The sequence below is a fragment of the Salvelinus namaycush genome, chromosome 20 (assembly GCF_016432855.1).
Source record: "Salvelinus namaycush isolate Seneca chromosome 20, SaNama_1.0, whole genome shotgun sequence".
Classification (NCBI taxonomy): Eukaryota; Metazoa; Chordata; class Actinopteri; order Salmoniformes; family Salmonidae; genus Salvelinus; species Salvelinus namaycush.
The window spans coordinates 9,407,315-9,468,262 of NC_052326.1; the positions used below are offsets into that span (position 1 = coordinate 9,407,315).

General features: G+C 41.4%; 3 protein-coding genes across 3 annotated transcripts in view; 2 read left to right on the top strand and 1 right to left on the bottom strand.

The window, feature by feature from the left end:
* Positions 1 to 12,478, top strand: part of LOC120065577 (V-type proton ATPase subunit S1-like protein) — a 16,656-nt gene extending 4,178 nt beyond the window's left edge. Inside the window, exons 2-6 of the mRNA XM_039016640.1 lie at positions 9,849 to 9,937; positions 10,807 to 11,048; positions 11,172 to 11,222; positions 11,477 to 11,720; positions 12,215 to 12,478. Coding sequence (XP_038872568.1) covers positions 9,849 to 9,937; positions 10,807 to 11,048; positions 11,172 to 11,222; positions 11,477 to 11,720; positions 12,215 to 12,478 — 890 coding nt within the window. The remainder of the gene's footprint in view (positions 1 to 9,848; positions 9,938 to 10,806; positions 11,049 to 11,171; positions 11,223 to 11,476; positions 11,721 to 12,214) is intronic.
* Positions 12,479 to 26,700: 14,222 nt separating this feature from the next.
* Positions 26,701 to 42,189, bottom strand: LOC120065012 (U1 small nuclear ribonucleoprotein C-like). Its single transcript, XM_039015652.1, has 6 exons — positions 42,118 to 42,189; positions 28,599 to 28,641; positions 28,381 to 28,489; positions 27,867 to 27,956; positions 27,630 to 27,740; positions 26,701 to 27,319 (listed from the first exon to the last, which is right to left on the bottom strand). Exons 1-6 carry the CDS (start codon positions 42,123 to 42,125, stop codon positions 27,204 to 27,206), a joined length of 477 nt encoding a protein of 158 aa, XP_038871580.1. The 5' UTR covers positions 42,126 to 42,189; the 3' UTR covers positions 26,701 to 27,203.
* Positions 42,190 to 45,496: 3,307 nt separating this feature from the next.
* Positions 45,497 to 59,767, top strand: LOC120065011 (protein ILRUN). Its single transcript, XM_039015651.1, has 5 exons — positions 45,497 to 46,171; positions 48,383 to 48,537; positions 48,757 to 48,954; positions 49,275 to 49,582; positions 59,250 to 59,767. The coding sequence occupies exons 1-5, from the start codon at positions 45,924 to 45,926 to the stop codon at positions 59,283 to 59,285; spliced, it is 945 nt and encodes a 314-aa protein (XP_038871579.1). The 5' UTR covers positions 45,497 to 45,923; the 3' UTR covers positions 59,286 to 59,767.
* Positions 59,768 to 60,948: the final 1,181 nt, after the last annotated feature.

Consider the following 60,948-nt stretch of genomic DNA (forward strand, 5'->3'; position numbering starts at 1 on the left):
TCCCGGTCGCGGCCGGCTGCGACAGAGCCTGGGCGCGAACCCAGAGACTCTGGTGGCGCAGCTAGCGCTGCGATGCAGTGCCCTAGACCACTGCGCCACCCGGGAGGCCCATTACTTCAATTCTGACCAGTTTCCCAGTCCCTGCCGATAAAAAACATGAGTGAGTATGTGTGTCTCTGGCGTCGGTATGCGTGTGTGTTGTGGCGATTTTGTGTGAGAGTGTCAGTGTAGTATATGTGAGTGAGTGTAGTATTGTGAGTGTGCATAGAGTTAGTGCAAGAAATGGTCAATGCATATGTTACTGATTGTAACAGAGGAAAAGTCCAAACAATCTTTGATTGTGTTTGATACAAGATGATTGTGTGAAAGGGTGAAATCCCAAACCTCTACCACAGATTGTCATATTTTTAGCCTCTACTGCAACTAGTAACATGTTCTTCACCACTGGTGAAGTAAATGAGATGCTTTTTAAATGTTTTTTTTTAGCAGTAGCCTAGATGGCACTGGCTCATGCCTGTCCCAGTCTACTGGACCGCCCATCACTAGACTACTTTGATAAGACAAGCTCTAAAAGCCATCTTGCTTTATTAGTGTTCTAATTTAAACAACTACAGAGCTACATAATTCAATGGGTCATAGGCTTCAGTAAACCCAATGGGAGGTACATTATTTGAGGTAAGCAGCAGCAGGCACTTTAATTCAACCTCTTAACTTATTTTATTGTGACAACTGTTGTGACAACTGACAGGTGCCACCACCCCTTAATGTTTTTCAAATGACACATATCATGAGCATTTGCTATTATATTGAACAAAAATATAAACACAACATGCAACAATTTGAACGATTTTGCTGAGTTACAGTTCATATAAGGAAAACAGTCAATTTAAATACATTTATTAGGCCCTAATTCATGGGTTTCACATGACTAGGCTGGGGCCCACCCACAGGAAAGCCAGGCCCAGCCAATCAGAATTAATTTTTATTACAGACAGAAATACTCATCAGGTTCATCAGCTGTCCGGGTGGCTGATCTCAGACAGATGGCTGGTCTCACGTGGTCTGCGGTTGTGAGGCCGGTTGGACGTACTGTCAAATTTACTAAAACCACATTGGAGGCGGCTTATGGTAGAGAAATTACCATACAATTCTCTAGCAACCGCTCTGGTGGACATTCCTGCAGTCAGCATGCCAATTGCAGTCTCCCTCAAAACTTGAGACAATGGTGGCATTGTGTTGTGTGACAAAATTTTATATTTTAAAGTGGCCTTTTATTGTCCCCAGCACAAGGTGCACCGGTGTAATGATCATTCTGTTTAATCAGCTTCTTGATATGCCACACCTGCCAGGTGGATGGATTATCTTGGAGAAATGCTTACTAGCAGGGATGTAAACAAATTTGTGAACAAAATTTGAGAGAAATACGCCTTTTGTGCTTATGGAACATTTCTGGGATCTTTAATTTCAGCTTATGAAACATGGGACCAACCCTTCACATGTTATGTTTATATTTTTGTTCAGTATACAGTATGTTATGATGCTTTTGCGCTATTTTATACTTATATTACTATTTAGATTATTAGAATATGAAACAATTCCATTGATGTAGGCCTACGCTATGTTTGTTTTTTTACCCCACTTTTAAATTGTAGTACAATCTCATCATTCATAGGTTACTGATGTCATGACGTTGCCTTCTTTGGGTACAGCGAGCACCATCCCCCTCTCTCTGTCTGTTACACTCAGGCTGCTGTGGTCAGAGAGGTCGTAAATTCCTGGAGGAGATTATCTCCTCATGGCCACAGTATAGAGAGAGTGAGTTTCATAGAGAGAAAAAATGAATTTCTTCCACCTCACAGAACTGGAGAACCGAACGACATTTATGTTCTGGAGAAGGTATAAAAGATCGGTGAAGAATCCAGCTACGAACTGGTCCGTTTGGTACAATTTTGTGAAACTCATGGGAGACAATAAGGCCACATTACCATAACGCTGTTTATACAATAGCCTCAGATATGAGGCTTACATCTAATTGTTGTATAAGATGAATGAGTGAGGATGATACTGTTTGTGAAATTGTGTAATGTGATTTTGGACTGTTTAATGAAGGAAACTCCAATTCCCTAAAAAGTTTCACTAAGTCATTGGCACGCCCCCAGGGGCACAGACAGGACCTGGCGTCATGAGACAGCCTTTTTCTATGTCCCGAATAAAACCCCCACCTGGGTTTTCTATCACCAGACCAGCTTACCTCGATAACGAAAGGGCCAAGGTTTGAGAGGAGACCAGCTTACCTCGATAATGAGAGGGCCAAGGTTTGAGTAGAGACCATAAACCTGAGTATAAGCTAAGGTTTGAGTAGATGGCTGAATCTTTTAACCATACCACGTGGTTAAACTCTTAGACTATCGATACCGACAGAACAAGAACAAGTATTTGATATTAATTACTAGTCTGCAGCTAGGAATTTGGTATCATTGAACGCAAAGACCGACAACCGCCAAAACATCTATTCTATAACGACATGAATGAATGTCACTCTGAACTATCCATTCTAACCACGACAGAGAGAGCGGACAAACTCTCCAACAGAAACAAACTTTTCAACAGAGATCCCAATGACACACTGAGCGTAAATATATATATTGATTGCAATTGTTCCCGAATGAGTGAGCGTTCATGTGCAAAGGATTAGCATTTCAATTGTTATAATTATCACTCTGTCTAACAAGCCGCCATACCGGTTTAGCCCACTAGGGTACATCCCCCGATCATTTCTTTGTAACCATATCTTGTTTGTTTGTTATGCATTTCTGTGAGTACTTAGTTAGTAAATAAATGATTTTAAGACAATTGATGTATGGATGACTCATAGGGAAGACTGGGTTCGTGCAGATAACCAACAATTTACGACGTTTGGAATGAGATTAACGTGAGGTAAAGTAGAATTCATTAATCAGAAGACTAAGTGATCAGATATTAAAATATCTGAAAGTTATATTAGGAAAATTATAACTTTGTAATCTGAATATTTTCCTTGGTTCCCCCGATTTTCTAGTTAATTACAGTTAAGTAGTTTAATCACATAATAATAATTACAGTGAATTTTTTATAGAGATTAGTCTTCAGTTTTAATGATGCCAAAGACATGACACTGATGTACAGACAGAAGGGTAGGCCAGTCTGGAAAGAGAACAGATCCATCCAGTGTCAACTGTATGCCAGTGACGAGGATGTAATTCCATTGAATTAACGTGTCTTTCGTCATATTTCATTTTCATACTGCTTCATTAACCCATGATCTTATTCTCATGCAGAGCTTTTTTTATTCTTCAGATAACCCTGGTTTATACTTTTAATTAATTCCAATAGAGACAGCCTGGTATCTAGGTCATTTAATCAAGGGGGCACGTTCACTGTGGGAAAAAACTGGCAAGCATGCTGACCTTGAACATTCAAAATAATTAACAGTGTATTTATGAGTCAGTTTTCTTGAGGACAGCTGCTGGTCTTTGTGTGTGAGTGTGTGTGTTCTGAGAGTGGGTGTGAGCGTGACACATAATTACCAGTCCATCTAGATTTCTATTGGCTGCTGCCCTTGTCAAGCAGTAGGCTTAGGCTTCGGCTGTTTTCGAAGCAGATTAGGAAGCAGTCATCATCAGTCGTAGTCTCATCTGGCCGGCTCCATGGCAAAACAAGACCTCTTTATGTATTTGTATTTATTTTCTGTCGTTTTTCTGCAGCTTTCTTTGTCTTTTGATCAAGTGCCTGCTGTTGTGGAGAAAAGGTAGGCATGAAAGGAGGTATTTCAACTCTAGGCTGGAGTCAGGCAGGGGGATGGATGGATGTGCAGGGGGGTGGGGGGAGAATGAGGTTCTTTCATAGTGTGATTGAGATCGTGGGAATGAGGAGAAACAGACTGTTTTAAAATGCATGTGAATCTGTAAAAGCATTGTCTCTATTTATCTGTAACAATTGTGGTAGTGATTTCCCTCTTACCTTGTGTGCTGCACTGTACTGTACTATACTGTAGTGTGCACATCTGCAATTATAATGTCCTAGGAATTTGTCAGTGAAACACAAGAGAAAATCCATCGGTGTTGCTCTGAAGGCATCAGTTTACAGGGCAAATCCATATATGCACTACAAAAATAGGCAGGAATGAAAGCTGTTACATCAGGGATGAGATGGAGTCATATTCTGTATGCTCACATGCTATATATCGCAGAGCCATCCTTCCTCTGAGAATTACACTATTTGAGTACAGATCCATATATGCTAGATTGAGTATTTCTATTCTATTCAGCTCTTGCACTGCTGTCAATCTAGTAATCAAAATGTAAAAATAAATAATATAAAAACAGTAATTTTGTCATTTCTGTAACAGCTCTTTTCATGAGTTTTACTGAATATATATATATAATATATTAAATAAAATATGTTAACTATGATGTTAAACTACAGATTTGTTACTTCAGTTACTTCATTTATTTGTTTGTAGTGTTTCATTGGGCATCAATTCATTGAATTTGGTTATTTTGATCGACAATGTTATTGCAGTTTATGTTATTTCAGTAGCATGGATATAATATCCCATGAATTGTTGTTTTATATAACTTGAATGAATACAGTAGGGAGCCTGGAGCCACCATATTTGGACTGACATGCTAGGCTACAACCTCCTGTGACCCTGTCCTTAATAGACAGCAGGGGCTTCTGATACTTTCTGTAGGAGAGCAGTGTGATATTGGGAATAAATCCGGTGATGAATACACAGAATACAGTAAACCAAGTCACCTGAGGATCCAAGAGGTGAGGATCAATCCAATTGCAAAAATGAAGAAACATAATCAATGAAACAATTTCAGGCTCATTTCACTTGTCAAGGTGTCTTTTGTGCATTTAGGCAAAAACGAAGCGTGGACAATACTACTTAACATTTTGTATCTTTAACTAAAAAAAGACAAAGATTCGTTCCCCTCCTTGTTTACCAAAGTAATTATTCGCCGCCCTGTGTCCCAGCACCTGTAAAACATATGTGCTTTGTGCTCATCTGTTAGTGAATATCTGACTTAATATCTAAAAAAAACGAATGTGTAATTGGCAACATATTGCCTCAAGGGCATTAGGCTATTTAGCCTGTCTGCATTCGCGCCTGCACAGATGGGGCTTTGTGGCAACATGTAGGGCAATACGGGCTTTAGTCTTAGAGCAGATTTGATTTAGCTAGGCATGAGCGTGCTGAGCTGAGCACAGGGGGCAGTCTAAAAGCAGCGCGTCCACCGCAATATTCCCTCTTACCCTCACAGTATACATGACATGCTAGGCATTGTGAAGTGAAAGAGAAGATCAACGGATCATATTGATTACATAATGGCTGGTCCATAACATGCTCAGGTGCAGCCAGTCAGTGATGGCAGCAGGGCAGAGTACCGAGTGGATTTGTAAGCTGCTGGTAGGGTGGGGTTGGGATAGAGGGAGGAGAAGGGAGGAGGATTTTGCTATCCACTCTAGATCATCACAATTGGTTCAGTCGTTTGAATTAAAGCTCCATTTTTCTGCTTGCGTTAGTGATTTTGGTGAGGACGTGTGGGTCTGTGTAGCGAATTCAGTTTGACACTTGTGTTCAGATAAATTATTACTCGTTGTTTTGTCACTTTTTATTATGTAAGAATGGCATCTGCTGGAGAACAAGAACACAGAGCACTCACTCCTCGTCAACTCCCAAATGTCTTGTTACATCACTAAGCCAGCCCAACACAGATACACCCACAGATGGGTTTTCAATCACAAATGTCAGAGAATTACACTTTTACACCGAGGTACACCGAATATGATCTATTCCTGTTATAGATAATAATATAGTATTTAACAGTAGTATATGACTGCCTGTAACAGTATTAAACAAATCACCACAAACAATGCGGTAGCATAGTGCCTTATTACAGGGTCAAGTCAAATGTTGCCCTCGTGCTTTTAATAATAAACATATCAGATAAGGGATTATGATCCTTGCAGAATACAAGCACAGTGTATGACTACAGATGCTCGCCACCCACTGCTCAGACATCTGCATTGATATTAAAGTGTGCACACACATCAAATGTCTGCCATTAGGGTCATTTCCATTTCAATTCAGGAACCTAACTGAAATTCCAATGTACCTAATTGAAAAGCAATGAAGAAGAATGGAATTGGAATTTCAGTTTACTGCCTGAGGACCACAACCCTGCTGCCTGCCAGTCCTCGGTAGCCGCCTCAGATCTGGTGGGTAGTCTGCTAGCTACACTAAACCCCCTGAGCCCTAATAAGGATACCATGGTCTGGCTGCTGGCTCCCCTAAGTCCCAGTAAGGACACCATGGTCTGGGAGGATTAATCGAGCAGAACCTTAATAAGGTTTTAGCGTTTCCCCAAAGCTCATTTAATCTGGCATTATGGCAGTGATTAGATGCTTAAACAGTTAGTCACAGGATAATCTCTTGCACTGTTGAGGAAAACACAACAAGAGCAAACTAGGCCACATACATTATTAGGGAAAGTCTCTTTTTTAGTCACGTCCAAATTTCTAAAACACTATTATACATTTTGTTTTCCATGTAGAAAGTACCATCTCACAATGTCCGCTTGGCCAACCTATGGTTCCGGTGTTGTTTTTTTAAATACAGTACCACTCAAAAGTTTGGACACACCTAATAATTCAAGGGTTTTTCTTTATTTTTAATATTTTCTACATTGTAGAATAATGGTGAAGACATCAAAACTACGATATAACACATATGGAATCATGTAGTAACCCGAAAAACAAATCAAAATAGATTTTAGATTTTAGATTCTTCAATGTAGTCACCCTTTGCCTTGATGACAGCTTTGCACACTCTTGGCATTCTCTCAACCAGCTTCATGAGGTAGTCACCTGGAATGCATTTCAATCAACAGGTGTGCCTTGTTAAAAGTGAATTTGTGGAATTTCCTTCCTTCCTAATGTGTTTGAGCCAATCAGTTGTGTTGTGACAAGGTAGGGGTGGTACACAGAAGATAGCCCTATTTGGTAAAAGACCAAGTCCATATTATGGCAAGAACAGCTCAAATAAGCAAAGAGAAACGACAGTACATCATTACTTTAAGACATGAAGGTCAGTCAATACGGAACATTTCAAGAACTTTGAAAGTTTCTTCAAGTGCAGTCGCAAAAACCATCAAGTGCTAAGATGAAACTGGCTCTCTTGAGGACCGCCACAGGAAAAGAAGACCCAGAGTTGCCTCTGCTGCAGAGGATACACGTTCATTAGAATTACTAGTCTCATAAATTGCAGCCCAAATAAATGCTTCACAGAGTTCAAGTAACAGAAACATCTCAACATTAACTGTTCAGAGGAGACTGCGTGAATCAGTACTTCATGGTCAAATTGCTGCAAAGAAAACCACTACTAAAGGACACCAATAAGAATAAGAGACTTGCTTGGGCCAAGAAACCTGTCCCTTGGTCTGATGAGTCCAAATTTGATATTTTTGGTTCCAACTGCTGTGTCTTCATGAGACGCAGAGTAGGTGAACGGATGATCTCCACAAGTGTGTTTCCCACGTGAAGCATGGAGGAGGAGGTGTGATGGTGTGGGGGTGCTTTGCTGGTGACATTGTCAGTGATTTATTTAGAATTCAAGGCACACTTAACCAGCATAGCTACCACAGCATTCTGATGGTTGGGATGAGTTGGACAACAGAGTGAAGGAAAAGCAGCCAACAAGTGCTCATCATATGTGGGAACTCCTTCAAGATTGTTAGAAAAGCATTCCAGGTGAAGCTGGTTGAGAGAATGTCAAGAGTGTGCAAAGCTGTCATCAAGGCAAAGGGTGGCTACTTTGAAGAATCTAAAATATATTTTGATTTCTTTAACACTTTTTTGGTTACTACATGATCCATATGTGTTATTTCATAGTTTTGATGTCTTCACTATTATTATACAATGTAAGAAAAAAAAGTAAAATAAAGAAAAGCCCTTGAATGAGTAGGCGTGTCCAAACATTTGACTGGTACTGTATATATACACAGTGGCAAGAAAAGTACGTGAACCCTTTGGAAATATCTGGATTTCTGCATCACATCAATTGGTCATAACATTTGATCTGATCTTCATCTAGGTCACAACAATAGACAAACACAGTCTGCTTAAACTAATAACACACAAACAATTACACATTTTCATGTCTTTATTGAACACACCGTGTAAACATTCACAGTCCAGGGTGGGAAAAGTATGTCTTTTGGGTCGTTGTCCTGTTGAATCACCCAACTTCTGTTGATCTTCAATTGGCGGACAGACAGCCTAACATTCTCCTGCAAAATGTCTTGATAAACTTGGGAATTCATTTTCCCGTCGATGATAGCAAGCTGTCCAGGCGCTGAGGCAGCAAAGCAGCCCCAAACCATGATGCTCCCTCCACCATACTTTACAGTTGGGATGAGGTTTTGATGTTGGTGTGCTGTGCCTTTTTTTCTCCACACATAATGTTGTGTGTTCCTTCCAAACAACTCAACTGTAGTTTAATCTGTCCACAGAATATTTTGCCAGTAGCACTGTGGAAAATCCAGGTGCACTTTTGCAAACTTCAGAAATGCAGCATTGTTATTTTTGGACAGCAGTGGCTTCTTCCGTGGTGTCCTCCCATGAACATCATTCTTGTTGAGTGTTTTACGTATTGTAGACTCGTCAACAGAGATGTTAGCATGTTCCAGAGATTTCTGTGAGTCTTTGGCTGACACTCTATGATTCTTCTTAACCTCATTGAGCATTCTGCGCTGTGCTCTTGCAGTCATCTTTGCAGGACAGCCACTCCTATGGAGAGTAGCAACAGTGCTGAACTTTCTCCATTTATAGACAATTCGTCTTACCGTGGACTGATGAACATCAAGGCTTTTAGAAATACTTATGTAACCCTTTCCAGCTTTATGCAAGTCAACAATTCTTAATCTTAGGTCTTCTGAGATCTCTTTTGTTCGAGGCATGGTTCACATCAGGCAATGCTTCTTGTGAATAGCAAACTCAAACTTTGTGAGTGTTTTTATAGGGCAAGGCAGCTCTAACCAACATCTCCAATCTCGTCTCATTGATTGGACTCCAGGTTAGCTGACGCCTGACTCCAATTAGCTTTTGGAGAAGTCATTAGCCTAGGGGTTCACATACTTTTCCCAACCGACACTGTGAATGTTTAAATGATGTATTCAATATACACAAGAAAAATACAATAATTTGTGTGTTATTAGTTTAAGCACACTATGTTTGTCTATTGTTGTGACTTAGATGAAGATCAGATCGAATTTGATGACCAATTTAAACAGAAATCCAGGTAATTCCAAAGGGTTCACATTCTTTTTCTTGACACTGTATGTAATAAACTGTATCAAACCCGATGCTTGAAATGGTTTTGATTGTATATAGTATATGCCTGATATTCATCCTACCATTATCCCTATATCTCCTGTCCTGGTAATCATATACGAGAGATTTACGTTGATGTACTCTAGCCAATACCTTACAGCCTACCATCTGAAATAATAATTTATTGTCTTATATTTACAGTTTAGGGGGACCCACATCCCAAGATATCAGGGTTCAAAACAGTGAGTTATTTCCCTTATTGTCAATTGATTATGTGAACTTTTTAATTATATTTTGAGATGTGAATAAAAAATACACTAAACTCACTGGTAACACTTCACTTCATGTTGCTCGTGAACCTGTGTAGTAGTAACACTGTAATAACTCCCGTAACAACGCTGTATTGACATTGTTAATACGCAGTCATCTTTTTAATTTAATTATATTTCTCTTTCTCGCCTTGCATACAGATGGATTGGCTTCCCAGAGCCACAGTGCTGCTTCCGATGGGGACAGCTCTTTGCTTGCGGTGGAGCACCCTCTCAGAAGAGTGCTGCAGGTACTTTGTCCCAATTATCTTTCCTTACTCTCAAAGTGTGCACTTGTTCACTTCACTTCACTGACTTGAAAGGAAATGACTGGTAGAAGAAATTTGGTGGAACCTCCCACTAGCCCATGCCTCCATCAATCCAATGCTTTTATATTTACGGAAAGTATAGTGAACGAGTGCACACTTCAGTAGAAAGGAGAAATACACTGAGTGTACAAAACATTATGTACACCTGCTCTTTCCATGACATAGACTGACCAAGTGAATCCAGGTGGAAGCTATGATCCCTTATTGTCACTTGTTAAATCCACTTCAATCAGTGTAGATGTAGGGAAGGAGAATCATTTTTTCAGCATTGAGACAATTGAGACATGGATTGTGTATATGTACCATTCAGATTGTGAATGGGCAAGACAAAAGATTTGCTACTCAATATTTGGAAGGTGTTCCGAATGTTTGGTATACTAAGTGTGGACTACTGTGTGCGTGACTACACCAGACAGAAGTTTTTAGTTATCCAATAGGACCTTGTACATTGGGAATAGGTTTTATTCCCAGCCATTTGATATTAATCCCAGACAGAAGGCATAATCTCAGTGAGGTAAACCATTAGATATATTGTCATCAAGGAAATGAATAAACAGATTAGATTATTCCTAACAACAGCACCCTTACACAATGTCTTATTGGTCAATGAACGCCCGCTGCAGCCCCCACAATGAGATGAAAAGCAATCTGTAATAGTACTTCAGATTACTGTTGGTTGTCAATCAATGAGCCACCATTTTATCTATTTCTCTCTCCCCTTCTACTTCTCATCTTTTCCCTCTCTCCTTCTTTCAACCCATCCTGTTTCATCCTCTCTTTCCCGCCATCAGCTTTATGGGTGGCAGCTGGACTCCCCACACAGAACCAAAAGGAGGCTACTGCAGACATCGAGCACTCTTCCTTACTCTCCTCTGAGCGTGGTTTACAATGGAAAAACATGTATCCTGTTTAGGGCCAGGAAGATTGCTATAAGGTTCAGGAACAGCACTTTAGTGGATCTCACAGAGAAGGCATTCGGCCCCGATGCACCGGTTGACACCAAAGGCTCCATGTGCAGCAAAGATAAAGCTACGTAAGTCTGCTCAGCGGCTGTAGATATTCCTGCCGCAGTTCAAGACACATGACTCTTCCTCGCTCTCCTGATATTTTGAAGGGTGAAGTAATGACAGTGCTATTGAATTTGCTTTCCCACCAGGCTTGTACTACGTTTTGGAGACGTGGAGGACTTGAGAGGACTTGCCATAAGGTTTGCTTCTTCATTCATTTTTACAGACAAATTTAGGCTTGAAAGACCATTATAAAAATTATAGATCGGCCCAGCGTTTTCCTGGCAGGTCACATGTTGGTCTGAAGTATATCGTGTGTGTTACAGTTTGGTTGTGATACTTGATATTTATATATTCTGTGTACTGTACACTAACTGTGTCTTTCTTGACAAGAGCATCTGCTAAATGACTAAAAATGTAAATGTATAATCAATGTATGAACTGTTTCCGACAGGCTACAGATGTCCAACACATTCTATGAGTCGGCAGGGCAGAACTGGTTTACTCTGGACAGCGTACACATCCACTACAACTGGACCCACGAGGCAACGTTCAACGCCAGCGACGTGTACGCTCCTAGTACCTACTCCTACCACTGTCAGCACGTCAGCAGTCTGCAGAAGTACGACACGCTGCTCGTACCAAGCTCCATCACAGACAACTCTGCAAACTGGCACATCACCTTCACAGACTTCCAGGTTGGCATGCGTTGTTTTTGCGGGAAGGCAACATTTTATGGCAGGAGGGGAGGGATGTTCTGATAGAGGAGCACGTTCTAATGGTTCTGTTGGAACCTCTGTAGCTACTCCTGTTGAAATGTAATGGATGACTTGTGCTGTTTGTTAAAACCATGATTTGTTCAAATTGCTGTGAAATAATAATGAATGATCGGTAAACAGGACTCCAACTTGTGTGTGGCTTTATTAAACTCTCCATAATACAGGACAGTTTCTAGTCATACCACCAGGTGGAACTATTGTTATACCGTTACACTACATTGTTAACGTATTGTATTTTATTGTGCTTGTGTATGAACCCAGACATATTCATGTTTATCTTTTTAAAGAGTTACATGATATAGAAATCCACAAGAATAGTTTTTATGTAATAACCTTTATGTGTTATGTATGTAATCTTTGCATTGTTTACTTTACTTGAAGATCTCACCTATATATTTATCTTTGCCCGACAGTTGCAATCGTTCAACGTGCTGTCCAACAAGTTTGCCTCAGCCAGCGACTGCGCTACGTTCTTCACTCCGGCAATCCTCATGGGTCTGATCACCTCTCTCATCCTCCTCCTGGTCCTGGCCTACGCTCTGCACATGGTGGTGCACCTCAAACACATCGACACCTACGAAGAGCACAAGACTACTGTCTACTTCCCTCGCAGCTCAGAGACTGCAGAATGCACCGATGCCACCGGCTCCACCGCCACTGAGAAAAACAGCCTGTAGGACTCTGTTTCCCAGGATCCACCTCAGTCTCCACCACTAGGAGTATAGACCGTTTCTGTAGTTGTCAGAGAGTGACTGTGCAGGGGCTCTGACTGAGACCCCTGATGGCTGGCAGACCGACTGATTGACTGACTCAACTCTAGATATAAAGCAACCTCCCATACTGAAGGACATGGTCATGTTGCCTGGACTTGATATGGTTGTCCACTCTGGCATTGCTGGGCTCAGGCAGTGGTTGTCCAAGCCCGGTAGATCCAATACTTTGCGGCTCAGCATCATCTGGTGGATTTGGAAACAACTTCGGAGGACACTAATCCTGAGACATCAACCACTTATCTGGCATTGCAAGTGAAAAATAAACTAATAATGATGTACTCTTGAATGAAATTCAAACTGATAAAAGCACAAAAAACTATTTATTTAGTTCCTTGTCAGTACTATAAATGCTGGTATATTGGATAAAGAAGTTTAATTTTAATATCCATACCCTAAACGGTACATACTGTAAAGGGTATGCAGTATATATTATCATGTAATTAATTCATCTTTGTTGGATACGCAATTGGTGACATTCTGATGTTTCAGACCTGCAGAGGATGTGTTTTCAAGAACTTGTCTTATTGCGAGCTTTTGTGAAAATAATACTGTATGTGAATTCTGGTTTTGTAAATTTTATTTGGTGTTTTTAATTTCTCAAATGTATATTCTTCTTGCAAGGTGGGTCTTCAATAGTTTTCCAGTTAAAACATTATATAGTCATTGAACTATTTAAAAAGCAGTTCATTAAATCAATTGCCAGAACCACATCAACAATTTACTGTGATATGCATCATGCCTATGGCTAGAAAATACATTTGCATACAACAGTACCCTACTCTGATGAGCAAAATTGTAAACATTTTCTAAGAACCTATTGTTATGTACGTTTCATTTATCTGTAGGCTATGTGTTTGGACAAAATAAACCCAAGTTGGCTCAAAGGTGTCCATTGCAATCTATCAAAATGTTTAAAAAAAAAAAAAGTTTAAAGGTCCAATGCAGCCATTTTTTATCAATATCAAATCATTTCTGGGTAAAAATCAGGTACCTGTAATAGACTTCTAGAAATATTTGCAAAAATACCTTTTTGGCTAACAACTATTTCTCAAGCAAGAATTTTGTTAATTCTATCTAGGAGTGGTCTGAGTGGCGAGAGAAAAAATGAAAACTAGCTGTCTTCAGAGATAAATGGGAGGGGTTGAGGGGAGCTGAATGATGGGACTAAAAACAAACAAAAGTTAACTATTTTATAATATCCTGTGTCCGTAAAATGTATATAGTAAGGAATATACTGGAAGTAGAAGCCTAAGTGTTATTGTTCATTAGTTGACACCAAATAAGGGGAGGGGTGGTAGGGTTAGGGGAAAATAATGAAGGAAAATATATACAAATATATAGTTGAAGTCAGAAGTTTACATACACCTAGGCCAAATAAAGTCCTGACATTTAATCCTAGTAAAAATTCCCTGTCTTAGGTCAGTTAGGATCACCACTTTATTTTAAGAATGTGAAATGTCAGAATAATAGTAGAGACAATTATTTATTTCAGCTTTAATTTCTTTTATCACATTCCCAGTGGGTCAGAAGTTTACACTCAATTAGTATTTGGTAGCATTGCCTTTAAATTGTTTAACTTGGGTCAAATGTTTCGGGTAGCCTTCCACAAGCTTCCCACAATAAGTTGGGTGAAGTTTGGCCCATTCCTACTGACAGAGCTGGTGTAACTGAGTCAGGATTGTAGGCCTCCTTGCTCATACACGCTTTTTCAGTTCTGCCCACAAATAGGATTGAGGTGAGGGCTTTGTGATGATGGCCACTCAAATACCTTGACTTTGTTGTCCTTAAGCCATTTTGCCACAACTTTGGAAGTATGCTTGGGGTCATTGTCCATTTGGAAGAACCATTTGCGATCAAGCTTTAACTTCCTGACTGATATCTTGAGATGTTGCTTCAATATATCCACATCATTTTCCTTCCTCGTGATGCCATCTATTTTGTTCAGCGCACCAGTCCCTCCTGCAACAAAGCACCCCCACAACATGATGCTGCCACCCCCGTGCTACACGGTTGAGATGGTGTTCTTCGGCTTGCAAGCATGCCCCATTTTCCTCCAAACATAACAATGGTCATTATGGCCAAACAGTTCTATTTTTGGTTCGTCAGACCAGAGGACATTTCTCCAAAAAGTACGATCTTTGTCCCCATGTGCAGTTGCAAACCGTACTCTGGCTTTTTTATGGCAGTTTTTGAGCAGTGGCTTCTTCCTTGCTGATCGGCCTTTCAGGTTATGTCAATATAGGACTCGATTTACTGTGGATATCGATACTTTTGTACCTGTTTTCTCCAGCATCTTCACAAGGCCCTTTGCTGTTGTTCTGGGATTGATTTGCACTTTTCACACCAAAGTACGTTCATCTCTAGGAGACAGAACGCATCTCCTTCCTGAGCGGTATGACGGCTGCATGGTCCCATGGTGTTTATACCTGCGTACTATTGTTTGTACAGATGAACGTGGTACCTTCAGGCATTTGGAAATTGCTCCCAAGGATGAACCAGACTTGTGGAGGTCTACAATTTCTTTCCTGAGGTCTTGGCTGATTTCTTTTGAGCAAAGAGGCACTGAGTTTGAAGGTAGGCCTTGCAATACATCCACAGGTACACTTCCAATTTACTCAAGTTATGTCAATTAGCCTATCAGAAGCTTCTAAAGTCATGACATAATTTTCTGGAATTTCCCAAGCTGTTTAAAGGCACAGTCATCTTAGTGAATGTTAACTTCTGACCCACTGGGATTGTGATACAATGAATTATAAGTGAAACAATCTTTCTGTAAACAATTGTTGGAAAAATTACAAAACTATAGTTTGTTAACACGAAATTTGTGGAGTGGTTGAAAAACAAGTTTTAATGACTCCAACCTAAGTGTATGTAAACTTCCGACTTCAACTGTATATATATATATATATATAGATACAGTATATTTACCCCAAAAATATATATGGGGGATTGGAAATGATGCAGACAATTACATTATATTTTTATTTTTAACCTTTTTTTAACTAGGCAAGTCAGTTAAGAACAAATTCTTATTTTCAATGACGGCCTAGGAACAGTGAGTTAACTGCCTTGTTCAGGGGCAGTTGATGGAAGCCACATTCTATCTGCAATATTAAAGATGATCTACCCCTTAATATTTTTTAAAAATAAATACATGGATTAAGAGCAATTAATGTAACCAAATGACGGGGGATTTACGGTACATTGACTAGGCCTGCTGGTTACATATGTAATGGGGAATTGATCAAAATAAACAATCAAAGGGCAAACAATTCACAGAATGAAACAATGAATTGGTGAGAGACAGCTGAGCACATTCTGGAGAGCTGAGTGCATGCATTCTGAGACACTCCATATCTTCGCCACACACCTCTCCCCTTCTTCTTGTTGCAACATTTTGAATTATACTCAAAACACATTATCTTCACACATATTTTAGATGCTTTTCACTGACAGCCGCAACTCAATCAGCTATATACATATTGCCACGCGACATACAGATATATTGCCAAATGGTGGGCAAACAGGCATAGGCCTACACTTGTGATTTGAAACAATAAAAGAAGCTAATGATGCTCTGATGCTAAGTCATGCTCTCTGGTGAAGTATTTTGAATGCGTGCGTGCGTGTGTGTGTGCGCACGTGCATATATGTGTGTGTGTGAGAGGCAGAGAGCTGATGATCACAACATCTTTAGAAAACATTGTCATGTCAACGTTGTCATATTAACTGTGTGTGTATGAGTGTGTTCTGTGTGTGAGAGAGAGAGGGGGAGAGAGATGATGATGATCACAATAACTTATAGAAAAGATTGGCATCATGTCAACATTGTGTCATGTTAGCCATGTGTGTGTATGTGTGTGTGAGAGAGAGAGAGAGAGAGAGAGAGAGAGAGAGAGAGAGAGAGAGAGAGAGAGAGTTGGTGAATACACATACTGTAAGGGAAACATTGATTGTGTGTGTGTGTGTGTGTGTGTTTGTGTGTGAGAAAGAGAAAGAGAGAAATACATTTTAAGCTAGCCTAATTATTTAAACATGTACCCCCCAACATAGATGTGAAGTTTTTCTTGATTCATCTGGTATTTTTGTGTATTTTGTATTTGACAGTACATTTTGCCTATCCCTGCTCCCCCTCAACACTCATTCTAACAATACAACTCTCAACTGCCTATTTCTATTCTTGATTCTCTTTTTTGATTCTCTTTTTTTGCAGGAATCTTCTAGCTTGGAAGGAAGGATGGAAGAGGGAACACAGGGAAGGAGTAGATTAGTTATCCAGCCTGCTGACTAAGAAATGTAAACAGTCTATGTTTTGCTGTCCATCTCGCTATCTCTCTCCGTCTGTCCGCCTGACTGCCACATTGCTGAGGGGTAACATAGTCAATGTACTTGCTAGACTAAGTCTAACTTAGTGAATACCTTAGGTAATGGTTAATCATGATTAGTCTTGGTCTTCACAGTTCCTGAAACATGTAAATGTCCTGATGCATGGCCAGTATAGCAATGCTTGGTCACCCACTCAGTTAGTAGTGACCTATTCTGCCACATCCCAGGGAAAGGAGAGAGCAGCACCACCACTCCTTAAATCCATAGTCAAGTTTTGTGTGCAACATTGTATTTTTTTCTGTTTGATACTATTGGGTTCTAAATTGAAATAACTTTCCTTATTCATGTTAACATATTAGAACTGGGTGTGGAGTGCAGAAAGTTTACATTCTGTCAGAACATGTTATGGTTAAATCTCATGTATCCTATGGAGAGGAGAAGGGCAATGGTCTGGTTTCAGTCACTGATAAGGAAGGACAGCCGTGTGTTAGGGAGGAGTGAGGTATGTGGGCCGAGGTCAGGTCAGATGAAGTGAGGAGGAACAGTCCTATGACATACACACATAGGAGGCAGGGCCATGACTACAACAACGAGAGGGACCACTTAAGTTCCTGCCTAGCAACAGAGATGTATTGGCTGTCTAGATGTGCAAGGAGTTGACTCCACCCAGTAGAGGGTATAAATATATGTACTTGTGGAAACATGTCTTTGTCTTTTCAGCTGTTTGAGCCAGTGGGTGGATTCACTTGGTTTGAGCTTTTTCTAGACGTTCGTTTGAGTTTTTAACTCCGATTGTCAGAACCTAACAATACTCTGATCTTCAATGTGTATTGATTCCTACTAGCCCACTTTGTAAGAGTTAGGTTTGTACTAGCTATGCTCGTGATAATTTTTTCTCTGCATCAGGTCTCACTGAGACTGCCCATGACTGCCTGATCTTAGAAAAATAAAGTGCTATCTCGAACCTAGAAAGGTTCATCGGGTGTCCCCATAGAAGAACCCTTTGAAAGGCCGTTTTTTTGTTTCCAGGTAGATCTATCTGGGGTTCCATGTAAAGCACTTTCTACAGAGGGTTCTACATGGAATACAAAAGGGTTCTACAGAACCAAAAAGGGTTCTCCTATGGGGACAGCCTAAGAAGCATTTTGGAACCCTTTCTTCTAAGAGTGTAGTGCGAGCAGATCCAATTGAAATAGCACTGCTTCTAATAATATGTTTGTAAAGCAAATAAAATCCTATTTTAACTCGAGTTTTTATTTGGTGCCAAACCCTTGTGTCCTGATTCAACAGACACCTTGTGAATTATGTAAAGTTTCTCCCATTTCTCTCAATCTCATTCTCCCTGTCGCTCACTCAAACTCACACGTGCAGATTCAGAGAAGAGTACTTGCCAATTACACCCATTTCTGACAATGTTCGTTGCAGGAATGATATGACAGGCATCACCTTTGAAAAATATAATATTTTAATATTATTATATTATTTTTTGTCTCTAACCTTTTCACCTGTGAGTTCCAAATATCTCTAACGGTCACCCCAGCGCGAGTAAACACATGTTTGTTTTTTTGTTTTGTTATGCGAGTGATGTCAGAATGCCCTCACTATTCCAAAAAATGTGATTGTTACGCAATAGGACAGTTAGTCTCGGGGAAAATAGCAGAAGCGAATGTTCTGTTTGAATCGGATGACTTGTCGAGTGAAGATGAGAGTGAGAAGAACTGGATTACAGTGGCGAATGCGAAAGGAAATAAGATAAGTAAAGTGGTAGTGGAATCTTGTAGGAATACGGTAGGAATAAGGGTTTTGGATTGATGTTGTTACCTGTTACCTGTAGATGCGTTGGATGAGGTGGCGTCGATGAAAAAAACAATACGTTGGCTGATTTTGCTTTTTTTTTGTTTCTATGGAACAGAAGGAGCATGCTTTGCGTCTCAAGAAGATGTCGGATTGGAATGTGTCTTGTGTAGATCTTCGAAGCAGGGCGCCTATCAAGGGTGTTATCTCTGGGGTGGTGCTAGAAGTAAATGCAAAGGATATACGCGAAGAATTGGATCAAGTGGTTGGTGCACAACTGACCCGCATGGTAGATTGCGGAAGCCCACTCCATCCATTCTATCGTTTTTTGATGAAGATTCTCTGTGAGAGCCATCATGCCCAAAACCCATGCAGTGTGATAAATATAAATGATTTGGTTATGTGTCCGGGGTGAAGGAGACGGAGGTGGCAAGAATAAGGGCTGTCCAGAATGTCTCCTATCTGGAGGCATTGAGAAGAATGGAAGAAAGGCTTGAAGTTGAAGAAGTAATGGTAGTAGGAGTAGAGGCACAAGATGATGTTCCTTGTCAACAGAGGGATCCTGACATGTTTCATGTTAAGAAGGTGGGCTTCGTAGCATTTATTACTTTGGTTAACAACTGCACAGCGCAAACGGAGAGGAATTCTGAGAAAGTAGGCATTGTGAGTGCGGCTGAGCGTTTTTTGGGACTCAGGAACTTTTCTGCAGAGGCATTACAAGGAATCCTGTCGATGAATGCTCTGTCCTCACAGGCACCTGAGCCTGTGTAGAGATGTGAATGTGACTGAAGGAGTGGAATGGTTGTTTGATTTATTTGTGTATTTTGTGTTATCTTGGGCCCTCCCGCCCCGCAATGGAATATATTATTTTGGTTTTATTTCAATACCCTGTACAGTAGGTGGTGGCAATACACCAATAGGACAGGACAGTTAACCTGCGCTGCCCTCAAACCAAGACACACGTTGCCTGCTAATTATTTATAGGCTATATTTCAACTTGTCAATTTGAAATGATTTTCTAAGAAATGTTATTTTCTAACCACACTTTGAATTGAGTTGTGTTCCGCCTCCTCATTAATTCACATAGAAGTAGCCCATTTTACTATTGTGGACAATTTATGTTTGAGGCTTTACTGAACCGGAAAAACTTCTCTCTTCCATGAGAGCCCAAGCACCTTCCCAGTCTTTCTCCTCAAGTATGCAGTCATTTGCGCAGTCTAGCACAAGATTTTCCCCACTAGCACATTTTCTGGCTGGCACTCGCATTGCCTTCATTGTTGTCTTCCTTACAAATAATAACGTTGGGCGTGTTTGTGTTCCAATAAAAGTAAGTGCCTTATTTTCTGCATATCGTTTTCTCGTTTCTACTTTAGCATACTGTAAGTATGTATGAGCATAATGTATTTACTGTTTTGTTCACATGTTTTCAAGTGCTGCTGATAAATCATGCATTCTGATTCTTGCATAGATTGTAATGGACACATATGATGTGTGTAAAATACTTTTTTGAAGGTTGTACTGATTATGATGAGCTAATGCTAAGCTATTTGCCAGCTATGTGTGGCGCCATGTTTGTTGACATTATACAATGTATTCTGGGTGTCCGTAAATGTCTGTCAGACCAAAGATATTATAACAAATGAGGTGAGGGATGGTTCACTCATCTTTCGAGTAAACTTCCAGAATTGAATGATGGTAGACGACACATCCCCTTCAACATGCATACCGCAAACAGACAGAACTCATCTTGTCTCTTCTTCATATCTTTGGGTGACCCGAAAAAACAAACATGGCGGCGCGCACAAACTACCCATCATCGGATTAATTTAGATTTTTAGAAAGTGTTTTACTCAATTACTTTGATCAATGGTGAGCTCACCCGTGATATGAAGAATTGTAAATAGTCATTTCTATTAGCTAATTCATATTATGGTTTCTGTCAACCGACAGTTAGCTAAATATGACCGCTACTAATGTAGCCTACATTTTCCGGTTTGGATGATTGTGTTATGTCTGAACTTCTGTGAATGTCTGAACATTGCATCTAAAGATAAACTGGTCACATTCAGGACATAACATTGTAAGGACTGTGTTTGTGAAAAATGTTTCTGTGAAAATAACAGTGTTGCCAGCTCAAACGCTAACTGTTGTGTCAATCGAAACTGGACGTTCTAACTAAGTATTCTAATCACACCGGTTTGAGCATATGCTGCAGGGACCACTGTAGAATGATCACACCTGGGTGTTGGTACACATCAATGGGTTAATGCCTCTTTACATATACAGTAATTCAATTTTTTCATTTACCTTTTTTGGAGGAACTTCTGTCCGGGACAATGTCCTCAGGATTAGGGAGCGGTGTGTTTACAAAAAGTTGTTTGAATATTACAACATGTATTAGGATTAAGCAAAACTTTACTATTTAGAGACTTAAACATTATTATTATCCAACTACTGTCTAATTTTGATATCCTCTTAAAATGTTTCAGATTGATGACCAATGAATTCATGTCCCACTTCAATATGAAGGGAGCAAGGAGCCAGAATGCCTTTGCTACAGGAGCAAGAAGGCCTTTGCTACAACTCGTGTGTGCTCCATTTTAGTTGGTAATGTAAGTAAATGTGAGCGGTTGAGAAATTTGACATAGACAATGAAACATTTTTTTGTCGATTCTGACTGTTAAAGATATTTTACTATGCGTTACTGTTCTGTCGTCTCCTGCATATCCACGTTATGGCAATCGTTCATTTATTTTCTTCACTTTTTCTGCTTACAGTAAGTGTCATGAAACGCCAGAAAACTCATTAGGTTGCCCGCAACTGGCCCTCTGGAAAATCCTAAAATATGCCTCTGACAGCCGTGGTGGAGGAGGACACAAAGTATGTACAATATATGAGCAAGTTGCTCTTTTTTTAAACATTTAAGATATAACAGCCACCAACTTCTTCAACTAGTTCCATGGAAATGTCCACAAAGTTTCTTCAGGAATGTCCTTTTCTAGTTATTTTCAAATCTGCGCTGATTCTCTTCACTGCAGATCTGAAACATCACATCACTTTTATTAATAATTAATCAAATAAAACAATCTGCCTTTATATAAGCTGTGTCCCAGTCTTTCTCTGCATGTAATTGACATGGGTGAATTATGAAACAATTACTACTGTATGCAGATGTGCAGAAAATTGTGATGTAGATTTGTTTTTGCCATTGCATAATCTATTTTAAATAAAAATCTGTTGCAGATTTAAACTTTAATTGGTGGCTATGGAAACAAATACAAATGTAATAAACAATGTTTTCCTCTGCTATACAGTAGGAAATAGGCTGTAGCCAGATGGTCTTTACCAGGTTATGATGAGTATGACCAGTAGGCTACCTAATATAGCACATAATACAGTGCTCAGAATTATGACCAACTGGTTATATGGTGGTCAGAAAAAGACATCATATTCTGGTCAGTAAAAATACATACCAAACAGGTTTTGCCCACGGGGTGCAGGGTAAGGTCACTTGTTTTGTTTTCAACATGTATTAGGTAAAACATGTTTTGCTAAAGGGAGGGCCATCTATTTTCATTTCAGAGAGGTCAAATTTTCACCATGTAACTATTATAAATTACGTTTACTCCCTTACCGACTGCCTTAGCCCAGTCATAGAACAGCTAAGTGCATCATTAGATGATTTTTTTGCCTCAAGATGTTCATCTGTCTGTAACCGCCGATAACTTCAGAATGAAGTTGACTAAATACAAAGTTGTCAATGTCTTTGCAATTGTTACAAACAAGTGAATGATTCAAATGAAAAGTGACCCGGTATACTGGCCGACGTATCAAAATGCATAGGGAATATTTTGTTTGGAGAGCGTTTGCACATTGGCAAGACGTCGCCGAGACAGAATGTTGTTGCTTGGCTGACGTAAAACGATGTAGAACTGTATAATGTAGAATGTAGGCATTCAAAATACAATGCCTTCAGAAAGTATTCATACCCCTTGATTTATTCCACATTTTGTGTTACAGCCCAAATTCAAAATGGATTAAATATATATTTTTTCTCTCACTCATCTATACACAACACTTTATAATGACAAAGTGAAAAAATTTTTTTTATACATTTTCCCAAATTTATTGAAAATGAAATACACAAATATCTAATTTACATACGTATTCACACCCCCGAGTAAATACTTTGTAGAAGCACCTTTGGCAGCGATTACAGCTGTTAGTTTCTGGTAAGTGTCTAAGTGCTTTCCACACCTGGAATGTGCAACATTTGCCCATTATTCATTTCAAAATTCTTCAAGCTCTGTCAAATCAGTTGTTGATCATTGCTAAACAACCATTTTCAGGTCTTGCCATAGATTTTCAAGTAGATTTAAGTCAAAAGTGTAACTCGGCCACTCAGGAACATTCACTGGTCACTTGGTAAGCAACACTTGGTAAGCAGTCTAGATTTGTCCTTTTGTTTAAGGTTATTGTCCTGCTGAAAGATCAATTAATCTCCCAGGTTCTTGTGGAATGCGCACTGAACCAGGTTTTCCTCTAGGATTTTGCCTGTGCTTAGCTCCATTATGTTTATTTTTTTTATTCTGAAAAACTCCCCAGTCCTTAACGATTCGAAGCATACACATAACATGATGCAGTCACCACTCTGCTTGAAAATATGGAGAGTGGTACTCAGTAATGTGTTGGATTGGCCCCAAACATAACACTTTGTATTCAGGACAAAAAGTGAATTGCTTTCACACATTTTTTGCAGTATTACTTTAGTGCCTTGTTGCAAACAGAATGCATGTTTTGGAATATTTGTATTCTGTACAGGCTTTCTTCTTTTCACTCTGTCAATTATGTTAGTATTGTGGAGTAAATATAATGTTGTTGATCCATCCTCACTTTTCTCCTACCACAGCCATTAAACTCCTTAACTGTTTTAATGTCACCATTGGCCTTATGGTGAAATCCTTGAGGGGTTTCCTTTCTCTCCGGCAACTGAGTTAGCAAGGACACCTGTATCGTTGTAGTGACTGGGTGCATTGATACACCATCCAAAGTGTAATTAATCACTTCATCATGCTCAAAGGGATATTCAATGTTATGTCAATCTGTGTTTGAAATTCACTGCTCAACTGAGGGACCTTACAGATAATTGTATGTGCGGAATACAGAGATGAGGTAGTCATCCATTCAAATTATTTACTTTTGAACTTATTTTGGCTTGCTATAACAAAGGCGTTGAATACTTATTGACTCAAGACATTTCAGCTTTTCATTTTTTATGAATTTGCAAAAATTTCAAAAACATAATTGCACTTGTTGGCCAATGACCAAAAATCTCAATGTAATCAATTTTAAATTCAGACAATGACAACAAAAATGTGAAATTTTTTGGGAAAAAGTCAAGGTGTGTGAATATTTTCTGAAGGCACTGTATAATAGCCAACAGCTCGCAGATAGTACTGTGTATAGCTGGTATAGCTGATGAGACTAACGACGATATACAGAAGCCTCTGTAGACGAAGGGGAGATTTCTTCCTGACCCAAATATCCTAACAGCCGCTGCTGTTCTAATCGCTCAGTGAGAAACGCATTTAACAGGCAGGCAGCTTTTCTCAGCCAGTCGAAATCATGAATCAGCGTATTTTTATGGATATATAAAAATAAATAGAAAACAGGTAGAACGAAATGAAGTGCAGCTAGTTTGCAGTCTTTCCAGCTCCAGTTTGGACATTTTCAGATAAATAGCGTTAATCTATTTATCCACAGAATCAACAATATTCATTACATTTCTGCTCCCAAATGCAAATAAACGGATCAATATCCGCAGTCTAGTTTTTATCGCAACCTGCTGTGCAGTATTACTGAGAGTGAATAATTATTTCAGCTTGGTGACCAAAACAAATATGTCATTAAACTCCAACAAGTAGTCTATTTAGCCCACTGAATATCATAATAGCCAAGTTCATTATGCATAAAATAAAGTTAATGAAAAACAAACCTAGATGATTGAAGTGTTATGTCTACGCCATGGTCTCATGTGGTACCGACAACAAAAAAGATAGCCTCCGCAGTGACAGTGGGATAATCTCATTTTGCATTATTTGATTCCTCACATCCTCTTGCCTCCTTCTCAAAACCCATCGGACGAGAGTTTAGAGGGGATGGACCTCAGAACTTCTCATCCAATGGGTTTTGAGAAGGTGACGAGAGGGGAGGCGAGGAATCAAGGATATTCAATTGAGATTCTACCAGTAAATATTAGGTGGTTATGCATCCCTGCCAGAGCAGAGAGAATATCTTGTTAAACATTCTTGAACATTCTTTGATATTGGCCTAAATAGCCTACTGTCGGAGGTTAATGACATACACTACATGACCAATATGATGTGGACACCTGCTCATCGAACATCTCATTCCAAAATCATTGGTCCCCCCTTTGCTGTATATAACAGCTTCCACTCTTCTGGGAAGGCTTTCTACTAGATGTTGGAACATTGCTGCGGAGACTTGCTTCCATTCAGCCACAACAACATTGGTGAGGTTGGGCACTGATGTTGGGCGATTAGGCCTTGCTCGCAGTTGGCGTTCCAATTCATTCCAAAAGGTTTTCGATGGGTTTGAGGTCAGGGCTCTGTGCAGGTCAGTCAAGTTCTTCCACACCGATCTCAACAAACTATTTCTGTATGGACCTTGCTTTGTGCACAGAGGCATTGTCATGTTGAAACAGGAAGGTTGGAAGCACAGAATCGTCTAGAATGTCAATGTATGCTGTAGCGTTAAGATTTCCCTTCACTGGAACTAAGGGACTAAGAACGAACCATGAAAAACAGCCCCAGACCATTATTCCTCTTCCACCAAACTTTACAATTGGAACTATGCATTCGGGCAGGTAGCGTTCTCCTGGCATCCGCCAAACCCAGATTTGTCTGTCGGACTCCCAGATGGTGAAGCATGATTAATCTCTCCAGAGAATGCGTTTCCACTGCTCCATAGTCCAATGGCGGCGAGCTTTACACCCCTCCAGCCAATGATTGCCATTGCACATGGTGAACTTAGGCTTGTGTGCGGCTGTTCGGCCATAGAAACCCATTTCATGAAGCTCACAGAGCCAGCTTGGAACTCAGTAGCGAGTGTTGCAACAGAGGACAGACGCGCTTCAGCACCCGGCTGTCCCGTTCTGTGAGCTTGTGTGACCTACCACTTCGCTGCTGAGCCGTTGTTGCTCCTAGAAGTCCACTTCACAATAACAGCCCTTTTCAGTTGACCGGGGCAGCTTTAACAGGGCAGAAATTTAACAAACTGACTTGTTGAAAAGGTGGCATCCACGTTGAATGTCAGAGCTCTTATGGGCCATTCTACTGCCAATGTTTGTCTATGGAGATTGCATGGCTGTGTGCTCAATGTTATACACCTGTTAGCAACAAGTGTGGCTGAAATAGCCAAATCCACTCATTTGAAGGGGTGTCCACATACTTTTGGCAATGTAGTGTACTTGGCATATTCCTCAAGCGGGAGAAAAGCCTTATCATGCATATGATGAGTCATGCAGGAGAGAAACCATTTACATGCCCTATGTAACAAAGGCTTGGTTGCGGTAGGTACTTTAAAAAGACACACCTGAGACTTCACACGGGAGAAGACACGTTTGTGGAAGACGCTTCAAACTGAAAGGAGCCCTGACGGAGCACATGCAGCTACACATTGGGGAGAAACCTTTTAGCTACAATGACTGTGGCAAATACTTCAGTCGGACAAATGTCCTTATGAACCATACTGCATATTGCATACTGACAAGAAAATAATGTACAAGTAACCTGTGGAGAAAAAGAGTCAGTCTGAAAAACAGACTTCTTTCTATAGAACACACTCAAGTGTCATATAGTTGAATAAAGTAGAGGTAAATTGAATAAAGTACACAGACCATTTTCTAAACACGAGTCCTTGTTCATTTTATGAAAGTAAACCCTCTCTTACATCTATTATTCAAACAAAATGATTGAAGACCAACATACACTTTCAAGTCTACTCATTTTATTTCTTTAAAAAATAAAAAGACTGTGGGCCCCAAAAAATAATCATATTTTACATTGAAAAACAAAGAAAATCAGGCATTTACATCGGAACAGTGACAAAATAATACCTGCTCTTTCTGACATGCGTGTGCAACTGGTGCCACGTTAAACCTCCACAGCTGTATTCTTATTAGGCCAGCAGGGGGAAACGGAACCCTACTTGTGTAAACAATACAACTATGCGTCAAAACAAAATATGACCTCTACGCTAAACACAAAAAACCCTCAGAAGTTTTGGTTATGTGAAACCACAATAAATAGCCTGTCAAAATGGTTTTGTGGAGATAAAGAGGGATGATGTGGAACTCTACCAAATGGGTTTTAAGGTGGAGACAATGGGTGGCTTTTTCAAAAACCCAAACAAAGCATTTGGTGCAGTGTCCTCCAAAGATCATGTATACGGCAGTGTAGAACACAGGAGCGCCTCTTGATTTTGGGTCTCATCTGTCCGGCCGGATCATACCCGGTCTGATAAGCATCATTGGACGATGGGGGCGCATCATATGTGGGCCAGGCATCATCTGCATGTGGCCCATTGGTGGTCGCATACCTGGACCTACAGGACAGCAAACATCACAGAAATCATATCGGATTTTACTTGGTATTCACATTTGATCCTAATCATGGTCCAGTATACATGCCCCTTATGGACTATTATAAATACATTACATCAAATCTTGGTGAAAAATATATCTCAAAGCTATGACTTTGACCAGGCATGAACTGTTCTTGTTCAGTGAAGATTTGTGAGCAGCAGCAGATACATTTTGGGTGAGAACTTGCCCATCGAAAATATTTTTTTAGACACATACACACAGTGTTAACATCAACAATACATTATGTAGGTGTTGGGGCAATAATCTCACCTCCAGGCATCATTCCATGTGGTGGGGGCCCCATCATTTGCATCATATGAGGACCATGAATACCCATAGGGGGCCCGGGCACTGGTAGCATGCCTGGGCGTGGAGGGCCACCTGGGGTTCACAAATTACAATTTAAATCTCAGTCCCTAACACAGCAAGTTATCAGTATCCCATATAAATATAAATCACTCTCAAAATACTAGACTAGCACTTGTGGTTGGTTCACAGTCTACGTACTGATGTTTGGAGGAGGGAGCATGGCTCCGCCTGGGGGAGGGGCTCCAGGGAACGGGGTAGGAGGGATCTTACCGGACTGGAAGGCAGCCGCTGAGGAGGAAAACACAAGGCCACATGTTAACCTATTGTAGAGTTGACAGTCGCTGGACCAGGGCGCTACCTCTGAATTCACTACATCGGTGTCCGACGTGGGACGGCACCCATGAGGCCATCGGAGATGCACGTGTTCACGCGAGGGACTTCATATAGAGAAGCATGGGGACACACAAGGGGGTAGTGTAGCGACCTTCAAAATATGTTCGGATCTCTTGGGAGTAGCGGCTAAGGTGTTGGGTTGACAGTCGCTGGACCTGAGTTCAAATCCTGGTTAGGGCTATCCCTGAATTCGAACACTATACGCTTATTATGCAAGTGTGGGGTTTGTGCATGTTTTGTATCTGCACAAACTGTTGCTTATAAACAAAACCGCATAGAATCTGCCGAATGTTTAGCTACCCCCTTCATATCTGCTTACTTGTTTTATCGATGAGGCTCTGTGCCTGCTCCTCCATCCATTTCTGGTAGTAGTCTTTCACATTCTCTTTATGCTTTCGTCCACTACAGTGAGTCTTTCTCACCGATGGCTGTAAAAATATATAAATGTTCAATTTAATGTTAATACAGGGTGCAATTTATAAAGTGCTCGCTATTGTTAAAAAATGCAGAGGCTGAAAATTAGAGAGTCTGGCTTACCGAGTCATGTGTAAGGTACGTATCACAGTAGTCACAATAAAATCTGGGGGATACAAAAAAGCAAGTTAACCAATTCACTGAAATAAAAATAAAAACTTTAGCTGGGCAATGGACCAGAACAAACTAGCTTGGAGCAGTGCCTTATATTGTTTACTATGCAAATAGAAGGCTCTGGCTGGGAGAGTGAAGAAGACGCTAGCTAGTAGCTCTCGAAAACCCTTCTCAGTATGTAGGGTTTTCAGCAGGTACATTTGCCTACAGTTGGCTCCATGGGGGAAATTCCGACCCAAGTTAAGCGCACACGAATGGACTGTAATTCCCTTTTATGCTCTTCTCTCTCCTCGTATTCTGACCTTGAACTTATGCCATTCACCAGCTGTTCGTTTGAGGTGGATGTCAGCGAAATGAAGGTGTGGCAGGGGTGTGTATTTTTTATTTTTTCTCCCCAATTTCGTGATATCCAATTGGACGTTACAGTCTTGTCCGTACTGGAGTTGCAGTGATGGGACTCGGGAGAGGCGAAGGGCGAGAGCCGTGCGTCCTCCGAAACATGACCCCGCCAGGCCGCACTGCTTCTTGACACAATGCTTGTTTAACCCGGAAGCCAGCCGCACTAATATGTCAGAGGAAACATCGTACACCTGGCGACCATGTCAGCGTGCATTGCGTCTGGCCCGCCACAGGAGTCACTAGAGCATGACGGGACAAGAACAACCTGGCCGGCCAAACCCTCCCCTAACCCGCGACGCTGGGCCAATTGTGCGCCGCCTCATGGGTCTCCCGGGCACGGCCGGCTGCGACACAGCCTGGGATTGAACCAGGATCTGTGGTGACGCAACTAGCACAGCGATGTAGTGCCTTAGACCGCTGCATCACTCGGCAGGCAGATACGCTGTATTCTGACCATTACGCGGGAGGAAACCATGAATAAGGTTGAGCGAACCTACCGGTTCCAAGTGGAAAAAATAATAACACCATTCTCCATGCACTGTAATTTATAAATTGTTAAGAGATAGGTAAATGAGTAATCAGTTTGGATAACGGGATTGTAAATAAACAACGCAATTGTTTTAGGATGTTTCCTTATGATCCTTGGAGACAAACGTGAAACCATATGGACGCAAACTCAAAATCATATCAACATTGCGGCCTCTTTTCCACAGTGAAGTAGGCTATAAATATCTGTGCTGTTTAGTGTTGTCAAGATAGCAGAATTTGACTTCGATACCAGGTTGAGTATCACGATACTCAATACTAAAACGATACCTCAGGGAATAAAAGAAAGCGTATTAGCTAGTCACGGAATAACCATTGGTTCGAATCATTGAACAATATGTTGATAAATGGTAGAACGACTAAAATAATAATTTATTCTATATAAAATGTTTCAAAAATAAAACAATTTGAAATGAACAGAGGAATCTTACATTTTCCTTATGGAAAACCATGAGACTCAGAGCATACAACAATAATTGTACAATTACAAATGTTTTAAAATGTAACTTGATACATACAGTGGGGAGAACAAGTATTTGATACACTGCCGATTTTGCAGGTTTTCCTACTTACAAAGCATGTAGAGGTCTGTAATTTTTATCATAGTTACACTTCAACTGTGAGAGATGGAATCTAAAACAAAAATCCAGAAAATCACATTGTATGATTTTTAAGTAATTAATTTGCATTTTATTGCATGACATAAGTATTTGATACATGAGAAAAGCAGGACTTAATATTTGGTACAGAAACCTTTGTTTGCAATTACAGAGATCATACGTTTCCTGTAGTTCTTGACCAGGTTTGCACACACTGCAGCAGGGATTTTGGCCCACTCCTCCATACAGACCTTCTCCAGATCTTTCAGGTTTCGGGGCTGTCGCTGGGCAATACAGACTTTCAGCTCCCTCCAAAGATTTTCTATTGGGTTCAGGTCTGGAGATTGGCTAGGCCACTCCAGGACCTTGAGATGCTTCTTACGGAGCCACTCCTTAGTTGCCCTGGCTGTGTGTTTCGGGTCGTTGTCATGCTGGAAGACCCAGCCACGACCCATCTTCAATGCTCTTACTGAGGGAAGGAGGTTGTTGGCCAAGATCTTGCGATACATGGCCCCATCCATCCTTCCCTCAATACGGTGCAGTCGTCCTGTCCCCTTTGCAGAAAAGCATCCCCAAAGAATGATGTTTCCACCTCCATGCTTCACGGTTGGGATGGTGTTCTTGGGGTTGTACTCATCCTCCTTCTTCCTCCAAACACGGCGAGTGGAGTTTAGACCAAAAAGCTCTATTTTTGTCTCATCAGACCACATGAGCTTCTCCCATTCCTCCTCTGGATCATCCAGATGGTCATTGGCAAACTTCAGACGGGCCTGGACATGCGCTGGCTTGAGCAGGGGGACCTTGCGTGCGCTGCAGGATTTTAATCCATGACGGCGTAGTGTGTTACTAATGGTTTTCTTTGAGACTGTGGTCCCAGCTCTCTTCAGGTCATTGACCAGGTCCTGCCGTGTAGTTCTGGGCTGATCCCTCACCTTCCTCATGATCATTGATGCCCCACAAGGTGAGATCTTGCATGGAGCCCCAGACCGAGGGTGATTGACCGTCATCTTCAACTTCTTCCATTTTCTAATAATTGCGCCAACAGTTGTTGCCTTCTCACCAAGCTGCTTGCCTATTGTCCTGTAGCCCATCCCAGCCAAGTGCAGGTCTACAATTGAACCCTGCTGTCCTTACACAGCTCTCTGGTCTTGGCCATTGTGGAGAGGTTGGAGTCTGTTTGATTGAGTGTGTGGACAGGTGTCTTTTATACAGGTAACGAGTTCAAACAGGTTCAGTTAATACAGGTAATGAGTGGAGAACAGGAGGGCTTCTTAAAGAAAAACGAACAGGTCTGTGAGAGCAGGAATTCTTACTGGTTGGTAGGTGATCAAATACTTATGTCATGCAATAAAATACAAATTAATTACTTAAAAATCATACAATGTGATTTTCTGGATTTTTGTTTTAGATTCCGCCTCTCACAGTTGAAGTGTACCTATGATAAAAATTACAGACCTCTACATGCTTTGTAAGTAGGAAAACCTGCAAAATCGGCAGTGTATCAAATACTTTTTCCCCCCCACTGTATAATCAGAGTTAAATTTGCTAATCTATGGACAAAATACTGAGTCAAATGACATGCATTAGACCTGATTCATTATAGCTAAACTATTGAATGGATTACATGAATAGTATAGTTCCAAAATGAAGATTTTTTTTTTTAACAAACACTTTGAAGCTAATTTCTGAAGTTTCTATACAGAACAAAAATAGAACATGTAAAATGTTGGTCCCATGTTTCATGAGCAGAAAAAAAAGATCCCAGAAATTTTCCATACGCAAAAAAATATTATTTATCTCAAATTTTGTGCAGAAATGTGTTTACATCCCTGTTAGTAAGCATTTCTCCTTTGCCAAGATAATCCAACCACCTGACAGGTGTGGCATATCAAGAAGCTGATCATTACACGGGTGCTGGGGACAATAAAAGAATACTATAAAACGTGCGGTTGTATCACATAACACAATTCCACAGATGTTTTGATGGAGCGTGCAATTCGCATGATGACTGCAGGAATGTCCACCAGTTGGTAGCCAGATAATTTAAATGTTTAATTTCTCTACCTATAAGCTGCCTCCAACGTTGTTTTAGAGAATATGGCAGTATGTCCAACCAGCCTCGCAACCGTAGACCAAGTGTAACTACGCCAGCCCAGGACCTCCACATCTGGCTTCTTCACCTGCGGGATCATGAGACCAGCCACCCAGACAGCTGATGAAACAGGAGTATTTCTGTCTGTAATAAAGCCCTTTTGTGGGGAAAAACTAATTCTTATTGGCTGGGCCTGGCTCCAAAATGAGTGGGCCTGGCTCCCAAGTGGGTGGGCCTATGGCCTCCCATGGCTGCGTCCCTGCCCAGTTATGTGAAATTCATACATTAGTGCCTAATTTATTTATTTAAATTGACAAATTTCCTTATATGAACCGTAACTCAGTAAAAACTTTGAAATGGCTGCATATACAGTGCATTCGGAAAGTATTCAGACACCTTTACCTTTTCCACATTTTGTTACGTTACAGCCTTATTCTAAGCCCTTTAGAATTTTGCAAAAAGGCACCTAAAGACTCTAAGACCATGATAAATAAGATTCTCAGGTCTGATTAAACCAAGATTGAACTCTTTGGCCTAAATTCCAAGCGTCACATCTGGAGGAAACTTGGTACCATTCCTACGGTGAAGCAGGGTGGTGGAAGCATCATGCTGTGGGGATGTTTTTCAGTGGCAGGGACTGGGAGACAAGTCAGGATCGAGGGAAAGATGAACGGAGCAAAGTAAAGAGAGAACCTTGATGGAAACCTGCTCTAGAGCACTCAGGACCTCAGACTAGTTTGAAGGTTCACCTTCCAACAGGACAACGACCCTAAGCTCACAGCCAACAACGCAGGAGTGGCTTCGGGACAAGTCTCTGAATGTCCTTGAATGGCCCAGCCAGAGGTCGGAGTTGAACCCGATCAAACATCTCTAGAGACCTGATGGAATATCTACATAGGCATACAGAGGCCCATTATCAGCAACCATCACTCCTATGTTCCAATGGCACGTTGTGTTAGCTAATCCAAGTTAATCATTTAAAAAAAAAAGGCTAATTGATCATTAGAAAACCCTTTTGCAATTATGTTAGCACAGCTATAAACTGTTGTCCTGATTAAAGAAGCAATAAAACTGGCCTTCTTTAGACTAGTTTAGTATCTGGAGCATCAGCATTTGTGGGTTCGAATACAGTCTCAAAATGGCCAGAAACAAAGAACTTTCTTATGAAACTCGTAAGTCTATTCTTGTTCTGAGAAATTTCATGCGGGAAATTGCCAAGTATTTTCTACATTATAGAATATAGTTAAGACATCAAAACTATTAAATAACACATATGGAATCATGACGTTACCCCCCCCCAAAAAGTGTTAAAATCTAAATATATTTGCTTTGATGACAGCTTTGCACACTCTTGGCATTCTCTCAGCCAACTTCACCTGGAATGCTTGGAGTTGAGTTTCCGCATAAGCTGAAAACTTGTTGGCTGCTTTTCCTTCACTCTGCGTTCCAACTCATCCCAAACTATCTCAATTGGGTTGAGGTCGGGTGATTCTGGAGGTCAGGTCATCTGATGCATCTGATGCAGTAGCCATGCTGGTTAAGTGTGTCTTGAATTCAAAGTAAATCAATGACAGTGTCACCAGCAAAGCATCCCCACACCCTCACACCTCCTCCTCCATGCTTCATGGTGAGAACCACACATGCGGAGATCATCCGTTCACCTACGCTGTTTTCACAAAGAAATGGCAGTTGGAACCAAAAATATCAAATTTGGACTCATCAGACCAAAGGACATATGGTCTAATGTCCACTGCTTGTGTTTCTTGGCCCAAGCAAGTCTCTTCTTCTTCTTGGTGTCCATTATTAGTGGTTTCTTTGCAGCAATTCAACCATGAAGGCCTGATTCACGCAGTCTCCTCTGAACAGTTGATGTTGAGATGTGTCTGTTACATGAACTCTGTGAAGCATTTATTTGGGCTTGAATTTCTGAGGCTGGTAACTAATGAACTTATCCTCTGCAGCAGCGGTAACTCTGGCTCTTCCTTTCCTGTGGCGGTCCTCATGAGAGCAAGTGTTATCACAGCGCTTGGTTTATGAGACTGCACTTGAAGAAACTTTCAAAGTTCTTCACATTTTCCGGATTGACTGACCTTCATGTTGTAAAGTAATGCTGGACTATCTTTTCTCTTTGCTTATTTGAGCTGTTCTTGCCATAATATGGACTTGGTCTTTTACCAAATAGGGCTGTATACCACCCTTACCTTGTCACAACACAACTGATTGGCTCAAATACATTAAGAAGGAAAGAAATTGCACAAATGTACTTTTAACAAGGCACAGCAGTTCATTGAAATGCATTCCAGGTGACTACCTCATGAAGCTGGTTGAGAGAATGCCAAGAGTGTGCAAAGCTGTCATCAAGGCAAAGGGTGGTTACTTTGAAAAATCTAATATATATATAGATTTGTTTAACACTTTTTGGTTACTACATGATTCCATATGTTTTATTTCAAATCAAATTTTATTAGTCACATTAGTCACGCCGAATACAACAGGTGTAGACCTTACAGTGAAATGCTTACTTACAAGCACCTAACCAACAAAGCAGTTAAAAATATATATATATATATATATGAGCAAGAATAAGAAATAAAAGTAACAAGTAATTAAAGAACAGCATTAAAATAACAATAGCAAGACTATACACAGGTGAGTACCGGTACAGAGTCAATGTGCGGGGTCACCAGTTACTTGAGGTAATATGTACATGTAGGTAGAGTTATTAAAGTGACTATGTATAGATGATAACAACAGAGAGTAGCAGCGGTGTAAAGGGGGGGGGGGGGTGCAAATAGTCTGGGTACCCAGAAGCTGTTTAGAAGCCTCTTGGACCTAGACTTGGCGCTCCGGTACCACTTGCCGTGTGGTAGCAGAGAGACCAGTCTATGACTAGGGTGGCTGGAGTCCGACAAATTTTTAGGGCCTTCCTCTGACCGCCTGGTATAGAGGAACTTGAAGCTCTCAACCTGCTCCACTATGAATCCATCGATGAGAATGGGGGCGTGCTCGGTCCTCTTTTTCCTGTAATCCACAAACATCTCCTTTGTCTTGATCACGTTGAGGGAGAGATTGTTGTCGTGGCACCACACGGCCAAGTCTCTGGCCTCCTCCCTATAGGCTGTCTCGTCGTTGTTGGTGATCAGGCCTACCACTGTTGTGTCATCTGCAAACTTAATGATGGTGTTGGAGTCGTGCCTGGCCGTGCAGTCATGAGTGAACAGGGAGTACAGGAGGGGACTGAGCACGTACCCCTGAGGGGCCTCCGTGTTGAGGATCAGCAAGGCGGATGTGTTGTTACCTACCCTTACCACCTGGGGACAGCCCGTCAGGAAGTCCAGGATCCAGTTGCAGAGGGAGATGTTTAGTCCCAAAATCCTTAGCTTAGTGATGAGCTTTGGCAATATGGTGTTGAACACTGAGCCGTAGTCAATTAATAGTTTCCTCACATATAATTTCCTTTTGTCCAGGTGGGAAAGGGCAGTGTGGAGTGCAATAGAAATTGCATAATCTGTGGATCTGTTGGGGCGGTACGCAAATTGGAGTGGGTCTAGGGTTTCTGGGATAATGGTGTTGATGTGAGCCATGACCAGCCTTTCAAAGCACTTCATGGCTACAGACGTGAGTGCTACGGGTTGGTAGTCATTTAGGCGGGTTACCTTAGTGTTCTTGGGCACAGGGACTATGGTGGTCTGCTTAAAACATGTTGATATTATAGACTCGGACAGGGAAAGGTTGATAAAGCCAGTGAAGACACTTGCCAGTTGGTCAGCGCATGCTCGCAGTACACGTCCTGGTAATCTGTCTGGCCCTGCAGCCTTGTGAATGTTGACTTGATTTAAGGTCTTAATCACATCGGCTGCTGAGAGCGTGTTCACAGTCTTTCAGAACAGCTGGTGCTCTCATGCATGTTTCAGTGTTATTTGCCTCGAAGCGAGCATAGAAGTAGTTTAGCTCGTCTGGTAAGCTCGTGTCACTGGGCAGCTCTTGGCTGTGCTTCCCTTTGTAGTCTGTAATGGTTTGCAAGCCCTGCCACATCCGACTAGCGTCAGAGCCGGTGTAGTACGATTCGATCGTAGTCCTGTATTGACGCTTTGCCTGTTTGATTGTTCGTCGGAGGGCATAGCGGGATTTCTCATAAGCGTCCGGGTAAGAGTTCCGCTCCTTGAAAGCGGTAGCTCTAGTCTTTAGCTCAGTGCGGATGCTGCCTGTAATCCACTGCTTCTGGTTGGGGTATATACCTACGGTCAACTGTGGGGACAACGTCATTGATGCACTCATTGATGAAGCCAATGACTGATGTGTTGTACTCCTCAATGCCACCGGAGGAATTCTGGAATATAATCCAGTCTGTGCTTGCAAAACAGTCCTGTAGCTTAGCATCCGCTTCATCTGACCACTTTTTTTTATTGATCGAGTCACTGGTGCTTCCTTAAATCAGGAGGATAGAATTATGGTCAGATTTGCCAAATGGAGGGCGAGGGAGAGCTTTGTATGCATCTCTGTGTGTGGAGTAAAGGTGGTCCAGAGTTCTCCCCCTCTGGTTGCATATGTAACATGCTGATAGAAATTTGGTAAAACTCATTTAAGTTTCCCTGCATTAAAATCCCCGGCCACTAGGAGCGCCGCCTCTGGATGAGTGTTTTCATGTTTGCTTATGGCGGAATACAGCTCATTCAGTGCGGTCGTAGTGCCAGCATCAGCATCAGTCTGTTGCGGTATATAGACAGCTACGAAAAATACAGATGAAACTCTCTAGGTAGATAGTGTGGTCTACAGCTTATCATGAGCTGCTCTACCTCGAGGCAAATCCTTGAGACTTCTTTAGATATTGTGCACCAGCTGTTATTTAGAAAAATACATAGTCCGCTGCTCCTTGTCTTACCAGACACCGCTGTTCTGTCCTGCCGATACAGCGTATAACCAGCCAACATTAAGCACAAGATATTACAGTTTTGAATGTCCCGTTGGTAGTTTAATCTTCCGCGTAGGTCATCGATTTTATTTTCTGAAGATTGCACGTTTGCTAGTAGAATGGAAGGAAGTGGGGGTTTATTATCGCAGTCCTGATGTTCAGAAGTTATTTTTGGTCATAAGAGACGGTAGCAGCAACATTATGTACAGAATAACTTACAAACAATGCAAAGAAATTAACATAAAAAAAACAGTTAGGAATAGATAAAACGTCAGCCTTGTTCTCCGGCGCCATCTTATATATAATTCATAGTTTTGATGTCTTCACTATTATTCTACAATGTAAAAAATAGTAAAAATAAAGAAAAACCCTGGAATGAGTACGTGTGTCCAAACTTTTGACTGGTACTGTATAAATTGTTTTTTGGGGGGTGCCTGTTTTGCATGTTATTTTGGCATTAATACGTGTCACATATCAATTTTTTTTGTAAATCATTGAGTTAATAAAGCCACATACAATCATGGTTTCTTTTTTGCTTTCTTGAGTAAGGCAGCTCCAAAATGCAAGTGTTTCAGCCTAGCTCAGTGCTTTCTGTGGTGTTGGGGCAGCCAGCGGGGGAAAAAACGAGGCACAGGGGTTGGTAATGTTCTCCATTTGCGCCGTGATTGGCTCAGTGTTCTGTCACTCATGGGGACACTCTGTCACCAACAAATCAAAGGGTAGAGATCAAAAATTCAAGCCCCTTGAGTGCTGCCAGAGAGTTATATTAGAAGTGCCCATCCAAGAATGCTCAAGGTCATTAGCCACAGATAAAATTGTCAAATCACGCTATATGTACAGAAGTTTGATTGGACTGATCAGGTCAACATCATATTTTCAAAATCTTAGCTAGCAGTTATTATCATGAATCAAGTCGACAATCTACTGCCAAATCCTTTTTCACCCTTGTCATATGAAGAGAAATTATAGAGAAAACGTATCGGTGCTCATCGGCTATAAACATTACACAACAACTTGAAAATCGCAAATTCAACAATGAGTGGTTTGGAAGGAATCAGTGGCTAACTGCAAGCATGGCAAAGCAATCACTACCCTGCTATTCAGTAGAGTGGGTGTGTGGTCTCAAGTCTGGGTTTAAGGGTCTTTTTTCCCAGCTTAAAAGGATAAACTTTCAACATTGGCCATGCTGTCAATCCAGCATGACTTCTGCCTCGCTCAAAACAACTGGAAACTCAGAAATGGGAAATCTGACTTCAGTGAGTTCAACACAACTGGGAACTCTGAAAAAAACGAGCTCCGACTAGGAAAATACGTTTTGAAGGTTCATCCAACTTGAAATTGTAAGTCGGGAACTCAGGCCTCTTTCTAGAGCTCCGACCTGAAGATCACTAACGTCATCATGAGTCGACCTTGTTTGTTTTAAAAAAAGTCTGCAAACAAGCAAACACCGGCCACGAACGATGTGTTTACAATACGGCGTTGGCAATAAAGCATTATTTGTTCGACCGCAACTTCTGGGGTAGCTAGCTTTAGCTTGGTGCCTAGCTAGCACCAATACAACCAGCCTGAAAACAATGACCAATAGAAACTGCAGTCATTTTCATTATTCTTAGCAATGATTTAGGAATCCTTGAGAATAAGTATTAGCTAGGTAGCCACTTGTTGTTCGTGTAACACTATAACTTTACATCCGTCCCCTCGCCCCGACCCGGGCGCGAACCAGGGACCCTCTGCACACATCAACAACTGACACCCACGAAACGTCGTTACCCATCGCTCCACAAAAGCCGCTGCCCTTGCAGAGCAAGGGGCAACACTACTTCTAGGTTTCAGAGCAAGTGACGTAACTGATTGAAATGCTAGTAGCGCGTACCCGCTAACTAGCTAGCCATTTCACATCCGTTACACTCACCCCCCTTTCAACCTCCTCCTTTTCCGCAGCAACCAGTGATCCGGGTCAACAGCATCAATGTAACAGTATAACTTTTAAACCGTCCCCTCGCCCCGACACGGGCGCGAACCAGGGACCTTCTGCACACATCAACAACGGTCGCCCACGAAGCATTGTTACCCATCGCGCCACAAAGGCCGCGGCCCTTGCAGAGCAAGGGGCAACATTACTTCTAGGTTTCAGAGCAAGTGACGTAACTGATTGAAACGCTAGTAGCGCTAACTAGCTAGCCATTTCACATCCGTTACACTCACCCCCCTTTCAACCTCCTCCTTTTCCGCAGCAACCAGTGATCCGGGTCAACAGCATCAATGTAACAGTATAACTTTAAACCGTCCCCTCGCCCCGACACGGGCGCGAACCAGGGACCCTCTGCACACATCAACAACTGTCGCCCACGAAGCATCGTTACCCATCGCTCCACAAAGGCCACGGCCCTTGCAGAGCAAGGTGCAACACTACTTCTAGGTTTCAGAGCAAGTGACGTAACTGATTGAAATGCTAGTAGCACGTACCCGCTAACTAGCTAGCCATTTCACATCCGTTACATTCGCCTATTGAAATTGAACTTAGCTAGCCAGCTACTTAACCCTGTTGCACAAAGCTAAAGTTATAAGCAGCCAGCTAGGTTCATCTGGCTAGTGAGGCTCGACCAGACCGTGTTATATGTTGTGAAGCTAGCCACAATAAGGATTAGGCACAATGGTGGAACTTGCGGTTAGCCTTTAAAATATAAGTACCTATTTGAAAGTGATGCAGAAGGTTACAATTGGTGGAATCATGCCATATTTAGACTAGATAATGTTAAACAAGGTTGGAATGTGAAGCAATGAAATGGGGTATCAGTCTACTCGGTGACACACACAGAACACAACTCTGAAGAGTTTACGCAAATATTAGCATTGTAGCTCTTATCACGGGACTGTGACTGTAAATTCACCTCCCCAGTCAATAAGAGCTACGACGCTAATGTTCTCTGGGTGTCACTGAGTAGACTGACAACATTCCAACCTCGTTTAGCATGATCTATTCAATTATGGCATAATTCTACAATTTGTATTCATTTGCGTCACTGTCAATGGCATACTTTTATTTTGAAAGCTAACCGCAAAGTCCACTATTGCGGCTAATCCTTATTGTGGTTAGCTTCACATAGTTGGGTCCGACCACCATTAATCAAATAAGAACTGTCTTATAAATTAGGTTTATTTTAGATGATTAGGGTCGTTTTGCTATGTTTCTGGGGAAGAACATTGTTTACATCCATGAGCTAGCTAGCTTTTTTTATGACCAGCACTGTAGGTGTGCGAGACAACTTAACCAGCATCATAGCATACGTATCGATGAATCGTTGTGACATATGAAATACGAGTGATAGTGTAATCAAAGTGTAATAACTATGTAAAAAATGTATGAACGTATTCAATTATTATGTAACGTGCAGTCATTTCAGGTCCTGATTGGTCAACAAGCTTATTTGACACGTCAAATAGTGTTTTGACGTGTATCTTTTTTGACACGCAAAGACCCAAACAGCGTTCCATAGAAATCCTGGTTGAGAATGAAACGACTGAACAAATGAACAACGTAACAGCACAGCAAGTAAGTGAAAGAAATAGGTTTTGATTATGTTTTACTGCTAATGAGGACATACGTAAATGCCAACAAAATAACTTTTTGTCAGTGTGGTGTATGTGTGTAACCTTTATTTAACTAGGCAAGTCAGTTAAGAACAAATTCTTATTTACAATGACGGCCTACCCTGGCCAAACCCGGACGACGCTGGGCCAATATGAAGCCGCCCTATGGGACTTCCAATCACGTCCGGATGTGATACAGCCTGGATTCGATACAGGGACTGTAGTGACGCCTCTTGCACTGAGATGCAGTGCCTTAGATCGCTGTGTGCGTGTGAACTATTTAACTGTACTAGAACGCTTAAAAGGCAGCTAAAATGTTTAATTTCGGTACCATTTTTTTTGGCAAGGAAAATATCGGATAATGGTATTGGCCAAAAAATGTCATATCGGCGCATCACTAGTTTGTACATGTTTTTTAAAGACAGTAAATGAGGCTAAATGACCTGTTTCACTGCCAGAGAAAACTCCGCTGATAGCCAGGTGTAGCAGTGGTAAGGTGATGGGACAGCTTTATGTAGGCCCTAACATATTGTGGGCACCGTTTGTCACAGTTATAGGGAAATTAATGTATCGTGTTGTGTAGTGGCTTTGCTGGCATGCACTGCCCCCACCAATATTTACATGCTAAAATCGCCACTGGAAAAGACACTTAAGACTCACGGAAACATCCGAAGTCACACATTCGGATTTGGCACTTCACGCCCAAGTATATCATACTTTGACTAAAATGATGACTTGGCTACATTGTTGTGCAACATCATGGGTAAGCTCTGGCCATCGTCTTTCAGGGTCAAAACGTGGATTTCTACTGGTGTGGGCGTTTAACCTTTTGTTTATTGAAAATGATCTCTCGCTGATATGAAAGATGCATTCAGTACCACAAGCAATGCGTTTTAACTTTCAGAACGAGTCGGGGATCTTAACAAGTACAACTACAAAAAGATACCATCGTCAGGCGTTAAAACAGTTAGCGTCTATGAATGGGTTAGCTAGCTAGTCTAGATAAAACATTTCACATACACAATTGAACTTTAGTTAAGGCAAAGGAGATCATTACCACGATATGGCATCGCTAAATGAGAACAGATAGCTTAGTATCAAAACAGCGAACTGGCTAGATGGGAATGAATAATGAGCAAAATGGTAACGTTAAAGGTCGTATGCTAACGTTAACTATTGGGGGGCAGACACAAAATATACACAATCTCGATTTAAAAAGAATCGTTCCCGAACATAAGTTTTAAAACATTGAAACATGTGACTATTGCAGGTGACGCAGCGATAAAATACTTGTAAATAACACTTGAATTGAGGGATTTCGCAACTTACTTAGGCATATTTTTTTGTGTTCTTCACGAGACGGCTCAGTGAGATCATTTCCTGTGTTCAGGGTTGCCAGGCCTTCGCAAATGTAAATCCTTGACAAAGGCCTGAAAACTAGCAGCAATATTAGTTTCCACTTTTATCCAATAAACCCTTTCCCATAACGACTTCGAGCGAATTAAGAAATAATATAGACTTAATTTAATTCGGTTTTTCATCAAAATAGTAATTATTGAGAGCTTATTAAGAATATGTTGCAAGAGAAAATATAATTATTCTTTATTAAACTAGCCAGATCATTATCAATTTAACTTGTTCTGACTGCTATAATTAAGCTGGGTGGTTCGAGCCCTGAATACTGATTGGCTGACAGCCATGGCATATCAGACCGTATACCACGAGTATGACAAAACATGTATTTTTACTGCTCTAATTATGTTGGTAATATATTTTATGGAAAAGGGGTTGGAAATAGGTGGCTCCATAATGACCAATCGAAGTAGCCTACCTACAACTGGCAAAAAGTTGTCACAAGCGCGCATGTGGTGCTCTGTCTCCGTGACTCAGCTGCCTGCTGCAGCGCTCTCTCAACCAGTGCTCTCAACACGCACATACACACCCCTCCGGCCCTCCCCATCATTCATGCACTTACTCACTCACAGCCTGCTCACAGCCTGATAGTCAGCATCAGCAGGTCACAGTGAGATTTATTTTTTAAATAAGAGAAATCAAATCAAATTTATTTATATAGCCCTTCTTAGATCAGCTGATATCTCAAAGTGCTGTACAGAAACCCAGCCTAAAACCCCAAACAGCAAGCACTGCAGGTGTAGAAACACGGTGGCTAGGAAAAACTCCCTAGAAAGGCCAAAACCTAGGAAGAAACCTAGAGAGGAACCAGGCTATGAGGGGTGGCCAGTCCTCTTCTGGCTGTGCCAGGTGGAGATTATAACAGAACATGGCCAAGATGTTCAAATGTTCATAAATGACCAGCATGGTCAAATAATTATAATCACAGTAGTTGTCAAGGGTGCAAAATGCCATGGCGGCCACGATGCAATTTAGAAATAGCATAAACCTCGCAACATTTTAACCAGTGACATCGTTTTCAAAGTAACCAAATATTAGGAAAACTGTGGACATGGCAACCCTGCCTGTGTTCCCACTCTCAATTGTTCGAAAATTCAAAGGTTGACCATAAATAGTTCCGCCTAATAATTTACATACTTTTTCTCATTGCTAATTATGATTTCCCTGTGGAGAGTAGTTGATTAGTCTAATTCATTAATGCAATAAAGGACCTCTGATTATTTAATTGTATTTTTCCTTAGAACGACCCAGATTATTGTTTTGAAACCATCATTAGCTAAAGAAAAGCCAATACAAATAAGAATTCGAATAGCAACAGATTACCTAATCAAAAGTCTGCACCAAAGACAGTTTTAGAATGAATTTTAAGACTATTCTATTGGTTTTAAATCAATCCCCGATTGTGCACCCCAAAACATGTCTGATGTGCTTCTAAGGCACTAGCCTTTTAACACTAGCCTTTTAACTATCCCAAAGCCTAGGACCAAGAAGCATGGAGAGGCAGCCTTCAGTTGGTATGCCCCCAGCCTCTGGAATAGCCTGCCAGCAGAGTATGTGAGCGGAGCTGAGCATGCCCAATTTGACTGGAGTGTTGGGCGAGATTCCCAAAGACTGGAGCGTCGGCCTTCTCATCTAGTCCAGTAGAGCTCACTTGACGAGCTCAGGGCATGCATTTGTAGTCTACTTGTGTGCTGCTATAGCCCCTTGCTTTAGCTACTGTCATGGAGTTCCCTAAATATTTTCATAAAGAAGTTAGTAAAACACACAGGGGCTAAATCAAGGTGATTTACAAAGATGACGACCAAGAGCAAGATAGGGAGTGCGGTGATGTACTGTCCACAACTAAAGAATCATTGTGGTATCTGAAAATACACTTATCCCAAAAGGATGATGGTGTACTAACTATGTGCACATGAAAGGAAGGAGGTGGGTATATAACTGTGTCATTGTAACAAAGTATGTATAAACAAAAAATCAGATCTCTTAAACGTTTAGCTATTCCAGAGGCTGGGGCATACTAACTGAAGGCTGCCTCTCCATGCCTCTTGGACCTAGTTACTTCGCTACTATGGCCTATTTATTGCCTTACCTCCTCACGCCATTTGCACACACTGTATAGACTTTATTGTTTTCTATTGTGTTATTGACTGTACGCTTGTTTATTCCATGTGTAACTCTGTGTTGTTGTGTCGCACTGCTTTGCTTTATCTCGGCCAAGTCGCAGTTGTAAATGAGAACTTGTTCTCAACTAGCCTACATATTCTCACGTTCAAGGAGCTTTCCGTTTTGATTGGGTTGTTTTGCCTAAAAACCTTTGAGCCTATCTATATAAATATAAAACAACTCTGCATCTCTGCCCAGCCTGGCAAGAGTGGCCAAAAGGGTGTTTACCGCTGCTGGCCGGCTCGCAGGCAGCATCGCATGAGCCTGTAGCCACACACTGGCCAAACTCATGTTTCTAAAAATGAATTCTATAAATGAATTCAAATTCACTAATAAGTCTTTTTCTGTTGACTTTGTATTTAATTCTAACTAAGTCACAGTCTATATGCGCAATATATAGACTATAATGATATAATACAAGGAAATGTTATTTAAATGCTGAGCGCTATATGTCCCTACCAGCCTATTGTGTCACATTTGCAAATGCTTCACAATGTATTTATTTGTATGCTAGACTTGAAATAATTTAAATAATATAGCCTATGTAGTAAATATTGTAGTTTTTATTTCCATTGTTTTCCCTGTGAAGCACATTGTGTTGCATTCCATGTCTGAAATGTGCTGTATAAATAAAGCTTGATTTGACAGAAGAGTATGAAGATAGGCTAAAACCAAATATGTTTATAACTAAACAAGAGACCACAGCCTGTCGTTTCTAATGGGAACACATTAGTCATAGTGGGCAGGACCAAACACGAGCCAGCGAGATCCTATTAGCCTGTTGTAGCATATATCTGCACATTTCCGCGTGTGCAATAACTCAATTCGCATTTGCACTCCTAAACAACGCAATTTTTTACAACTTTGGCAAAGGTTAAAGTCTGCTAAACGTAGTCCACTTTGTTCATAACGGATTCTAGCTTGGGGAACAGAAAACTGTATTGAGATCCAATGTTTCATCGATTAGAAAATGTGCTGAATTTCAGCCAAAATCCATCTCCTTCCATCGTCTCCCACTGCCAGCCATATTTGGTAGTGAGTGGAAACGCCAAGCGGATGCTTCACATTTTATACATCTGGTGAAATATCTGTCTCGTTGTTCTATCTGTGCTTAAACGCTTCTCCAATAGAAATCCCCGATCACGCTTGAAGGCGATGTCATGGCGACGTTGGCTAGCTAAACGCATGCGCAGAAAACGTCATTGGTCTAACGGTCGCCTCGTGACGAACTGCGCATGTGCAGGCCGTCAACTCAAAAGGCACTGCTTCGATAGTGTTTTTTGACGAATTTCGAGTAATAACACAAACTACTTAAGACATTGTCTCGAATCTAGGTTTTGCCTTTAGAAAATGAACAAATAAGGAATATTTTTTCACTTCTTTCATTTACTTCTCCATCCCCAAACCCCGGCCTGGTCTACTTAGTCTGCTTCGAACGCTTGCGCTTTTGCGTCTCTGGGTTTAGAAACTCTGTGTCCACACCTTGGCCCACACACCGCGACGCAAGGTGACGTTCAATTGCACCGACGTCAAACGTTGCGCCCCACCATGCGTATTAAATGTATTGTTGTTGGAGTGGTTGTTATGACTGGACAAGGCCTCGGTTTAAATTAGGAGACCCCGCCGTCGCTGCCACGGTAGACCTGCCGATGGAGGGCATGGACATAGACCTGGACCCGGAGCTCATGCAGAAATTCAACTGTATGGGCACCACTGACAAGGATGTCCTCATCTCAGAGTTCCAAAGACTGCTGGGGTTCCAACTCAACCCGGCAGGATGCGCCTTCTTCCTTGATATGACCAACTGGTGAGTTCGTGGATGTGGGGCCTAACTTGGCTAGTAGCTAGCTAAATTTTGACGAGTGCCAAAGAAGCGAGCTAGCTGTCATTTATTGTGGTTGTGTGTGTGATGACTCTCTCGTTCTTTTTCATGTAGTTATAGCTAGATCTACTTGTGCTGATACTTTGAATTTGGCTATGACATTGCTGGGAATTATGCCGTGTTCTTGTGCTAGTCGGAACTCGGAAAATTCCGATTTGCTGATTCGATGAACGCTACACATGTATAACTAACCAGTTAACAAGTCAGACTTTTCCGAGTTTCCTAGTTTCGATTAGTATGTGAACGCGGCAATAGCTACGTTAGTTATGTGAAACTGTAGCTAACGCCAGATATATATTCGATTATGCTGCGGGGCACTGGTCTATGGACCGCGACGTGAACGGGCAAAAGCGGTGAGGGAGGAGCGCCTTTCTCAAATTAAACAGTAATATACGCTGCTCGGTCATGTTGTCAACAAGGCAGCATGGTGCATACAACATATGTTGTCCATTTTGTGTGCGTGTGTGTTAGAATTTATTTTAAAACTAGTTTTCATTGGGAAGGCAAATACAGCGTTATTGTTAAAAGCAATCAATTGCATGTGTAAACACAGAATCCTACTCATTATGCTGTGTTCAAAACAACTGTGAACTCTGAAATCTCTGACTTCTGACGTCATTGAGTTTAAGACAACTGGGAACTTGTGAAAAAATGAGCTCCAACTGGGGAAGATCAATTTTAACTGTCATCTAACTCGGAATTCCAACTCAGGAACTCGGGCCTCTTTCTAGAGTTCTGACTTTCTGAGCTGAAGAGCACTGACTTCATGACTTGACTTTGTATTTTTCAGAATTCCCAGTTGTCTTGAAAGCACCTTGGGAATTTGGAAAATAATGAGGTAAAATCATGGGGTCATTGATCTTCTAGAAAGATGCCAGAGGTTCTGACTTGGAATTCTGAGTTGGATGACCGTTAACTATTTTTCCCAGCTGCTCCATTTCCCCCCCCCCCCAAGTAATACCCAGTTGTCTTGAACACACTGTCGGAAGTCGGAGATATACCAGCTCCCAGTTGATTTGAACGGCGCATTTGAACAGGGGCACCTGGCTCAAGCCTGGGAGGCAGCCCGGTTCCAAAACTAATGCAGTGAACATTTTCCCTGGACCAGATTCATCGAATCAACTCAATAACCACACTTCCATCCAGTTTTTATGCGAGTAAAGTCGTATCGTATGAAAAAACAACATTTTTATGCCAGTAAAGACCATGTTGGATAAAAAATGGCATGACATGTCTGATGGAAGCAGCAATTTCTTTTTAAATGAACTTTCCGATTGTCAACAAAACATGATAGACAAGGTGGAATCTTTTTGTTGTTAAAATGAATTATGTGAGAAATGCAGGTGGAAATGCTTTTATGTGCAAATATTGCTTTAATAACCATCATATTGAAGTAAACTTGGGAGTCATGCGATGACATGTTGTGTGGTCCTCCCATTACGACTAGTCAGGAAAGCATGCAGTTTATTAGGCTACAGATTGAACAAATGTAAGATGAACTTCGCCAGGTGGCGCAAGTGGTGAGCTTGATGCTCCTTTCCAATAATTATCGAGGGTCTTATTCTGGTGACATGATCATCGATGCTTGGCAGCTGTTTGACAAATAAAAATGATCTTGCTCTTTGGTCCATAATAATTTCATCATGCAGGCTATACATGCCCTGTAGCTAACACTTGCCAATACCGTAGTAGGTACACTCCCTATAAAATACTTCTTATAAAAAAATATATATTTTTAAACATCAGTAGAGCTGAAAAATGGGTTTCCATCTCAATTTAACTTGTATTTTTTTGTGGTCCAGCTAAACAACCATGTGCAAGCTCCAGGAGTACATTTTTGAACACCTAGCTAGCAAGTGTTTGTGATATGATGACGTCATTTGATTGGTAGTGAGCTATGTTAGGCTAGTGATCACGACTTTATCACTGAACAAAATAAAACAACCCTGAAATTACCTTGACTCATATTTTTGCCAGGGAAAATCATTATCAGCAAGATACTTATTAAATATATATATATATTTTTAAATGGTTGTTGTGAAGTAGTTTCAGAAACTAGATCAGGTTGAATACTTGCTAATTTCAACATGGCATTGACTCACCCACTCTCCTCAATGTCTTTTGCCATTAAAACAGGAATCTACAGGCAGCCATCGGTGCATATTATGACGTTGAGAGTCCCAGCATCAACACATCATCCATGTCCTTTTTGGAGGATGTGACGATTGGTGAGGGAGAGTCTGTTCCCCCCGACACACCGTTCACAAAGACCTGGAGGATACAGAACACAGGTGGGGGTTACCTTTTATTCATCCAGTTCATATCACCATACGTATGATTCAGTCACAAAAGAAGAAAAACCTTCACTGCAATGTCAGACCTGGAAACCACTGGCTGTAAACGTGTGTGTGTGGTGCAGGTAAGGTATGAGTAACTGACTGTATGGTTGGCAAGGGAGCTTTCGGTCTTTAAAAATGTGTATGAAATATCTTTGTCTGTGTGTTTCACAGGTGCAGAGTCCTGGCCACCTGGGGTATGTCTGAAGTACATTGGAGGGGACCAGTTTGGCCACATCAACATGGTGATGGTGCGCTGTCTAGAGCCCCAGGAGATCTCAGACGTCAGTGTGCAGATGCACAGCCCTGCGTCACCTGGCATGTACCAGGGCCAATGGAGGATGTGCACAGCCACAGGACAGTTTTACGGAGGTATGTCCCAAACAGCGCAGATGCACTGTTTTGTGGACACATTTTTTCCATAAGGGTGTAATTCAGTCTAGAAATTATCCAGACACGTTAACCTCTGCAGTCTTTTTTTCTTTTAAACATGTTATACGTTTGTGTGCAATCGTTTAGCTGTGAAGTCCTTTTTCAAGATTTTTAAGTGGTCAATGTCTTGAAATTGGTCAACTTGACTTTTTATCCTTGATTTACTGAGCATTGGGGTATTTAACTCACAGCACTCTGTCTCCTGGACAGAACACGTCACCCCTAACGCCCGGTGTGCGTCACTCTCTCTGTCCACACAGACGTGATCTGGGTGATCCTCAGTGTAGAGGTGGGGGGCCTGTTGGGCGTGACACAGCAGCTGTCCTCCTTCGAGACAGAGTTCAACACGCAGCCGCACCGCAACGTGGAGGGAGACTTCAACCCCTTCGCCTCGCCACAGAAGAGCAAACACAACGCCGGAGACCACAACAACTTGAAAGACCCTGGAGGAGCCTGGGAGGGCACACAGGACGCCATCCAGCAAGATCAAAACGGACTGTCTCACAATTCTGTAAATAGAGCATCGAATGGGCTCCAAAGCAATCTATCAGTAGTGACTTACAGTCAGGTATGTATGAATTGATGAACCAAGTTTGGCTTGCCTCGAAACAAGGTGACGTCCACTCCTCATTGTTTTCTGCTTAAACATCGGGCCTCTTGTGTGAGAAGTTATTACAATATTTCTTGAGGTTTTTTTGGTTTTTGTTTTCAGTGCCATGTTTGGATGTGGATTAAAAACATCTTTCTTCATGGCTGACTTTGAAACCTCTAATTCAATATAGTGTTTTTGTTGTCACAAAATTACAGTGTTAGTGAAGTTCGCCATTTTTCCAGGCGTTGCCACTACTGTACAGTTACAGAATGTGTGTTTGGTAGTGTGTAAAACACAATAGAGCGCTGCTTTGAATTGTAGCACAGACTGATTGTTCGGGAAAGCATGCAGTTTATTAGGCTACCGCTCGTTGGCAGAAAGTGGATGTTTCTGGTTTTCAGGGGTACAGTATTTTAACAACCTAACGTAGCATGTGTATGAAACTGAAGTTATTAGGCTACAGATTAACTAAGTTAGGATGAACTTCACAGGGTGGTGAAAGTGCACGGTGATGAGCTTGATGCTCCTTTCCAATAATTATCGAGGGTCTTAACCTGGTGACACGGCGATCGACGCTTGGCTGCCGTTTGACAAATACAAGTAATTTCACTCTTTTGTCCATAATAATCTCATGATGTAGTCTATACCCGCACTGTATCTGCGAGCTGTTGGCTAGAGCGCAACTCATTTTCAGTTTCCCTCTCAGACCACTCTGACAGTCCTAGCGAAATTCTTGCTTGAGAAATTGCCCTTTTGCTAAGAAGCTATTTTGTGTTTCTTTTTGCCCATTTTAATTGCAAAGGTGCATAAAGATGTCAGAATTCAGAAATATATTTTTTAGCACTATCCACAGAGTTTTGAAACTACAGCGGACGACACGATTCAGTGCACGAGTAAATCGGCACAATCAAATTCAACTTTTTCAAATTGCTGGCGTCTTGGCGCAAAAACGTAGATAATGTATACTGTGCTAATGACGATACATCAAAAGAGTAACTGAGAGGGATTTACAATACGGCTAACTTAGCAAACAAGGTATTTGTGGTAAGTGCATGGGGGGCGCAATATTTATGCTTCTCTGCTATTAAAAACAATCATGGTAAGGTACACTACATTAACAAAAGTATGTGGACACCTGCTCGGCGAACATCTCATAAAAAAATAAATAATGGGCCTTAATATGGAGTTGGTCCCCCTTTGCTGCTATAACAGCCTCCACTCTTCTGAGAAGGCTTTCCGCTAGATGTTGAAACATTGCTGCGGGGACTTGCTTCCATTCAGCACAAGGACATTAGTGAGGTCAGGCACTGATGTTGAGCGATTAGGCCTGGCTCACAGTCGGCGTTCCAATTCATCCCAAAGGTGTTTGATGGGGTTGAGGGCAAGGCTCTGTGCAGGCCAGTCAAGTTCTTCCACACCGATCTCAACAAACTATTTCTGTATGGACCTCACTTTGTGTACGGGGGCATTGTCATGCTGAAACAGGAAAGGGCCAAATCTGCCAAACTCAGATTTGTCCGTCGGCCTTCCAGATGGTGAAGCGTGATTCATCACTCCAGAGAACGCGTTTCTATTGCTCTAGAGTCCAATGTGGGAGAGCTTTACACCACTCCAGCCAAAGCTTGGCATTGCGCATGGTGATCTTAGGCTTGTGTGCGGCTGCTCGGCCATGGAAACCCATTTCATGAAGCTCCTGACAAACAGTTATTGTGCTGGTGTTGCTTCCAGAGACAGTTTGGAACTCGGTAGTGAGTGTTGTAACTCAGGACATACTATTTTTACGCGCTACACACTTCAGCACTCGGCGGTCCCGTTCTGTGAGCTTCTGTGGCCTACCACTTCATGGCTGAGCTGTTGTTGCTCCTAGACGTTTCCACTTCACAATAACAGCACTTAGTTGACCAGGGCAGCTCTAGCAGAGCAGTCCTGACAAACTGACTTGTTGGAAAGGTGGCAACCTATGACAGTGCCATGTTGAAAGTCACTGATCTCTTCAGGAAGGCCATTCTACTGCCAATGTTTGTCTTTAGAGATTGCATGGCTGTGTGATCAATTCATTTATATATTTTTTATTATACACCCATCACCAACGGGTGTGGCTGAAATATCCGAATCCACTAATTTGAAGGGGTGTCAACATACTTTTGTGTGTGTATATACACTACATTTCAAAAGTTTTGGGTCACTAAGAAATGTGCTTGTTTTTGAAAGAAAAGCGCACTTTTTTTTGTCTTTTTTTTTTGTCCATTAAAATAACATAAAATTGATCAGAAATACAGTGTAGCTTTGTTAATGTTGTAAATGACTATTGTAGCTGGAAATGATTAAAAGCGTAGAGAGGCCCATTATCTGTAACCATCACTCCTGTATTCCAATGGCATGTTTTAGCTAATCCAAGGTCATCATTTTAAACGTCTAATTGATCATTAGAAAACCCCTTTGCAATTATGTTAGCACAACTGAAAACTGTTGTGCTGATTTTAAAGAAGCAATAAAACTGGCCTTCTTTAGACTAGTTAAGTATCTGGAGCATTAGCATTTGTGGGTTCGATTACAGGCTCGAAATGGCCAGAAACAAAGGACTTCTGAAACTCATCAGTCTATTCTTGTTCTGAGAAATGAAGGTTATTCCATGCGAGAAATTGCCAAGAAACTGAAGATCTCGTACAACGCTGTGTACTATTCCCTTCACAGAACAGAGAAAACTGTCTCTAACCAGAATAGAAAGAGGACAACTGAGCAAGAGAACAAGTACATTAGTGTCTAGTTTGAGAAACAGATGCCTTACAAGTCCTCAACTGGCAGCTTCATTAAATAAACTCAGCAAAGAAATAAATGTCCTCTCACTGTCAACTGCGTTTGTTTTCAACAAACTTAACATGCGTAAATATTTGTATGAACATAACAAGATTCAACAACTGAGACATGAACTGAACACGTTCCAGACATGTGACTAACAGAAATGGAATAATGTGTCCCTATATGTGTCCCTAAATAAGTCGGTATCTGGTGTGGCCACCAGCTACATTAAGTACTGCAGTGCATCTCCTCCTCATGGACTGCAGCAGATTTGCCAGTACTTGCTGTGAGATGTTACCCCACTCTCCCACCAAGGCACCTGTAAGTTCCCAGACATTTCTAGGTGGAATGGCCCTAGCCCTCACCCTCTGATCCAACAGGTCCCAGACGTGCTGAATGGGATTTGAGATCCGGGCTCTTCGCTGGCCATAGCAGAACACTGACATTTCTGTGTTGCAGGAAATCACGCACAGAAAAAGAAGTATGGCTGGTGGCATTGTCATGCTGGAGGGTTGTCAGGATGAGCCTGCAGGATAAGTACCACATGAGGGAGGAGGATGTCTTCCCTGTAACGCACAGCGTTGATTGCCTGCATGCAATGACAACAAGCTCAGTCCGATGATGCTGTGACACACCGCCCCAGACCATGACGGACCCTCCACCTCCAAATCGATCCCGCTCCAGAGTACAGGCCTCGGTGTAATACTCATTCCTTCGACGATAAACGCGAATCCGACCATCACCCCTGGTGAGACAAAACCGCGACTCATCAGTGAAGAGCACTTTTTGCCAGTCCTGTCTGGTCCAGCGACGGTGGGTTTGTGCCCATAGGCGACGTTGTTGCCGGTGATGTCTGTTGAGGACCTGCCTTACAACAGGCCTACAAGCCCTCAGTCCAGCCTCTCTCAGCCTATTGCGGACAGTCTGAGCACTGATGGAGGGATTGTGCGTTCCTGATGTAACTCGGGCAGTTGTTGTTGCCATCCTGTACCTGTTCCGCAGGTGTGTATCGATCCTGAGCAGGTGTTGTTACACGTGGTCTGCCACTGCGAAGACGATCAGCTGTCCGTCCTGTCTCCCTGTAGCGCTGTCTTAGGCGTCTCACAGTACGGACATTGCTATTTATTGCCCTGGCCACATCTGCAGTTCTCATGCCTCCTTGTAGCATGCCTAAGGCACGTTCATTCGGATGAGCAGGGACCCTGGGCATCTTTCTTTTGGTGTTTTTCAGAGTCAGTACAAAGGCCTCTTTAGTGTCCTAAGTTTTCATAACTGTGACTTAATTGCCTACCATCTGTAAGCTGTTAATGTCTTAACAACCGTTGCACAGGTGTCAGTTCATTAATTGTTTATTGAATAAGCACGGGAAACAGTGTTTATACCCTTTACAATGAAGATCTGAAGTTATTTGGATTTTTTTATTTTTGAAAGACAAGGTCCTGAAAAAGGGACGTTTCTTTTTTTGCTGAGTGTAGTACCCGTGAAACACCAGTCTCAAAGTCAACAGTGAAGAGGCGACTCCGGGATGCTGGCCTTCTAGGCAGAGTTCCTCTGTCCAGTGTCTGTGTTATTTTGCCCATCTTATTTATTTTTTTATTTTTTGCCAGTCTGAGATATGGCTTTTTCTTTGCTACTCTGCCTAGAAGGCCAGCATACCGGAGTCGCCTCTTTACTGTTGACGTTGAGACTGGTGTTTTGCGGGTACTATTTAATGAAGCTGCCAGTTGAGGACTTGTGAGGCGTCTGTGTCTCAAACTAGACACTAATGTACTTGTCCTCTTGCTCAGTTGTGCACCAGGGCCTCCCACACCACTTTCTTTTCTGGTTAGAGCCAGTTTGCACTGTTCTGTGAAGGAAGTAGTTCACAGCGTTGTACAAGATCTTCAGTTTCTTGGCAATTTCTCGCATGGAATAGCCTTCATTTCTCAGAACAAGAATGGACTGACGAGTTTCAGAAGAAAGTTCTTTGTTTCTGGCCATTTTGAGCCTGTAATCGAACCCACAAATGCTGATGCTCCAGATACTCAACTAGTCTAAAGAAGGCCAGTTTTATTGCTTCTTTAAAATCAGCACAACAGTTTTCAGTTGTGCTAACATAATTGCAAAAGGGTTTTCTAATGATCAATTAGCCTTTTAAAATTATGAACTTGGATTAGCTAACACAACATGCCATAGGATCACAGGAGTGGTGGTTGCTGATAATGGGTGTACAGAGGCCCATGTAGATATTCCATTTTTATTTTTTTAATCTACTGTTTCCAGCTACAATAGTCATTTACAACTTTAACAATGTCTATACTGTACTTCTGATCAAATTGGTGCTATTTTAATGGACAAAAAATGTATTTTTCTTTCAAAAAGAAGGACATTTCTAAGTGACCCAAACTTTTGAACGGTTATGTGTGTACTTAATAGGTATTAACACCAGTAACCTGGATCCCATAACCACTCTTCACATTTCCTGAATTATTTTTATTTTTTTATGACAAGATCTGGGAAATTACCACATTTCCCCCCAATGTGGCACTAACGTAATTCCACAAAATATACAACATGCACCGCAGCAGTTTGGCAAAAAATGTAATGGCACATTATCTAAACAGGTTGTCACATGGAAGCCTTTAGCCTAGCGGATTTACTTCACACAAAGTCGCCAAAAATTCAAAGCACATGCATAATTGAAACTGTCGGACTGCACACAAGACCCAAATGCAGTTTAAAGTTCTAATTAGAACTGAAAATGCTATTCTGATCCAAGCCCGGTGAGCAGAAGCCCGAGCCCAGGCCTGTTCCGCCATCACAGAAATGAAATGAAATTCAAATTGTTGCTTATACTGCAACTCCTAAAGTTGTATCCAACTGTTATACTAATTGTGTGTAACAAATCTGTTAGATTTTTCACTGAATCTCTGTATGGATATTTGGTAACAATTAGGCTGGGGAAATATTAGCTAAGTACTAATGATCATATTTTATTCTAGTTTGCTCATACATTGGCAAGAAAAAGTATGTGAACCCTTTGGAAATACCTGGATTTCTGCATAAATTGGTCATGAAATGTTATCTGATCTTCATCTAGGTCACAATAATAGACAAACGGTCTGCTTAAACTAATAACGCGAACAATTATATGTTTTGTCTTTATTGAAAACACTGTGTAAACATTCACAGTGCAGGGTGGATGAGGTATGTGAACCCTTGGATTTGATAACTGGTTGACCCTCCTTTGGCAATAACCTCAACCAAACGTTTTCTGTAGTTGCGGATCAGACCTGCACAACGGTCAGGAGGAATTTTGTATCATTCCTCTTTGCAAAACTGTTTCAGTTTCAGCAATTTTCTTGGGATGTCTGGTGTGAACTGCTCTCTTGAGGTCATGCCACAGCATCTCAATCGGGTTGAGGTCAGGGTTGGGTCACTCCAGAAGGCGTATTTTCTTCTGTTGAAGCCATTCTGTTGTTGATTTTACTTCTGTGTTTTGGGTCGTTGTCCTGTTGCGTCACCCAACTTCTGTTGAGCTTCAATTGGCAGACAGCCTAATATTCTCCTGCAAAATGTCTTGATAAACTTGAATTCATTTTTCCGTTGACAATAGCAAGCTGTCCAGGCCCTGAGGCAGCAAAGCAGCTCCAAACAACCTTTACAGTTGGGATGAGGTTTTGATGTTGGTGTGCTGGGCCTTTTCTTTTTTTTCACACAGTCGTGTGTGTGTGTTCCATCCGAACAACTCAACTGTAGTTTCATCTGTCCACAGAATATTTTGACAGTAGCGCTTGGGAACATCCAGTTGCACTTTTGCAAACTTCAGCCGTGCAGCAATGTTTTTTTTAGACAGAAGTGGCTTCTTCCGTGTTGTCCTCCCATGAACATCATTCTTGTTTAGTGTTTTACGTATCGTAGACTCGTCAACAGAGATGTTAGCATGTTCCAGAGATGTCTGTAAGTCTTTAACTGACACTCTAGGATTCTTCTTAACCTCATTGAGCATTCTGCGCTGTGCTCTTGCAGTCATCTTTGCAGGACGGCCACTCCTAGGGAGAATAGCAACAGTGCTGAACTTTATCAATTTCTAGACATTTTGTGGAATGATGAACATCAAGGCTTTTAGAGATACTTTTGTAATCCTTTCCAGCTTTATGCAAGTCAACAATTCTTAGGTCTTCTGAGATCTCTTTTGTTCGACGCATGGTTCACATCAGGCAATGCTTCTTGTGAATAGCAAACTCAAATTTTGTTTTAATTTGTATTTTTTATATTTTTCATAGGGCAAGGCAGCTCTAACCAACATATCTCATCTCATTGATTGGACTCTAGGTTAGCTGACTCCTGACTCCAATTAGCTTTTTGAGAAGTCATTAGCCTAGGGGTTCACATACTTTTACAACCTACACTGAATTTTTATATGATATAATCAATATAGACAATAAGAAATTCAATAATTTTTGTGTTATTAGTTTATGCCCACTATGTTTGTCTATTGTTGTGACTTAGATAAAGATCAGATCAAATTTGATGACCAATTTAGGCAGAAATCCAGGTAATTCCAAAGGGTTTTCTTGCCACTGTATATTAGCTGATAACATTTTGAACAAGTCTGCTTGCTCTTCACTCATGTAGTAGCCTGTCCTACTCCCAACCAAAAGCCTGTGACTTGTCTGATAATCAATCAATGTGATTTTGTGTCACTGAATCTCTATTTATTTGGTCTCTGGCAGGACATGTGGTAGATGAGCAAAAAAATTAATTAACTATCACTGATCAGAAACATTCAGTGTGCTATAATGTAGCCTAAATCCAGTGTATATTTATATGTTGACTCACGTTGTCGTCTTTTTTTTTTTATATAGAGCCTAGGCTATTTTCCTATTGTGCCAATCCCAAAATCCTGACTCCTGTCTCGCATTAAATACCTAACTTTATTCTGTAATCCATAGGTTGCATTATCAAAGCACGTCTCGCCTATGCATGTCAAAATACCGCTATAACATTTATCCTGCTTCTCTGCACTCTCTCTCTTATTGCTGCCCATATGAGCGCCTAGGTCAATTTTAGTTTTTTTTAAAAGCAGAGTTGGTCCCTGTTAAAATACCTTGATATTTAAACAATTACCTCCAGTCGTCTCCGTTATTCGTGAGTTGATTTGTATTATAATAATAATATCGATTTTGCCAAATAGGAGATATTCTCTCACCTTTGATCATTTTGACTTTTGTTTGACCGCCGTTACAAAGTTTGTATGATTCGACAACGCTATAGCCTATTCGGGGTGCGCCCTATGCCTGAATGAATGAATAATGCTCAGAATTTATGAACGCCATCTTTCGCAATTCACAACAATGTCACTGGCAATCAAAGTTACTGTATCATTACTAAATATCAGTTTCACTTCCGGTGAAGTCTTTATATATTTTGGGAGAACCCTGGCATAGTAACCATATTTTTGTGGTATTTCCCGGGACTCTCTGTCACGTATACTCCCTCTCCGGCCTCTAGGTCATCAGGCTGCTGATTATCCCACACACCTGTCACCATCGTCTCGCGCACCTGCGCCTCATGACACTCACCTGGACTCCATCACCTCCTTGATTATCTTCCCTATATCTGTCACTCCCCTCGGTTCTTTCCTCAGGCGTTATTGACTCTGTTTTCATGTCGGTGTGTTTGTTTCGTGTTCATTGTTTCTTTTATTTATAAAAACACTCACTCCCTGAACTTGCTTCCCGACTCTCAGGGCACACTCGTTACACTCGGTATAAATATGAATTATTCTTGGTATTGAAATGTGGTAGATTTTTGGGAAAATATTCATCCATAGTTCTTAATTGTTAACGAGAAATGAATTGATATTGAGAAACACGGCTGCATTGGCCTTTTTTTAAGTCTTGGACTAAAGCAATCTCAATGGAGGTTCTCCTTGTAGTCCTAATCTGTGTCTGGATAATCATCCCTATATGACAGTTCGTGGTTACAATATCCTCACCGAGCAACATCCACCACTACAGCTGCTGTACTCCACCTGCTTTGCCAAGTTTATTGCCTTTAATGATGCAAGTTATTTTATTGTTTTTATGGATTTACCTGTATATATGATGATAACCCTCGCCAGTTTGCCACCATATAGCCCTCAGAGATGCTTGGATATGTGTGTGTCCGTGCCTGCTCGAAATCACCTCATACTTCTGTTATAGCTAGCCATTTTTTTTTTTATTCCAGACTGTAAATGTACTGCCACTCCTGGCTGGGTACACCTGACTTTACAGAAACCCATGCCTCTGTTGCTCATTCACAGCTTTTATTGACTCAATAATGGACTGAGGTACTGCGGAGCTTATCTTTCTGAGGGATACAGATGTGCTTTATGTAAGGGCTTGCCCTGTTCAGGAGGGTGCTGCTTCCTTACTGGCCTGCGACACCGGACACGTAACTTTTACAAACCTTGAGAAACCCCTATTAAATTCAATGAAAACCTGGCCGTGAGCACGCCGACTCCGCAGGAGGCATGCGCCGTTCAGCGTAAAATTGCGCACCGGTTCTAATTTCAAGATTTGCTACACGCAGCTCCCACCCGAGAACAACGTGATAGAGCGGCCCACACTGCTCATGCCGGGAAAAAGTTACACCTCCAGTGTAGCGGGGGGGGGGGGGAAGTACTGTTGTCCCAATGCCCCAGTGTAAGAATTTTCAGATCGAAATGTAATGAACGGCGCTTATACGATTCCCTATTCTAAGCGACAGGCAATCTCATATTTGTTCTACACAATGCATTTCTATCGACCACGTTCTTAGCATTTCACTTTACTGATCTCATACCATGCATTTGACTGTGTTCTGTGTCTCTCCCCAGGGTATTCATGGCCCCTATCCGTTTGGGCAGAGTTAGAAAGATGGGAGATCCAGGCGGTGCTGAACTGACCTGGGAATGTTGAGGCAGGGGCACCGGAGAGGGGAGTGACATATTTCATACAGACTCCAGACAACCCTCTTCCTTGCCCCAATCCACTAAAACACAAGCTACAGAGAGAACAAGGATGCACCTACCCCAGCGAATAACCCCCTACCAACATCATCAGCACCCTCCTGAGATCTGCATGTGTAAATGCTACATAATGAGTGCTATAAATCCTAAAAAAAAGAAATCATACTACTACACAGCTGTTTTTAGTTTTCTTTCAACACACCTCAGTGAGTAAGGACTGCTGGATGAGTTAAGCAAATGGATGGATGTGTGTGTGCTTGAGCAAATGACATGTGTGAGTGAAAAAAGCCATCTAAAACTATTTTGCCTTGGTGAGCAATTGTACAGTTGAAGTCGGAAGTTTACATGCACTTAGGTTGGAGTCATTAAAACTCGTTTTTCAACCACTCCACAAATTTCTTGTTAACTAACTATAATTTTGGCAAGTCAGTTAGGACATCTACTTTGCAGGACAAGTTATTTTTCCAAAAATTCAATTCACTGTATCACAATTCCAGTGGGTCAGAAGTTTACATACACAAAGTTGACTGTGTGTTTAAACAGCATGGAAAATCCCACAAAATGATGTCTAGGCTTTAGAAGTTTCTGATTGCTAATTGACATCATTTGAGTCAATTGGAGGTGTACCTGTGGATGTATTTCAAGGCCTACCTTCAAACTTAGTGCCTCTTTGCTTGACATCATGGGAAAATCAAAAGAAATCAGCTAAGACCTCCAGAAAAAAAGTTGTAGACCTCCATAGGTCTGGTTAATCCTTGGGAGCAATTTCCAAACGCCGGAAGGTACCATGTTCATCTATACAAACAATAGTACGCAAGTATAAACACCATGGGACCACGCAGCTGTCATACCGCTCAGGAAGGAGACGCGTTCTGTCTCCTAGAGATGAACGTACTTTGGTGCAAAAAGTGCAAATCAATCCCAGAACAACAGCAAAGAACCTTGTGAAGATGCTGGAGGAAACAGGTACAAAAGTATCTATATCCACAGTAAAATGAGTCCTATATCGACATAACCTGAAAGGACGCTCAGCAAGGAAGAAACCACTGCTCCAAAACCGCCATTAAAAAAAGCCAGACTACGGTTTGCAAATGCACATGGGGACAAAGATCGTACTTTTTGGAGAAATGTCCTCTGGTCTGATGAGACAAAAATAGAACTGTTTGGCCATAATGACCATCGTTATGTTTGGAGGAAAAGGGGGACGCTTGCAAGCCGAAGAACACCATCCCAACCGTGAAGCCTGGCGGTGGCAGCATCATGTTGTGGGGTTTGCTGCGGGAGGGACTGGTGCACTTCACAAAATAGATGGCATCATGAGGTAGGAAAATTATGTGGATATATTGAAGCAACATCTCAAGACATCAGTCAGGAAGTTAAAGCTTGGTCGCAAATTGGTCTTCCAAATGGACATTGACCCCAAGCATACTTCCAAAGTTGTGGCAAAATGGCTTAAGGACAACAAAGTCAAGGTATTTGAGTGGCCATCATCACAAAGCCCTGACCTCAATCCTGTAGAACATTTGTGGGCAGAACTGAAAAAGAGTGTGTGAGCAAGGAATGGCAG

What these genes read in the sequence shown, in the direction of transcription:
- LOC120065012 (XM_039015652.1), bottom strand. An exon ending in CGTACCTTACACATGACTCG is followed by an intron (nt 28,490 to 28,598) that starts GTAAGCCAGACT and finishes ATATTTTTACAG; the next exon opens with CCATCGGTGAGAAAGACTCA. An exon ending in GCTCCCTCCTCCAAACATCA is followed by an intron (nt 27,741 to 27,866) that starts GTACGTAGACTG and finishes TGTGAACCCCAG; the next exon opens with GTGGCCCTCCACGCCCAGGC.
- LOC120065011 (XM_039015651.1), top strand. Translation starts at nt 45,924, where the DNA reads ATGTATTGTTGTTGGAGTGGTTGTTATGACTGGACAAGGCCTCGGTTT. An exon ending in TTCCTTGATATGACCAACTG is followed by an intron (nt 46,172 to 48,382) that starts GTGAGTTCGTGG and finishes CCATTAAAACAG; the next exon opens with GAATCTACAGGCAGCCATCG. An exon ending in CACAGGACAGTTTTACGGAG is followed by an intron (nt 48,955 to 49,274) that starts GTATGTCCCAAA and finishes CTGTCCACACAG; the next exon opens with ACGTGATCTGGGTGATCCTC.